At 44.7% G+C, this 70709-nt stretch overlaps 5 protein-coding genes and 3 long non-coding RNA genes across 11 annotated transcripts; 4 read left to right on the forward strand and 4 right to left on the reverse strand.

Annotated features, from left to right (window-relative positions):
• Positions 1-1819: 1819 nt before the first annotated feature.
• LOC120648642 (putative glycine-rich cell wall structural protein 1) lies at positions 1820-2636 on the reverse strand. Its single transcript, XM_039925361.1, has one exon. The coding sequence runs from the start codon at positions 2605-2607 to the stop codon at positions 1876-1878; it is 732 nt and encodes a 243-aa protein (XP_039781295.1). The 5' UTR covers positions 2608-2636; the 3' UTR covers positions 1820-1875.
• Positions 2637-22341: 19705 nt separating this feature from the next.
• On the reverse strand, positions 22342-24581 carry LOC120651031 (5-pentadecatrienyl resorcinol O-methyltransferase-like). The gene is made up of 2 exons (XM_039928362.1): positions 23731-24581; positions 22342-22875 (listed from the first exon to the last, which is right to left on the reverse strand). Exons 1-2 carry the CDS (start codon positions 24532-24534, stop codon positions 22579-22581), a joined length of 1101 nt encoding a protein of 366 aa, XP_039784296.1. The 5' UTR covers positions 24535-24581; the 3' UTR covers positions 22342-22578.
• A 1100-nt stretch (positions 24582-25681) lies between these two features.
• On the reverse strand, positions 25682-26720 carry LOC120651032. The gene is made up of 2 exons (XR_005665902.1): positions 26560-26720; positions 25682-26196 (listed from the first exon to the last, which is right to left on the reverse strand). It is a non-coding gene; the product is annotated as an uncharacterized LOC120651032 (long non-coding RNA).
• Positions 26721-44250: 17530 nt separating this feature from the next.
• On the forward strand, positions 44251-49229 carry LOC120651033 (BTB/POZ and MATH domain-containing protein 1-like). Its single transcript, XM_039928363.1, has 3 exons — positions 44251-44786; positions 47071-47400; positions 48979-49229. Exons 1-3 carry the CDS (start codon positions 44251-44253, stop codon positions 49187-49189), a joined length of 1077 nt encoding a protein of 358 aa, XP_039784297.1. The 3' UTR covers positions 49190-49229.
• On the reverse strand, positions 45309-46561 carry LOC120651035. The gene is made up of 3 exons (XR_005665903.1): positions 46457-46561; positions 46144-46287; positions 45309-46039 (listed from the first exon to the last, which is right to left on the reverse strand). It is a non-coding gene; the product is annotated as an uncharacterized LOC120651035 (long non-coding RNA).
• A 5100-nt stretch (positions 49230-54329) lies between the features above and the next one.
• Positions 54330-54689, forward strand: LOC120651036. The gene is made up of 2 exons (XR_005665904.1): positions 54330-54422; positions 54527-54689. It is a non-coding gene; the product is annotated as an uncharacterized LOC120651036 (long non-coding RNA).
• A 706-nt stretch (positions 54690-55395) lies between these two features.
• Positions 55396-56499, forward strand: LOC120651037. Of its 4 annotated transcripts, none has more exons than XM_039928367.1 (3): positions 55396-55759; positions 55849-55967; positions 56066-56499. In XM_039928367.1, exons 1-3 carry the CDS (start codon positions 55477-55479, stop codon positions 56111-56113), a joined length of 450 nt encoding a protein of 149 aa, XP_039784301.1. In that variant the 5' UTR covers positions 55396-55476; the 3' UTR covers positions 56114-56499. The 4 variants fall into 4 exon arrangements, with proteins under 4 accessions (XP_039784301.1, XP_039784299.1, XP_039784303.1 ...); XM_039928365.1 differs by having other exon boundaries at positions 56051-56498; XM_039928369.1 differs by having other exon boundaries at positions 55396-55753; positions 56066-56498.
• Positions 56500-58981: 2482 nt separating this feature from the next.
• On the forward strand, positions 58982-59965 carry LOC120647898 (BTB/POZ and MATH domain-containing protein 2-like). The gene is made up of 2 exons (XM_039924709.1): positions 58982-59266; positions 59387-59965. Exons 1-2 carry the CDS (start codon positions 58982-58984, stop codon positions 59963-59965), a joined length of 864 nt encoding a protein of 287 aa, XP_039780643.1.
• The last annotated feature ends 10744 nt before the right edge of the window (positions 59966-70709 follow it).

Raw genomic sequence — 70709 nt, forward strand, 5'->3', positions numbered from 1 at the left:
TGATTTATTTTACTGCCTCCTTTTTTCCTTCTCGTAAGGGACAATTTGATCTAGTGCAGTCTCCAGGAATATAATTTGACCGTTGTTTTCTCTTAAGGCATATTGCTCATGACCAAAAAATTGGCATTATAGCAAAAGTGCTGTCAAACATGAAGAGTATTTGCTTTGTTGGTTTGCCTAAATAGGCTTGTGTTAGCTACAAGATAATAATGTCCTCACTCCTACGTATATGTTCGTTCCCATGCTATCTAGGCTCTAGCCATTTGATTATAGATAATCTTAATGCCAAACCATGGTAAGTATGTCAGTAGTGATTTGTCTAAGAATGTTGCGGGGTTCCTTTTTTTAACAGTCAGTTTTCTTAGACTTACAAACTTGTTTGTTTTGGCTTGTGTGTCACTGCTATGGTTCTATTATGTACGAAAACTTGACTTCTTTCAATAATGGTGTCAAAGTAGGCTCTGCGACAGCAGCAGTCGGTGAACACTTGCTGTCAGCAAGCTTTGCCTCTATGCTAAGGATGATCAGCAATGACTTCATTATTAGGTAACTATATATGTTGATTGAATATTCTCTAATCATCTCTAGTTGCTGTCTTTTCTTTCATAGAATGCTTTTAATGGAGCTAATTATCACACTGCATCTTTATTATAATGATGATGATCATCATTCTAGTAATGGTTGTTGGCTTGCTGCTATTTTCTTATGTCGTCATATTGTTTTATCATTTGTTGTTGATCCCTCTTCGAGATTTGCGCTATCAAGAATGACTCCACAGTTAGCTATCTGGATCCCAGTGGATCATCTAATCTCCTCTGTATCTTGATGTACAATGCAATTGTTCTTAACTTGTCTCTTTATTCTATATTACTTTATGTTATTGGTATTCATATCTTCTTCTAAAGTTTTTGAGTCATGGCTAAAGTTTAGCCCACCCTATTAGCACTCCTGTTGAGATAGAATACTAGTTTTAAAGTTTAGCACTTTAGGATATTAAACATAAGACAATATTTAAAAGTCATGTGTAGAATGCATCACAGTTCACAAAGTCTTGAGAGATTATGTATAGCCATCTGAGCATATGTGTACAATATTTTTATTTTTTTCCTAAGCAAAGAAGTTACTGATAAATATAATTTTGGTAAAACAAAAAATTACCTTAGATGTACATGAAATGCAACAAAAAATGATTTATTCTCAATTAGATTAATTCTTGGGTATTTCTCGCTCCTTTGAAACAAAATTTTAGGCATTCTTGAGGCTACGTATTCTACAAGAAGTTACAAAGACCAGAACAAAGGCCCATGAACACTGGCTTCATAATAGGCTATCCTCTAGAGGCCTATTACACAGGGATTAGTTGCAGTGGCCTCTTCTTGATTGACACAAATGGTTAAGGATTTTTTTACCCAGGCACATGAGTGACAATCTAGTCTACGGATTGATAGTCACTAGCTCAGAGTGCCTGTTTCTTCTCTTGTTTGATAGGCTGTGTGCTTTTCTAGCAGAGGCTGAGAATTATTCAAGCATTGTTACACTACTTGATATAATAAAATTTCTCTTTTGGAAAAAAAAGGCCCATGAACACAATAAAAATAGACGATTGCGCTATTAATATCTAAGCAAATCAGATTTCATTACTTCTTGATCAAAGCAAAGTATTCATATCCATGGATTAAGGAATTACAACTAAAACATGCTTTGAGACATCAGTCACTTGCATGCATCATAGCCACATTTAATTAGTACAGCCTAGAAGTAAGTTGTAATAACTAACAGATGGCATGGTTTATTTGTAGAAAATATATAAGCTCAAACAAAACGGAACAACTACATGTCACCCAAGGCTACCATTGCTCCAAAACAAAATACATCTTAATAAGCCAGTGGTGGTTCGCTGGCACCACCATCAATGGCCTGTGGTGGTTCGCTGACGCTATCACCAATGGCCTGTGGTGGTTCGCTAGCCGCTTGTGGTGGTTCACTGACATTGCCATCATTGTAATATCCACCCCAAGTAGCTCCATTGCTGCTTCCTGACCCCTTGCCAAAACCACGGCCAAATCCACCATCATGACCACCACCCCTTCCACCTCCGCGTCCACCACTATCTGCGCTGCTTGAACCATATGGTCCATTGTTGTAGCCAGAGCCTTGCCCATTCCCTGACCCATCACCATACCCTTGGCCATTGCCGAAACTTCCTCCGGAGCCACCGCCGCCCCCACTTCCATTTGCATTTGAAGCCCCATTACTGTAAAAATCACCTGAGTCACCATGGCCTGAGCCAGATGCACCCCCTACTCCGTAACCCGAGGCGTATTGATCATAACCTTGCCAACCGCCACCACCAGAACCCTCACCAGCTCCACTAGCAGAGGAGAAGCTACTGCTAGGACCCTGAGAAGTACTATCATAGGAATTGCCATAGCCAGAGCCATACCCAGATCCAGAGCCTGAGCCATAGGCGTTTCCGGTTCCGCTACCGCCACCCCCACCTCTGCCTTGGCCATCAGCAGTGGCATGGTTTACCACCCTAATAGCATTGGTTAATCCAGTGCTTAACATGACAACAAGTGCAACAGCTAAGAGCTTACCAGTAGCCATGCCGAGAGCTAAGCTAGCTAGCAGGTGTATGGAGGGACGAGGGAAATATGAGATGAAATGCTAATGGGAGGTCTTGTTATTTGTAGTGCTGGATCGTAGGCCATGCATGGTTAAAATATCTTAAACCTTGATCTTTTGACCATGCATTAATTTGTGACGATGCTTGAAGATCCCTTCACGGGCTTCGTGGACTGATTTGTTTTTGATCCACGGGTTCAACTTGGAACGAGACTAGCTGCTTGCTTGGTCTTTAATCATACCTTCCTTTTCTACCTTTATGTGTTCTTTTACTTTGCGTATGGTTTGACCTCTTTTTCAAAGGAAGATTCGTGAACTTATCATACTTATTAAGGTGGAAAGATCATAACGTTTTGAATATTTGTAACTTTGTTATATGGCAGATGACTCAAACATGTATATTATTTGTCAAGTGAACCAACTTGCTAGTGAAGTCGGTCAATTGCTTAGGTTCACAGCGAACCCTAGTGTAATTGTGTAACAATAATGGGCACTCACACCTGGTAAACCGAGCGACGACTTGAGTTTCAAGGTGCATTCTCTATACAAAATACACCAATCCTGCAGTTGCAGCCAAGAGACTACACCAATTGCAACTATGAGAATAGAGCAAGTGCCACTGGAAGAAATTGATTGCAACTGAGCGCAACCTATTGCAACTCAGACCGACATGGTTGTAGCTGGATGCAAACCAGTGGCATCAAAAACCGACCAAGTTGCAAATGGACACAATCCAGGTGCACTTAGAACTACCACAATTGCAACTGAGGGGGTGGGTGCATTCTCGGTACAAAATGCACCCACGTTATAGTTGCAACACCGGTTGCAACCAGGGGAATAGACTAACTGCTACAGGATGGAACCTGTTGACGTAAAAATCAACACACTAAAGCCTGAGAGCACTGTACGCTAAGCTCATACTGTAATTCCTTCGAACCAAGCGTGCCAGTCAACTTGACCTGTAAATTGACAAGGAATCGGTAAACGTTAGATCTGAGAGTGTATCGGCTGAATTTCCAAATATCCCTCACACGGTGTATCGGCAAGCTTTGCCGATGCAGAAAACAAGAAAGAACGAGTGAAAAGATTGGTGTGAAGCATAAAGTATCGTAGAGGGATGTAAAGAAGTACCGGCAGATTTAATCAACACAAGAAATGACAAATCGGCCAGAGCAGTCGATTGCACACGTGTAACAATATAAAAGCTACTAATGTGTAACTTGAATAGAGCTACTCCAAAAAGACACTTGAAATAGATCTAATCTGCTTTTATATGGATTTTGATGATAAGATTTGATAGCTGATTGAACGTATTCCAAGATGAATAAATTTTGTTAAAAGCTAAAACTATAGAAAAACCTATAAATCTAGCAGATATCGGTAAATTATGAATAAATCTAGATGAAACAATAGCGATGCGCCAGAAGTCGAAACCTAGATAAAATTCGATAAGTCTTGAATAAATTCAAAAGAAGCAACAACGATGCGCCAGTAACTAAAGCTTAGATTTACTCGGTAAACGAAAACTTACCAATGAATTAAGTCGCACGAATGTGAAGTGTCCTTGATCAGCTCGAAAGAACTCGCAGAAAAGAAAATAGCGAAGTCGCAGACGAGAGAGTAAATTGAAAGGAAATTGTAGAGGGTTCATTTGATTTGATGTGTATCAACCTTTCCTCGGTCCCGTACAACTGCTAGTTATACCCCTAAACTAACGACTCCCGGCCGATCACGGCAGATACATAACTTGACGCAAAAGAAAAGGACTTTCTAAATAAAGACAAATTGAATTAAAGTAGGACTCCAATAGAATCTAAACAGATTCGAATATTTTGCCGGCTTTAGAGAATCTTCGTGGGCAGCAGCATCATCGGCCGATCTCCACATTATAGACGCTGGCACCTTTTAAATTGGTAGCTCTTTCCATTCCAACGTCTATCTTGACACGTGGCGAAAAACAGCGTCAATAGAATCCAATGCTCCAACCAGAATGGTGTCCGCAGAATTAATTGGAGTGCCACAAAGGACTTTTAGATGATGGTGACACTATATTAAATGTCACGAAGAAACCGTGTCTCATACAATACCCATTTTCTACGACAAAACCAATACATTACCATTTATCTCGTATGGGGTATAAAATTTTGACTGGATTATTATCCTTTCAATCACCCTCTGTGTCATGCTGTCCATCTCGAATTTCATACTACATGCCCAGTTGTTATGGTATCCGTTGTCGGCTTGTGTTGCTGTCGCACTTCCATTATTCATTTGGCCGCATGCGCACCCGGATCAGATTCATCACACACACATACGCGCATTGTCAAAAGTTGAGCGAAAACTTTGATCAAACCGATGGACAATGTGTGGCAGCGCAGAGATTGCATTGATGCCAGAAACGGCAGTCGGCATCTTCTCATGCCTTCTTCTACGCCGGAAAAAAAAATCCAGTCGACCTCGGGCGCACGGGCGCGTCCATGCGCCCCACGGCCCCAGCCGGATGCTCGCCACGTTTAAAGGAGCCATCGCCTGATCAACGCCTGAACGACGTCTGTCTGTCCGGGCAATCAGGGAAAAAAAATGAGTGAAAAAAAACATGGGTGCCGGTCTGCAGGAGCCATTGGATGCTTGGTATTTCACTACCGGAAATATGGCTTTTGCCATGTGCGCTACAGTTGCCGTGTGCAAGAGTTTACGAGCACACGGCGAACATGAATTTGGCAAAACTAAAACACACTGTTAGAAATCTAGGCAATTTCATATTTAAATTATTCCATAAATATGACGCAAGCAAGAAAAGCATGAACAAGATATCATGTATGTGCTTATGAAAGGAATTAATCATCAAAGTCATCATGAATATGAAACTAGTGCTGACCAGCAAGGCATGACATGTAGAAATTCTCAAATAAAGCATGTCGATCATACTGTTTACGCTAATCACAAAGATTGCAATTTTGAGAATAAGATTAGCATACCCAGCGGCAGAGCCGGAAGCACCCGAAAGTGATATGGTGCTTTGTTGTTGTAGTCGTCCCGCTCGATGCAGTGTAGAGATGTTGCAGTGACAATCACGCTCGTTCGCCTAGCGCCGGGAAGAAGTCGTGCCGCGCTGTCGCCCGGGCAGGAAGGAGTTGACGTCGCTGCCGGGAACAGGGAACAGAAGCGAGGAGTCGTGCCGCCGCCGACACTCCCCAAAAACGTGATTGCCATCCTCACCCGAGCAGGTGAACCCAGCGGACGGAGACATTCCGGAGGCCTACTCTTCCATCTCGTGTGTGCGCAGGAGATAGAACGGGAAGCTCAGAGTGCTATTGGATTTGTGGTCGCAAGAGAGAAACTGAAAGAGCCCCTTGTGGGTTATATCAGAGATGCGCGGCAGGAGACGGAAGGCCACGAGTCTCAGCGGTACAGGAAGAGACGGGATGACAAAAACTCCCGTAACTCCAACTCGAGTGGAGTGAACATGAAACTCCAGTAACTTCCAACTCAGAATAAATGAGTGACAAAAGTGGAGCCATGCCCGCCTGGCCGCTCACTCGCTCGCCGCCTGCCTCGCCATGCCCACGCCCACGGGCCCGGGCCGGGCGGCGCACGCGTGTGGCAGCCAGCTATTCTTTTCTCAACTTCTCAAATTAATCAATCCAAGATCAATCATTTAAGTTGAGTCAACCTTCAGTAAATATCCCATATGGTACTAAACCACTTATTGGACCATAGAGTTTTATTTGATTTATTAAATATTAATGGGCCAAGCCCATTATATCTAACAATCCCCACCAAACTCTAGGGTACAAAATAAGAAAGTTTTCAAAACCACAATCCTTTTATATACCAGTATTTCGATGGAGTTTGTTAAGTTGAACATCCAACTAGAATGATAGCTACACTTAGCCACAACTGATCAATGGACAAAGCCTTGAATTGACAGTTTTGTGTGAGATGAGTTTGGCTAGAATTCTTAACTGATACTAGGATGCAAAGAGCATTCTCTCTGTTTGAAGCTTATAAGTCATACTTCCTGGCCTTTTCATGAGTATCTAGAGATTACCCACATCTCATAGATTGTGACTAGCAATCGAATTCATATAGGTGTATTCCTTTTAGGATGTCCTATAGGACAATATCCCTGCTTTATCAAGCCACTCGGATCACATTAAGAACTTAATCAACCTCCCTTGCAGTATTGGAGAGACGGGGCATCTCAAATGAGCTAGACTTTATTCTAAGGAGTCTCTCCCTTAGACATCCACTAGCTTGTTTTGCCATCCTAATTCACGGAATCTCCGATCACAAAGGACAGGTTACCACTATGGAATGACTTCAAGTGAGTCTCAAGCCCAACTCCCTCGAAGCACCTTCTATCACATTGCGTGATAGACCCTTAGTAAACTGATCTGCCAGATTATTAGATGTATGGACATAGTCCAATGATATTACTCCGGAGTTTCTCAATTTCCTGACAGTCTTTAGACGTCTTTTCACATGCCTTGTAGATTTAATATTATCCTTAAAACTGTTCACCTTTGTTATCACAGTTTGGTTGTCACAGTTCATGGATATAGCTGGTATATGTTTCTCAATAATCGGCAAATCCATAAGGAGCTCACGCAGCCACTTGGCTTCAGCGCCAGCAGTATTGTTGACGCTTCTTAAAGCGCCAATTTACATACTGCAATCACATGGATCGTGTAGCTTTTCTCTTAGAGTATTCCCCCATGGTTTATCAATCCACGGAACAAGTGTATTACTATGCTTAACTAAGCACTAATGATGTTGGTAAAAGATCTATATTGAGTGTATGAGTGTGAAATAGATCTAATCTAACCAATCTAATCTAATCTAGACTATTGAGCAATGGTAGGTGTGTGCACAAGATATGAAGAGCATTTGTCCATAGGGTCTAGGATCACTAGAGATGTAATCGCCAAGCAACGAAGAACAGATCTAATCTACCAAAGGTGTGTTCCAAGATCAAAACTTTTCCCTCCCACATACTGTCACTACACGAGGATAATCGGTAACGAATCAACAAGAACATGATAGTTGATGTATTCTAAGTAAACCATGCAAGAGCAAAGAAAACCCAAAGCCAAGTCGCGAACTATTAGGCATCAAAACATCATCAACAAGAATCGTGATAGATCAATCTTATAAAGGATTCGGCAATTACAGCTCAAGATCTCCTTACAACCCCATGAACAAACGAGGACTTTACCCCATGAAGCTAAGCGATGCGTAGTCGATCATGGTGACGAAATCTCCGGCAAGGGATGGATCCCTTGCTGTCCTCCAACTTGCAGCAGCGCCGAGGGACGATGAGGCCTCCGGTGTCGCTTTTCTCTTGTGTCTAACTCGAATGGATCTCTGAAACTCATCTCTCTGCTGCGATTCTAGATGCTCCCCATTTGACGGCGGCTTCGGGGTATTTATAGGCGGATATGGACGGTGGATTTGGTAAAACATATATTAGGGTTGACGCATACTTCGTGCTGAAGAAAACTGAGACCGATTGGGCTCCGAAATGGGCTAGGCCGGCCGGCCCAAGGGCTCCAGGCCGGCCGGCCTGGGCCCTTTCTGGCCCCTTTCGGTCCCATCTTTCGCGTGTGGCCTCTTCTTCTTATTCCTCATCTTAGCCCAGTTGTAACCATGCGTCAAAACATCTCCGAAAATGTCCAATTTCCTATCAAAATGCAACATGCTCCAAAATCCAGGACAAAATCAAAAACGATCAAATTCGGGTGCCAAGTGGCGGGTTAGTACATGAATCATTCCAAAGAATTTACAAAAACAACTCCTAATCATATAGTAAAATGGGTACTTAAGGAGAGCCAACAAGTATCCAATGCTATTAGTTCTGCTTCCATTGTAGACTTCGTTAAGATAGTCTGCTTGCAAGACTTCCAGGAAACAGCGCCACCTCCAAGTAGGAACGCATATCCGCTTGTGGCATACAACTCATCAGCATCAGAAATCCAATTAGCATCACAATAACCTTCTAGTACCCTTGGATACCCGGTAAAGCGAATGCCATAACTCATTGTGCTTTTTAGATAGCATAGTACTCTCTCAAGAGCACCCCAGTGAATATCTCCCCGATTTGACACAAACTGGCTTAGCTTCATTCACCACAAAGCCGGCTGATGTTAAAGTTTTATCAAATTTCTCATGCCACTGCTTTGGTGCTTACTTTAGGCCGTACAAGGATTTCAGCAGCTTACACATCTTACCCTCTTGACCTTTTTCTATAAATCCATCAGGCTGATCCATATAGATCTCTTCCTCAAGCTCTCCATTCAAAAAAGTTGTCTTAACATCCATCTGATGAATGAGAAGACCGTGTGAGACAGCTAAGGATATTAGCACACGTATGGTCGTAAGTCGGGCAACTGGTGAATAAGTGTCAAAATAGTCCTCTCCTTCCTTTTGTGTATAGCCTTTAGCAATTAGCCTTGCTTTGTACTTCTCAACAGTACCATCAGGCCTCATTTTCCTTTTGAACACCCATTTACACCCTATAGGTTTACATCCATAAGGACGATCAATCACTTCTCAAGTCCCATTAGACATAATAGAATCCATCTCACTTTGCATTGTTTTCTTCCATAAGTCAGCATCAATGGATGAATATACCTCAGCAATGGTTGTGGGAGTGTCTTCCGCGAGGTATATAATAAAGTCCTCACCAAAGGATTTTGCAACCCCTTGTCTCTTGCTCTTTCGAGTGACTGTATTATTATCCTCATGAGTTTCCACATGAGTTTCAAAATCATCATTATTTATCGGTTCATGGTCATCCTAAAAAAAATAGAATCATGACTAGAAGTGCTAGGTGTATTTTTCATGAGAAATTCATCTTCAAAAAATGTTGCGTCTCTCGATTCCATGATAGTACCCTCAAACATATCCGGTACTTTGAAATTTATTATTAAAAATCTATAACCCACGCTGTGTATAGCATAACCAAGAAAGACACAGTCAACGGTTTTGGGTCCAAGTTTTCGCTTCTTGTTAATTGGCACATGCACCTTTGCCAAACAATCCCATGTTCGCAGATAGGAGAGATTTATTCTCTTTTTCACCCATTTCTCGAATGCTGTAATTTCTTTGTTCTTTGTGGGCACCCTATTCAGGACATGACACGCTGTCAAAATCGCCTCACCCCACCATTCCTTAGGTAGCCCCGCAGTTTCTAACATGGCGTTAACCAAATCAGTTAGAGTACGGTTCTTCCTCTCAGCAATCCCATTGGATTGTGGTGAGTATGGCGGTGTCCTCTCATAAATAATTTCATGCTCCGCGCAAAACTCAGAAAACTAATTTGAGAAATATTCTCCACCGCGATCAGAACGCACCCGTTTAATTTTCTTTTCAAGTTGGTTTTCTACCCCACCCTTATAGATTTTAAAATAATGCAACGCTTCATCCTTTGTTTTTAACAGATACACGTAGCAAAATCTAGTGCAATTATCTATAAGCATCATGAAATATTTCTTGCCACCTTTGGACAATATTTCATTCATCTCACAAATATCTGAATGAATTAATTCAAGCGGTGCCAACTCTCTCGCCGCAGCAGCCTTGTGAGGCTTGCGAGGTTGTTTTGCTTCCACACACACGTGGCACTTTGAATTTTTGACCACATCAAATTTAGGAATTAAATTCAAACTAGCTAAGTGGGACATGCAACCAACATTAACATGACATAATCTCGAATGCCAAATATTAGTCTCAACATTATTAACCATATTGTTCACAGATTTAAAGCAAGTGTCAACCAAAGACAAGAGGAACAAGCCTCCACTCTCATAGCTTTTTCTAACAAAAGTTCCATACTTAGAAACAACACATTTATTGGATTCAAATACTAGCTTATAACCATCACGACAGAGTAAGGAGCCACTAATCAAGTTCTTCTTTATTGAGGGGACATGACGCACGTTCTTGAGCTACACGGTCTTTCCATAAGTAAGTTTCAGATCGACCGTACCAACACCATGAACAGCTGCACGTGCTCCATTCCCCATCAGCAAGGAGGCAGCCCGCCCGGCCTGGAAGTTGGAGCTTCAGTCTCAACAGTGTTGACTGATTTCTGTGCAGGAGGCTTCTATTTAGCCTCAGGACACTCTCTTGCAAAGTGCTCAGTCTTGCCACAGATGAAACAGTTCATCTTTTCCTTGCTCATCTTTTTATCCTTCTTGAAAGAAGTGGAGGGCTTCTGCTTAAGCTCTTGCTGAAATTTCTTTTTATGTGGTTTGGGACGACTCTTTTGCACCACATGTGCGCTAGAACTCCCCTCAATGACTTTCTTGCCTTTAACATATTTTGCTCTAGACTTGTCTTCAATATCAAGAGTCCCAACAAGCTCAGCAGTGCTAAACTCTTGCCTCTTATGTTTGAGTGAAGTTGCAAAGTCAGTCCAAGATTGTGGCAGCTTTGCAATCATGCAACCCGCCACAAACTTATCAGGAAGCACACACCCAAAACAGCTCAAGTTCCTTCACCGGTGCCAGTATCTCATGAGCCTGTTCGACCGCCAGATGGTTCTCAATCATCTGATAGTCATGAAACTGCTCCATGACATACAGCTCAGAACCGGCATCAGAAACACCGTAATGGGGCTCAAGAGCATCCCAAATAGTCTTACCAGTCGGAAGCTGTATATATGCATCAATGAGAGAGTCTCCAATGACGCTCAGCAAGCCACCCCAACAACTGGTGTCATCATGATCGAACTGACGTTGCTCATCAACAGTTTGAACAGTAGTAGCCAACTCTGTCACCACATAAAAGCAATGCATAGAGGTCAACCACAGAATAGTTTTCTGGCGCCATCTCTTGTAGTGAGTGCCCTCAAACGGCGGTGGTTTCAACATACCCGCAAAGCCAAAAGATGAAAATTGTCTAATATCACATTTTTGGATTGTCAAAAATCTAGGCAATTTCATGTTTAAATTATTTCATAAATATGACGCAAGCAAGAAAAGCATGAACAAGATATCATGTATGTGCTTATGAAGGGAATTAATCATCAAAGTCATCATGAATATGAAACTAGTGCTCACCAGCAAGGCATGACATGTATAAATTCTCAAATAAAGCATGTCGATCATACTGTTTACGCTAATCACAAAGATTGCAACTTTGAGAATAAGATTAGCATACCCAGCGGCAGAGCCGATCACGCTCGTTCGCCTAGCGCCGGGAAGAAGTCGTGCCGCGCCGTCGCCCGAGCAAGAAGGAGTTGACGTCGCCGCCGGGAACAGGAAACAGAAGCGAGTAGTCGTGCCGCCGCCGACACTCCCCAAAAATGTGATTGCCGTCCTCACCCGAGCAGGTGAACACAGCGGACGGAGACGTTCCGAAGGCCTACTCTTCCATCTCGTGTGCGCATAGGAGACGGAAGGGCACGAGTCTTAACGGTACAGGAAGAGACGTGGAGACAGAAACTCGAGTGGAGGGAATATGAAACTTCAGTAACTTCCAACTCACATCCAAGGGCCGGGCCGGGCGGCGGTGGCGCGCGCGGGGCCGCCAGCTATTCTTTTCTCATCTTCTCAAATTAATCAATCTAAGACCAATCATTTAAGTTGAGTCAACCTTCAGTAAATATCTCATACGGTACTAAACCATTTATTGGACCATGGAGTTTTATTTGATTTATTAAATATTAATGGGCCTAGCCCATTATATCTAATACACACGGCAAAGTCATGCTTTACCGTGTGCGCCACAGTTTGCCGTGTGCAACAGCAAACATGAATTTGGAAAAACTAATTGTGTGTTTTTTTTGGCACAACAAAAAATCTAGTTGGCGAGTATCCAGGTGGTGGCGCACGGAGGCGCCCGTGCGCCCAAGGTCCATCGGATTTTTTTTCCTCAATGCCAGGAGAGAAGCCCCTTCGTCAGCTTATTCGCTTCAGTCAAAGACTACCCGCTGGGCGGCACAAGAGCGGCGTGTCGCTTTGGGTGATGGTTTACGTGTGGGTGCGCAACATTTTAGGCCGTAATTAGGCTCTTGATGAAAGAGTCTGTACGTTTCCGTAAATCTATATATGAAGAGATTCTTTGCATGCAAAAGAGGATATGGATGATGATGCATGCATGCATATTTGAAATTCAAAAAGTTATGAGTATTAAATCGATCATGTGCTTCAATAGCTGACTTATGATAAGATTTTCAAAACAAGACCACAATTTTCTATGTTTGCATGATATTTTGAAAAAAAAATATTTTTTTAGTTTTAGTAAATAATTTCGGCTCCAAGGAGCAAATATTTTAACAATATGAACAAATAATTATTTTGTATGAACAAAAAAATTAAATAACGTACAAATAGTAATGTACAATGAGCAAAACATTACACACTGCGAATATTTGATTGTGTAGGATAAATAATAAAAAATGAATGTCACAAGCAAATGAGTCAATATCACGGGACAATTTAATCTACAAAGCAAACAAATAATTAGACGTCGCGAACAAATTAATTATCGGCAGATAGATAATTTTACATGAAGAAAATGCATCTAAAAATATTTTTATAAGCATATATACACATGCCGAAGAAGTTAGCATATAGACAAAATAAATCATTTCTCACATTGAATCTATTGGTTAGAAAAAAAGATTTTATAGATCTATTGATGCTAAAAGTAATAAATACACAAATAAATGCAATCTCAAAATAAACCAAAAAATATAAAAGAAACAAAAAATAAAAACGAAAAAGTAGAATAAAAAGATTAGAAAATAAGTGAAAGGGAAATAGAAAATATATTATAAGAAGAAGATAAAAGTATGATACGAAAATTTGAAGAAACTCTTTACTTTTACTAAATCAAGCAATGATTTCTTAATCCGTCGATCAGAATTGAACCGGTAGTGACCTCACGCTTCAGTTCTAATCGGAGTCCTAATGGGAGTCTATCTTACAGCTGCATTTTGCCTAATCTAGTTCTACCTAGGAACGCGTCACTCACATACTAGGTCCATATAAACGGATACAACCACCAAAGGTTCTACCAGCCAAGCCTCGCGTACATACGTGAGACGGAAATGTGCTTCAATAGCTGACCTGTGAGCAGTAGATGGTCACACCTCGTGTACTTAGTGATGCCCTAGAACTCTGAGAAGGAGTACCTCATGCTTACGAGGGGATGGTCACACCCCGTCTCAGTGGCGGATCCAGGATAATTATTAGGAGGGGCTTTCTTCTATCTCTAGACAGCTTTAGCCTCTACTCACAGTATATTTATGTCTAAAAATTGTAGGAGGGGCTTAGGAGGGGCTCCATGAATCCAGCGGCGGTAGGAGGGGCTAGAGCCCCTCCAGACCCACCGCTGGATCCGCCCCTGCCCCGTCTGATGATGTGTACATTATTCTTTGGTCATAGCAACGCGTATGCATATTTGCTAGTCAATTGTGAAAATATAAACAAAAATAAAGTCGAGAAAATGTGTGGTTTCTACAAAACATGGAAGGAAAAAAAGAAGTTTAGTTTATTTGGAATAGAAAGTAATCTATGAATGAGTAAATATATATTGGAAAGGGGAACAACAAACAGAGCAAATAGAAAAGGAAAGAAAATAAACTAGAAAGGGAAAAGATCCCACATCGTGAAAAAAAACTAAAAATGAAAAAAAAACCATTAGAAAACGCTCACTCAAAAGAAGAAACAAAATCGTCAGGACCATTATTGAAGAAGAAGAATGATTTAATAGTGTGGCTACATAGGTTAACATTGTAGACAAAAGTAAGTGTAACCTGTGTTAGAAACATATATTCCCAGTGGACCAGCTATCTCCATTTGGGCCGCGATTAGAGTAGAACAACAGCCACCAATTCTATATATCTTCCGAAAAAAATTTTCTTCTACATCTTTCACTGTTTGAGATTTGTACAAATAATTATATCTGTTGGATTTGGCTCAAACCCAACACTACAAACTCATCCTCTTCACCTAGGCTCCACCACCCAACCTCACTTGCGCACCCCTCGGGCTGCCGACGCATTGTCCAGCGCTGCCCCCATCGGCCTCCCATCGTGTTGCGCCCCCGGCTGCACTACCCTGTGCACTGACCCGCCGCCGCGCCGTCCCGCATTGCGCACGCCAGCCACGCAGCCCCATGCCGCCGCCCACCGCGCCGGCCTGGGCAAGTGCAGCCACGCCTACCAGGTGCGCCGTGCCCCATGTTTTATTTTTCGTTTGTTATTACATGTGCAACTGCCATCCGCTCTCATTTTTGAGAAGCCAAGGAAAAAACAACACAAGGTCTTCTAAAAAACTCATTACAGCAAGACAAAAAATTGTCGTTATTATTATCTAAGGATGTGGTCAAAAGTGTGATGATGTGTAGCTAATCCCATCCCTTCAAGCAAAGCATCCACTCAGGCACTCAAGCACCTGGAAAGAAAAAGAGGTGCGGGAATAAGTCTCATCAAGCAAACTGCTTTAACAAGTTATTTAAACTACAAGTTTATTAGAGAACAATTTAAACATAGATATATGACATAAGAGATAAAATTGAAATATTTAAGAAGATCATCCTCATATTAAATAAATAAATAACAAAAAACACTTATGAACTTGACAAAAACCTCATATACACTTCCATTACACCAAACAATATTTATATAGATAAACCATAATGAATGCAATGCAATGCAATACATATGCCATGTCCACTGTCTCCATACCCAACAAGGTATGAAGCTGCATTGTACCCCTCCTCGGGCAATGTACGATGCCGTACCGGTACGGTAGCGGCCAGCAAGCGGCGACATAATCCACAAGAGCACTTCAGAATAGCCATATAACTTTCCCACCGACCTGGCTTAAGAGCACTCCGGAATAGTTATATGACTTTCTCACCAAAATACTCGTGATACAATGATATGATATATATCCACAATCATAAAACATAGAACTTACCTTCGGATCTTAGACAAATGAGATTCAACAACTATGATCATACATATATTCATTTAAAGATATAAGTGAATTCATAGTTAGTTATATCATGAATTAGGTATATCATTTTGGTTCAATTAATGCTGACAAAGTGTAGGTAGAATAAACAACAAGTCAAGCTGTAGCAACCACCGCAACGTTTACTTGCTTTCACCAAAGATTAGAAAAGTGAGCTAAGCACGATCCGAAGATGCACCACCTGTTCACAAGCATAGCTCAGCCCTAAAAAAATACACATCAAAATAAAAATATCGAGTAAAGCAATCCTACGCCCGAACCCAACATTCTCATCTCAACATATGCTAATCTAGTGAAAGCAGCAGCACTATTGCTTCTCTTTTTTGGAATTTTTAATTTGGATGGACAAAAACTAATATTTTTCCACAATAATGATAAATTCATAGCCTAAAACTTTATAATTATCAAAAAGTAAAGGAAAAATCATTAACATTGGGTAAATTCGAGGTGAAGCTTAATCTAACATTCTGATAGATTTTGCGGAACAGTTCTACTGAGGCAGTCATAACTGAAGCTTGAAAGTTCGGATGAACATGAACTTTAACAATCTGGAAAGATTATGAAATTCTCTACAACTCTTATAACTAGCAGAAAGTCGAAAAATGCCATTAAGATTTGCTAAACTTCAGGTTAATAGACACTGCCCATAATTACAAGACTGAAAAACAGTCAGATTCCAACCTTAGTTTCTCCCTCACCTTAAATCCGATTGAGGTATTCTCTACGGCTGTGGAAAGATCTCTAACTCTTCTCCAACTCATATAAAGGCTTGATATTTTTTGAGATTGTTAAGAGTATGAAAAACTGCCACAAACAGAAACTGCAAAAATTGATGGCATGCTGAGAAAAGCGACGAGGACAGAACCTCAATCCTAGTCCAAAAGGCGACTAATACCGCTACTCCCATGAGCTAAAAACTTCTCAAACTAGGGAAAAACAAGTTCTACAGTAGGGACATGTCTCACCTAGGGTTTCCCCTTGAAAAGAACAAAGGCGACGGCGATGACGACGACAACTACAGTGCGATTCCACTCCATTTCCCCTTCTTCCTTGCATCCAACCTCGCTGCATTACACCACACAAGGCGAGGACGGACGAAGACGTGCCCTAGTTTTCTTTCTCTTCTCTTCTCTTCTCTTCTCTTTCTCTCCCTCTCCCCTCTCTTTTCTCGATCTGGTCATGGCAAAGGGCGGTGGTATAGGGAGGGGCGACGGCTTCAGGGTTTGCAGGGGGAGGGGTTGGGTACTGTAGTGCGCTACTATAGTGCGGGCCCCTCGTCTAGCAACTTAAAAAAATCTATAACTTTTCTATTACAGCAAATCAGCACCAGCACCAGCTGTAACTAGCCGAACAAAGTGTAGTTACAGAGTTCTCAGACCCTAGACCTCAAATGAGGAATTTCACAAATACAAAAAAAAACTATAAAACAAATAAAACCTAGAAGATTAAGCTTCAAACTTCTTATTTGTTCATGCTTCAATCTCACAATGTATTAACGCGTACCAATCCATCACATCACTCGCCTGCTTAGAAGTTTGATGTTCGGATGGTCTGTTGCTTGCACTTTTCACATAAACCTCTATCTAGCGCAAGGGTAGGAGGATATGTTCACAACGCCTCCAGGGAGGGAATGGCACCAAACGATGTCATCAATACCTACGTTAGCGCTACGCCGGACAAGAATTTTCTCGAACAGTTTTCTGTATCACTCGAGAAAAGTCCTGCAACAAGCAGCACCATTGCAGGTCGGCATGACGCCGCTTGAGATTTCTCCTTGTGCACAACGAGCCAAGTCCGCACGCCAGCACAAGAAGATCGGCCACAGATGAAGTCGTTCACTGCTCACCACCGGCCAAACCCTCGAGCAGGCGCCCACCAGCTGCACCAAGCCGGTGGCCCGCTTGAGAGCCAAGCTGAGCAACCCACAAGCGAGCTCGTGCCGGCACGCCGTGGAGGTGAGGCACCAAGTGCTCGTACACGCAGTAGAGAGGCCCGACGCAGCCACGCACCTTGCACTCGCGCAGGCCCTCGGGCGTACCAGAGCGCAGACGCCACGATGGTGGGTGGGAGGGGGCCGTCGTGCTCAAGCACCACCCACAAAATTCGAGACCCCAAGCAGACCCGCAAGGGGCAGGCCCCAAACGGACCGGGAGTTGCAGGATCCGAAATTTTCAGGGGCGGATCTGGGCACCACTAGTGTAGGAACCGCAGCTGCTACCAGCTTCGTCCCCAACTACGGCAGTGGAAAAAGAAGGAAAAGGGCCGAGGAGTTTGTGGAAGAGGTAAGAAAACATGTATTATTACATAGAACATCTAGTAACAAGAATAGAAAATCGTAATCGCGGATACACCAATTTCATCCACATTAAAACATTTCTTATACTAACAAAACGTAATAAATTCCATAAAACACTATAAAACCTAATCAACTCCATAACCTAATCAATCCATAACCAAAAAGTAAACTAATCCTAACTAAAACCCTAAAATAATAAAACACTAAGTCTTAGAATCAAGTAGTAAACAAAAAATCCTAAATCTAATTCAAATTGAACTCATAATTCAAATATATAATCAAATTCCAAATATGAACTACTAAATTTTTGAGAATCTGTAAATAATCAAATTTGAACCAAAATTACAAAAATAATTAAACATAATCAATCCAATAAAACATTTTGTATACTAATAAAACCTAATAAGTTCAGAAAACATATGTTATTCTATGGAATATCATATACTAATTAATAAAACCAAAACTTCCACTCTAAAGTCAATCGACGACCTAAAATTAAACTGACCCTAACAAAGCCCTAACAAAAATAAACCCTAGCTACAGGGTATTAGGGGAGGGGACACCGGTGTCACACCCTGAAATTTTTGAATTTCAGGATGTGATTAAAATTAAAAATAACAATTTTCTCAAAATTTTAAAATTTTCTCAACATTTATTTTTCTTCACAGAGAATTTAGTGTAAAAGAAAATAAATATTGGTTGTTTTTCAAATTAAATGATGTTGTTCTTCTGGTGATGCATTCATGTCACATGCATAGTGTTGTTGAGTATGAAAACCTTTCAAAACGTGTTATATCATCAAAAGTTCTTCCCGGGAATTTTCTGGATTCTTTTCCCATTTTCCCTAGAGCAAACTCTAATTTTTAGAGTCTCTTCCAAATCTTCTCATGAGCTCCAAATATTTTATTTGAGTTCGTTAGGTCCCAATATATTTCTAGGATTTTTCCTAGAATTTTCGGGCCATTTGGAATATTTTTCGGACTTTAAATATGTATTATAGATTTTTCTAGAATTATTTCAATTTCGAAAATAATTAATTCCGAAATTTTAAATGGACTAAGTCTATCAAAAGTGTATAAATCCCTAATGGACCTCAAGGGCCCATTCATGTGTTCCCTAATGGGCTAAAGGCACGTAAAGCCCATTAGCATGGGAGGGAGGTTTAGTACCACATTGCTAGTTGATGTGGGATGGCGAGACTTTTCTCTTTATATATTAAATCAACCTCTCATGGCAACTCCACACAAAAATATAGACTACCCGTAGGGAGGCTCCTTGTTTGGGAATCCCTAAAATAATCTTTTCCCTAGAATCCCACCATCCTCCGCATCCGTGCATCTCCGGTGAAATCCGACGCCACCCCAGTGCTCAGCTCGTTGTCCTCTTCGTCGTGGTGTCTTCCTTCTCGTGAGTCATCGCCATTTCGCCGTCGACCCCATGCCTTCTTCCTCGACTCCGACGATTTCCTTCTTCTCCGGTGAGCAACTTCCTCCGTCTTTTCTTCCCTCTCTCTCGCTCTGCTCCGCTCGGTCTTGTTCGCCGTCGCCGCCATCCGCCATGCGCCGCCGCGAGCTCCGCTCCGCCCGCTCTAGCTCTGCGCCGCCGCCAGCCCACCCCAATCCACTCCCGCCGTCCGATTTAGATCCAGCGGCCCAGATCTAATATGACCCGAGTCAACTAAACCAAATACCGTTCAACCGTGGTCATTTTTGCAAATAAACCCCTCCGTTTTTCCAAAATCAACCCTCCGTCCATCGCAGTTCAAAACTATTTCTGTTTTAGTCCAAATCTTTACGGAAAACACCCTGAGCTTTTTCAAAATAGAACCCACCATCCTTAGTGCGTTGTTTTGCAAACTAGCCCCTGTATCTTAGGTTAAATCTCGTTTTAGTCCCTAGTTTCTTTAGAGCTAGCCCCTGAAAGTTTAAATCTATTGCAAACAAGTCCCTAGAATCTTGTTTTAGCCATATCTTTCACGTTTCAACTCCGTTTTCAGCGATTCTTGCGCTCACGTGATCCTTGTGACGTGTGCAATAGCTTTGTAACCTTTTTATCCTCTGTGAGCACACTTTGTTGTCTTACAAATCTTTTCTATTAGCTCTTAACTCTATAGTTAATCGCGACTAGATTCCTGAAGCATCGTTTATCCCATAGAATCGCCGTTTTAGTTCCGTTTTCCGCGTTTCTTGCGCTCCCATAACCATAGCAGTGAGCCCTATCCTTTAGTACATTCTTTTAAAGCCTTTCTTTGTTTTGGTGTATTGTTCTTAGAGGTATCTTGTTGTTTGCTTTGTATGTTTGCCCGATGATTGTTCCGAGTAGAAGGATCGTTGTTCGAAGATTGAAGATCAAGAATTACAAGTGAGCAAAAGCTGAAGAGCAGTAAGAGTAGCTTTTCGTTGGAGAAAGGCAAGTGACCCTAACCATCTTTCTATCTATGCTTATTTACAAGAGTATTATGATTTAATTGGAACATGGAGAACCACCCAAAAAAACAGTACAACCACAATACTAATGGGCTCTGGTCTTGGCTAAGTAATTAGATGAACTATATGTTGTGTTGGGGTTGTTCTGCTTGGTGGTTATGAGTTTGTGTTGTGGAGCGGGTGAAGGAAGCTGTGTCTTCTGAGGGACCGCACGGCAGGGACCAACACATACATATAGGGATTCTTTGTAAATGCCTCGTAGCGTCCCTATGCAATCACACCTCGGAAGTGTGGTATTGTGCCTAGCTAGCACATTGCGTGGTTGGGTTCAAAGTTCTTTGGAACTTTTACGCGAATTGTGGTGAAAGTGTACAACCTCTGCAGAGTTAAAACTAACCGGTTAGCCGTGCTCACGGTCAAGAGCGGCTTGGACCCTCACATGATTAATAAACTTAAAGATGGATTTAAATCACATTCTGGTTATTTCTTGTGGCCTTGCTGAGTACCAACCATAAGTGTACTCACCCTTGCTTACTGCTGCTCAGAAGGAGAAAGTTATGGTGGAGTCTATTGAAGTTGTTGCTGAGTTCTAGGCGTACGCAACCCCCAGTCGATTGCCTGTGAAGTTTGGAGTCTCCGTTTCCAGGATAAGCTGTAAACTCTGATAGTCTTTTAATTGTTTTAGTTTTTCTTTTTCGTGATACTGTACTGATTATTCACTTATGATGTATCTATATGTATGAAACTTGATCCTGGCATACATATAGCTATGCATTCGGTTTTGTCCTTAAAACCGGGTGTGACAACCGGTGATTGGTCCAGCCGGGACCTACGCCGCCGTGGCGAGTCTCGGACAGGCAGGCCAGAGGCACGCGACGAGGTAGAGCTGCGGCAGTCGTGCCACACAATGTGGGGCGCCAAGGAGGTGTGCGAAGGTTGGCTGGCCGGGCCGGGGAGGGAGCTGGGAGGTGTTGCACTGGGGGTGCTGGCGGCCTGTGGCGCGGAGAGAACGGTGTGGTGCCCGTGCGTGTGGAGCGGAAGGCGTCAAGGACAACGGCACGCGCGGCTCGAGTTTACGGCACGGAGGGTGACGAGATCGACAAGGACGCAGGGAGCTAGGAAGACGGCGTCGTGGAGGGGGAAATGAGACAAGTACTAGGACTAAAGGGGGCCTATTGAGCGGGCTACGAAATGTCCTCTTTAGTCCTGGGTCGCGTGGCCCAGGACTAAAGGGTGGTTGTGGTTTTGCTTCCTGCGCAACCTCAACCGCAACTAGAGATGTAAGTGGGTACTTATTGGTGTTTTTGGGTTTCTCATATTATTTCATTTTTTCTCCCAAATTAATTACGTAGCATGCCACTCTAGTTCATTTTATCAAGTTTTGGGTCGACCCAATGACCCAAAAAATATGGGACTTGCATCCCTAACCGCAACCCACTACGTACAGACTAAATGCAAGTCAGTCTGGAAAGCATATATGTAAGAGCTATATGTGTATGCAACTAACTGATGACCAGACATTACTAATTAAAGCTTGCGTATACATGTACTAGTCATGATTAGTAGTTCAGCATTTTGTGAACAAGAGAATTGCCTTAACTATTTTCTGATAATATATACCGTATTAAAGACTGTCATCATCAAGTATCTCAAACTCTACAGTAAACATTCTACAATAGAATATCTCCAACAATGAGATTCCGAAAGCTCATTTTGAGTCCTCATTGCAGTTGTCCTAACACCAGGTGAGTGCGCCATTAAGTAGCGAATGCCTTCCTTACGAATGAGGATGAATTGATAAAAGCTAGAGAGAGCAAGAAGTATATCTGAAAAAGTAAAACTGTATTGTAAAATATAAATTTGGAAAATTTGTGATCAACTACGTAGCATACATATATTGGAGACATTGTAATCAGATTGCATTAGACTATTGTCTACTTGTTTAATTAATGGACCACGCTACTATACTTTTTTCTGGTACCCATGATGTAAATGTAAGAGATACATTCCAAAATAAATTAAAATCTTTATTACTCAATATATAGTGACTCCAAAGATCTTTCATGCTCCTTAGCGGGAAATGATAGGCTTCACAATTTGTCTGAATAGATTATTCAGACCGACTGAATTTGAAATCTGAAACTAAATCTATAGTAGTCCAACAGCAGAAAGTAACTAGTACGCTCACATGACATATGCTTTTATTTATCTAGCAGATCACGTGTTCAGTGAGCAACATTCATGGATAGAGCTCAATAATCGACCGGAGACCAAGCGGCATAATATTGTAGTCCTTGAATCCAGCTGCAAGGATTATCTTCTTCCACTCCTGCTCGTCTCGTTCGACCCCACCAATTTTCATGATATCAAGATCACACAAGACTTGCGTCTCTAGAAGCTTAACATCTGACAGGCTAGATCCAACCACGATATCAATGATTATTACCTTTCCGCCTGCGTCTCTTGAAGGGATAGCTTGCTTGCAATTCTTCAATAACTTGATGCACTTGTCATCATCCCAGTCATGCAGGACGTACTGAAATAAATAAGCCTTAACCATTATAAGTTAGTCTAACAAAGGTTCTGAATATATAGCCCTGCCAGAAAGGGCAGACGCTACGGCATTTAGCCCGTTAAAGACGGCTATAGCCTGCTACACGTTGTAATGGCAGCCCTGCTGCTAAATGTCGTAGCCGGCTATTTAAAATCATGGTCTAACATTCATCCAATATAAATACTTGGGCATTATCTCTTACTCCACCTTCGCTGTCAACAGTCACTTTTATTCAAATATACTTGGGCAATATCTCTTGACAGCTGGCTATATCAACAAACTTTTGTTCTTCTGAAGTGTCGTTTTTGAGTGAATAGTATATATAGCAGACTTCTTTCCAAAAAAAAATCAACAATCCTGATCGACTTCCATTCTCATTGCAAGGTTTAATTCACATCATGTCGTCAGCCGCCCCTAAAAATGATCTCTTAGGGGCGGTTCATAGCATTACCCGCCCCTAAAAATAGGGCGGATGATGCCATGAACCACCCCTAAAAATGACACTCATTTTTAGGGGCGGGTGAGAGGGTGACGGGTGAAATTTTGTAGCAACGGGTGAAATTTTGGTCTTCTTTTGAAAAAAATCGGGGCGTTCCTACAAATCATTTTTGTAGTGGTGCCAGAAACTAATTAAGCGTGTATATTATGGTAGGTTCAGACAAAATTCAAAATTAAGTGAAAATAAAGTTAGACGATGATTTGATGTTTGAGCTCCCCTATGTCAGCACTCAGCAGAACATGCCAGCGCCTGCTACACTAATGTATCAAATGCAATAATAATTACCAATGATAATCCATAGAAAGTTCGTAACGAAGGGCCTAGTGCTATGATGATACCTTTAGGAAGATAGCATTAGCGGGTGGAATGCTCTCAAACATGTCGCCCGCGACAAACTGCACGTTGCTGACAGATGGAGCCTTGGCGACAACGTGAGGGAGATCCAGCACCGTGCACTTCAAAGATGGAAACGCGGCCGCGATGGTGGCGGTGGATCCGCCGACCCCGCCAGCGACGTCGACCAGCGAGTCGACCCCCCGGAAGATGGTCTCACCGTACTCCTCCAAGACGATCCGCATCAGGAAGCGGCTGTCCCCGGCCATGGCGTTGTTGATGGACGCGTTCACCGCGTCGCTGCTCCCACACATCTCCCACAGGGTCGCGCCGTGCATCAGGGTGTACTGGCACTTGCCGGGCTCATCGTGCCGGAACCATGCGGCGAGGCCCATGCTGAGCTCCGAGTCATGGAAAGGGTTGAGCACGTGGCTCAGCATAGGGGACAAGCAGCTCGCCGAGGTCTCGTCGCCGTCGTCGCTCGTCGTGAGGAGGCGGGAGACCGTCGTCAGCTTGTAGATAGGCTCGTCGTGCCCGCCTGACGAGGTTTCCGGTGGCTGGACGGTGAAGGTTCCCGCGACGGTGAGAACGCGCATGAGGCGACGGAGGCCAGCAAGCTTACATGGGCTGATGCCAATCCCAGCGAGTATCTGGGGGAGGGTGGCGGCGCCGCCGTGGTGGCGGATGGCGTCGGTGATTCGGAGGTCCAAGGCAACCGCAAGCGCCACCGACTTCATGAAGCTGAAGGTCTGGTTCCAGAGCTCGACCTGGGCTTGGAGCAAGGCCTTGCTCTCCTCGCTGATCGCCATTGTATTTTGTGCTGTGGGTGGATGACTAGCGGAGGGGAAAACCGTATGTATATACTAGCTAGGAATTTGTTTGTTGGCCCGTGGTGCATGCTAGTTTTTTAAAACAAACTGCAACATCATTATCGATTGATTCATTGTGTCGGCATGGTTAGTTACACGTTTTGCATCATCGCAATTGTTTTTAAGTTATGCACTCGTGTCTTCTGGAAAGCCTGCCTATTAGTCAGCACTCAACAACCAGTTGTCTCATCACTGGTGCATTATTTTTGCATTCTTTACAGATACGTGCACCACACGTTGTCAAAAGAAAAATGTTTTAGGCATTAGCTCTTATAATAATATATCATGATTACCACTATTATTATTATTATTATTATTATTATTATTATTATTATTATTATACAATGATTGAAAAAATATAGAAGCCATCCATCTGACAAAATTCTACGGTGGTGAAGGTAGGAAGTATCTAGAGTAAAGTATCTGGTACTTACAAAATGTGGAACCAAATACCAAACAGTGGAACCGAATACTAATTTAATTTAACTTTTTTTTCCATAGATCAACTATTAGAAAAAAAATTCAAAGTAAAAGTATCTGAAAGTACATTTGGTACTTTACTAATTGAAGTTGACTTAGTACCTTTGAAGATGTGCACAAGGAACCGTGTATGTAGTATTCAATAGGGAACAGATTATCATCTGGAGTGTGCTATTAAGTGACACAGGACAAAGCCACTAGTACCCTGATGATGCCATGTGCTTTTATTTCTGTGGCTAACTTGTTCACTGATGCGCATTCACGGATCACTGTTGGAGAATGGCTTATTAGTGTCGGTCACAGGACGTGTTAGTGCCGGTCGCTGTGACCGGCACTAAATGGCCAGCACTAACGTGACAACACGTTAGTGCCGGCTACTGTGACCGGCACCAACGTGCGCTGCCACGCCACGCCCCGCCCGCCCAGACATCCACTTTAGTGCCGGCTGATATTACTAGCTCGCACTAAATGTTTTTTTTGTTTTTATACAAATTGATGTGGGTATTTGTGTCGTATTAGGACCGTATTACAGACTAATGTTAGCCATATTAGTACCATATTGCACACTAATATTAGAACCGTATTAGTAACTTATTGCACACTAATATTAAGATGGCATCACACTAATATAATATTATATATATTAGTAACTTATTGCACCCTTACAAATCGATTTAAAAAATAAAAAAAACATGTCGACGGCGCCGGCACGCGGTGGTCGGCGCCCCTGGAGCTCTGGTCGACCCACAAGTCTTGCTCCGGCGTGTCCAGAAAGAGCTTCACGTCCGCCTCCTGCTCGAGCTGGCCTCGAGCCTCAGCCCACGACGCTGGCCTGGCCGTCTTCGCTCGCCAGGCCCCCGCAGCTCGTCCAGGCCGCCATCAGCGCTCGCCAGGCCGCCGCCAGGCTTGAGCCCCCATGGCCGTAGCGGCCTGCCTCGCGCTGCTTGCTCCACCTTCCTGGTTCGAGCTTGCTCCATCTCGGGACACTCCCTGGGCCTGCCTCGCGCTGCTTGCTCCACCTTCCTGGTTCGAGCTTCCTCCATCTCGGGACACTCCCTGGGCCTGCCTCACGCTGCTTGCTCCACCTTCCTGGTTCGAGCTTGCTCCATCTCGGGACACTCCCTGGAAGCACACGATTCAAATGTCAAGCAAACGTCAAACTTTCAAACAAAAAATACTCCCTGAATACTCCACTGATTCAAACAAGATTTGGACCATAGATGCACGGTCACAAGATCTAATAGATCCAGGAAAAAGATCATGAAACAATAAAAAAACCACTGTGAATCGAGTGAAATTCCGAACGTCTGTTCTAGGAACGCGATTTGGGGAAAACTCAAAATCCGAGTCGATTTGCAAGAGATTCGAGTGGAGATTAAATAAAAAATGCACACAAGAATCCTAGCAACAAAATCCCTCAAACAATTTTATGAATCCACACTGAAATCGCCAGCTTCAGCGAGCCCAGCGCCGCCACGCACTCACCAGTGATGGGCAGGGGGCTTCTCCACGGAGTTCAAGAGAGAGCTGAGAGAGAGAGGAGAGAGAGAGTTTAGGTGAGTGGGCCAGATATTTCGAGAGAGAGCTGTGAGAGGTGAGAAGAAAAAGGCCAGCTCTCACAAGGTGCGTGGGCTCGTTCCAAATTTTTAATGCGTGCCGACTGCATTTAAGTTTTGTAGGGGCAGGTAGGGGCGTTTAAGTGTTGACGTTTAGTGCCGGCTAGAAATACCAGCCGGCACTAATTTGCTCGTGCCAAGTTAGTGCCGGCTGGGCTTCCCAGCCGGCACTAACATGTCTTCTGACCGTTGTGGCTGCTGTGGGGATGGTACGTTAGTGCCGGTTGTGATGTCTAGCCGGCACTAACGTGCCTGCCGGGTTCTGTTTAGGCACGTTAGTGCCGGCTCCTTGTTGACCGGCACTAACGTGCTGGTACCAATGTGGCTTTCTCCAGTAGTGGATACAGCACAAAGCACAATGAACGACTGGATCGGAGGCCGAGAACCGCAATAGTGTATTCCTTGAATCCAGCTTCCAGGAATATCTTCTTCCACCTGTGGGTGGCCACATCACTAAGCTAGCAGAGACGATCGTGTGATGATCTGCTGCCATCAACAAGACATAAATAATTGAGCGTGTGATTCAGCATGGTTCATAAATTAAAGCTATGTAGATCTGGTTGCAGAAGTTGACCTGGCCTTGGAGCAACTCCTTACTGTTAGCCATAAGCTCGACATGGGCGTGCGTGTGTCGCCCAGTTCGGGCATGTGCAGCAGGTGAGCTGCGGCCATGCATGGCGGCCCGACGCGTCCTCTAGTGTTACAGGGGTTTGGGTCGAGCTCGTGCACGTAGGATCGCTGCGTTGGGCTCGGTCCGAGTTGGTTAGAGGGGGGGGGGGGGGGGGGGGCGTGCGTATCGCGGGTCAATGGTGTGTGGCCGTGTCGTCCGCACGTTCGTGGCGCTGGCGACGTCGTGCGGGGGCACCCAGATTGTGGCGAGGTAGCCGGGTGTGGAGAGCTCCGAGGGCGCCCTGGCCTATTTGTAGCCCCAAAACCATCCGTACCAGATGCTGCGTTTGTTTCAGTCACAATAGAAGCCAACATACAGGCTGTTCGTCGGCCGGGGCGTTCGTCGCCATCTTGAGTATCCACTCTTTGGTTTCTTCTTCGTGTCGTTGTCGTGAGTGTGAGGGATCCATGGGCCGTTCCAACACCTACATAATGTCCTCGCAACTATGAACTTAGTGATATATAATTTGAAACAGGGGGAGTAACATTGACGCAACCTTGCATCAATAGGACAGGCCTGTAAATCGATGGAATCAAATAAAGTCAATCACCCTGCCAGTCAATTAGGAAGTAGATTATATATATATATATATATATATATATATATATATATATCAGCTTATTATCTTAATATACGTATTAGAAACTATGTATTCAGTAACATAACTTCCCGCAGACACCGTCGGTGACAAGTACAAGTACTCGAAGATGTTACCGGAAACTTGAGTCCAATGACTCCTTTAGTAACGAAACTTGCCATAGATACTATCGGTGACAAGTACTCGGAGATGTTACCGGAAACGTGAGTCCAATGACTCATTTCGTAACAAAACTTACCGTAGATACTGTCGGTGACAAGCTAAGTACTCAGGAGATGTTACCAGAAACGTGAATCCAATGACTCCTATGGTAACAAAGCTTCTTGTAGATACTGTTAGTGACAAGTACTCGGAGATGTTACGGAAACCACTACTACAGATTTGGCCTTTTGTCCCGGTTCCAAACTGGCTTTTGTCCCGGTTTTGGAACCGGGACAAGGCTTCCGGGACAAAAGCCTCTCGAGGCTTTGTCCCGGGTGGAAGAACCGGGACAAAAGGTGTCTGACGTTAAAAAAATTTCGCTCACCCACGGGATTCGATCCCAGGACCTCTTGCCCAACGCATGGTTTCCTTGCCAATTCACCTAAGTAGTACACGTGACTCAGTATAGAATAACTTCTTTTTGAACTATCACGTGGAGAGGCCTTTTGTCCGGGTGGTAACACCAACCGGGATAAAAGGGGCCTTTTGTCCCGGGTGGTAACACCAACCGGGACAAAAGGGTCAACCCTTTTGTCCCGGTTGGTGTTACCACCCGGGATAAAAAGGGTTGGACCTTTTGTCCCGGGTGGAGCCACCAACCGGGACAAAAGGGGGGTCTTTTGTCCGGGTTGGTGGCTCCACCCGGGACAAAAAGCCCCTGTCCCCCACGTTGGTCCGGCTAGCCGTTGGACCCGGGACAAAGCCACCTTTTGTCCCGGGCCCAAAGGTAACCGGGACAAATGGCATGGAAGAAAGGCCTATTTTGTAGTAGTGAACGTGAGTCCAATGACTCTTTCGGTAACAAAACTTCCCTGTGACAAGTACTCGAAGGTGACAAGTACTCGAAGATGTTACGAGAAATGTGAGTCCAATGACTCCTTCAGTATCAAAACTTCCCTTAGATACTATCAATGAAAAGTACTCGGAGATGTTACCGAAAATATTAGTCCAATGACTCCTTCGGTAACAAAAACATCTTGTATATACTATCATTGAGAAGTACTCGTAGGTGTTACTAGAAACGGGTCGGGAGACGGTAGATTGTAGGTAGCTGTCACACCCGATTTCAAAAAGAAATCATATGTATCTCATATATGGGCCAGGATAAAATTTACACTCATATGATAGATATTATAAGTGAATATATAAAAAAACAGTGTCCCAGATGTAAGCAAGAGAGAGTAAATAACTTTATTACACTCCGATAAATAGAAGTATAGTACAAATGTCTTTAATTGTTTCACCGATATCCTAAATGAGTACTGCAGCAGCGGCTTCCTCCACCGGCGGCACTTGACTGATGAACGCACCCTAGAATTCCTTGAAGTCGCTGAAGTGATCCACTTCCACATTATCTTATAAACAGTGAATAGGCAAGGGTGAGTACTCTTATGGTTGGTACTCAGCAAGTGGGGGAAGAATGCAATGCTATCAAAAGAGGCTAAAGATTTATAGTGGTTAGCATTTTTAGTTGGTCATATTTTATTAGCAAGCACCTATTTACTAGGTATAAGTTTATACCAACCCACTTAAACATAAAGGATACAATATTATAACAAAACCAAGGTGCCACAGCAAGTTCGATTATCATTCGAGGGTCCAAACTGCTCTTAATGATAAGCATGATTGATATATCAGTTTTCACTTTGCAGAGGTTGTATACTTTACCCACAATTTGTGTCTCCTGATTTGCTCGACGTAGCTAGTCTCTTAAACACTTCCTTAGGTGAATGGTAATGGATTCACTATGAATCGTTTACAAAGACATACAGATAATTAATGGCTCTGTCAGTCAGTGAGAGTGAGAGTGAGAGTGGTATATATAATCAGATCTGTTATGAAATGTACGAATATGCTGTAGTTGTAACATCCCGTAATTTTTACGGAATGTTATATATTCTAAAAATATGAGTTTTCAAAAACTTTTTGTGTGGAAGTGATAATAGCTAGAATAATCTAAGAATGTCTTCTTTCCTATCTCAAAATTCCTAGAATTTAAAACCAACTAAATATAAGGTCACTGATGCTAGAGTGAAATATTTAGATTTTATTTGGAGTTTTCGAATCTACCTTGTTTATTTGTGTGACAATCTAGATTTTAGGGGTCAAAAATAAAATTTTTGTGTTGATTTAAAAAATTAAACCATGATTTCCAGAATAAGGGAATTTTTGTTATTTTGGAAAAATACAAAGTCCTTTTTACAAAATAGATTCGCAAAAGGCAAAATTTTAAAATTTATAAGGGGTTAAAATGCATATTTTGTTTTTACTTCTTACCCTCATAAAAAGATTTATTTATGCCTAAAGTTGCCCTTGCAATTTTAAAAACTAAGTTATGTTTTTTTGCAAATGAAAGTTTTGGCGGATTTTAAAATAATTTCAAACCCTTTGATCTGGTGAATTTTTGCACAACATCACTATTAAAGATTCGGCATTTTGTCCCGGTTCCAAACTGGCTTTTGTCCCGGGGGGCAGAACCGAGACAAAATGTCCGTGATGCTAAATTTTTTTTTGCACCCCGCGGGATTCGATCCCAAAACTTTTTGCCTAGCGTATGGTTTTCTTGCCAACTCACCTAAGTAGTACATGTGACTCAGTATAGAATAACTTCCTTTTGAACTATCACGTGGAGGGGCCTTTTGTCCGGGTTGGTAACACCAACCGGGACAAAAAGGGCCTTTTGTCCCGGGTGGAGCCACCAACCAGGACAAAAGGGTCACCCTTTAGTCCGGGTTAGTATTACCAATCGGGACAAAAGGGTTAGGCCACCTTTTGTCCCGGTTGGTGGCTCCACCCGGGACAAAAGGCCCCTATCCCCCCGCTAGCCCGGCTAGCCGTTGGACCCGGGACAAAAGCCACCTTCTGTCCCGGGCCCAAAGGCAGCCGGAACAAATGGCCTGGAACAAAGGCATGTTCTGTAGTAGTGCATAAAAGTTGTAGGTCTTGAAAAACTGAACAACTTTCATTTTGGGCACTTTTTCATTTGAGCCCTAGATCAACGGGAAATTTTATTTTTCAGTTTATCCCCTGGAATTTTGGAGAATTGCAAAACCACCCTTGCTACTCTTCTTCTTCCTCCCCTCTCTGGAAAACAGAGGCGCCGCCGCCGTTGGTCGCCGCCGCGGTTTTCCCGCCCCCAGGATGGCCGCACCGCCATGGAACGCCGCCTCGGCCGCTCCACGCGTCGCCCTAAAGCCTCCACCGCCACCCCAGCTACCCCTGCTGGCCCTTCGAGCACACGCCACGCCGCTGCGCTATGCCACCTTGTCGGAGCGCCCACTGAACGGCCTGCCCCGCCGCAGGAAGCTGCCCCCAGCCTCGACAAAGCTCATCTTTTTCCCCTCTCCCCTATCCCCTCCCTTTGCCAGCCTATAAATAGCCCTAACCGGCTTAAATCCCGGCATTCCCCACCACTGCCCCCTCCATTGCGCCACCGCTCGCCGGCCGCACGTGGATGCGCCCATCCTCCCTTCCTCTGCCCAAACCAAACAGCCCCCGACCTTGCCCTCACCCCAGTGGAGCTTCCCAACCCGGTCTCCCCTTCCAAGCCTCGCCAGAGCACCGCTGCTATGGTAGAGTCTCGCCGCCGGCCGCCTGTTCCCGCGGCGAGCCTGCTACAGGCCACCCCGAGCCCCACCAAACCCGTCTGCAGGTGCGGCTCGAGTCCCTGAGGCCCCCTAGCCCCTCCACTCTCGCCGCCGACCACCCTAGATGCCGGAATCCGGCCGGAGCAGAGCTCCCCAAGGTCAACCATGGCACATGGACCCAATTGTGAGGAATGAAATCTTCTTAAGGTCTTTTCTGCAAAAGTTTAAAACCTTTTCTTTATTTTATGTTGTTAAATTTGATAAATCCTAGAAAATTGTAGAAAAATAAAAAAAAATGCCAAATAAATTTTGTTGTGTTCCTCTTGACTAGTTCTACAACTTTGGCTACTAAAGTTTGTATGAAGCTTTATATTGTGTTCTCTACGTTAATTGTTAGAAATTGAGTAATTTATTTATAATTTTTTAACCATAGCTTTGTTATGCTTGATTTTTGGAACCTAGCCTTCTTTTGCCATGAGTAGTCTTGTATAAAATTGGTGGCTCAAATGCTTGACTTTTGCTCATTATTTCATGTGTTTTTTTATTTCTAGCATATACACCTGTTTTATTTAGTAAAGCATGTTTTTATTAATTTCTTAGGGTCATCTTTTCACCATGAACCCTATTGATCACAAGTAGGTTGTGATAATTTTTGGAAGAATTTGTGCACTGTTTAACTTGAGTTTTTTATTTATTCTTTAGTTTTAGAGTTAATTCATGTGTGCTAGTTCTGTCTTTGTTTTTGTTAGAATAAATTCCATGTTTAGGCTTGATTCATAGACTTAGTCGTTCCTTTTTAACTTCGAGTTGATGTTTGATGTTTGAACCCTAGTTGTTGAATTCTTTTGAATTCAAATTCTAAATTTGAATTCAACCCACCCATGTTCCTGAATAAAGTTACCCTTTCTTTCTTTTGACTTCAAACCATGCTACTTAGTGTAGCTAGTCTTGTTATTTTATAAAGTTCCTTGTGTTTACTTTTACTCTATAAACGATTGCCCAGTAAAGTAACACTTTTAAGCTTGGTCTTAAATGTTTACTTTATTGGTTTAGATCTTTTTAGTGAAGGAAAGCTATACTTAAGCACTTCACTAATTTCTTTCAAGTACTGCATTGCATATAGAAATAATATCGCTAGTCGACGGAATATACGAATTCATCCAAGAACCAGACGAGGATACTTCTGAAGTCCAAGTCAACATTACGAAAGATAACGAAGACCTGAACGTAAACCCGAAGTCCAAGAGTAAACTGCATGAAATTCAACCAACGTTGCAGAATTACCTGAAGTTCTGAAATCCAATTCGAAAGAGCCAGAGCCTTCTAACTTTATAGACTCTACTAAAGGCAAGCCCCGGTGCATAATCCCAGTATTTTAAATTATACAATTCATTTACTTGTGCATTTATGTTATTAGAGTTGAATGAAAACCTTAGATGCATAATTCTAGGTACCTATTGTTTGAACACTAGAAACAGAGTTCGATTAGATGCTATGCTAATAGGACCGGTAAAAGTCGAGTGATTGCCTGTCACTCGCGAGCTTTATAGGAGTAGATTGTTTACTTTCTACAATCACTATAAGGACCATGGATGGATTGGGATACAAGTTTCATGGTGGTAATCCGTCTATGTTGATAAAAATTGATAAGGCCGCAGTGTGTGGTAGTGTTGATTAAGCGTTTGAAAGTACTAGCCACGTGCCATAAATATGGTACGCGGCAAGCCTAGTAACTGATCGGCCCGGCAAATGGACATACACCCACACTCTCTTGTAGAGATAGGAAGTTATTTATGTTGAAAGTTATGATAGGTTGCACAATCGACTACGTGTGCAGAGAAGAGCGGTTCGCTGTACTCGGGGAGAGTGGCCATGATCCATGAACCGGAATGAGAAGCAAACGGTTGCTTCAGAGTGACTCAATAGTGCTCCAAGCGTGTGAGTTAGGTTTTACCTTGCAAGGATTGAAATTTCGGTTCGAACTGTTCCGCCTCTCACGGATATTGAGACTGCTTAATCTCTTTGCCACATAGAGTAAGAAGAGAAACAAAGATGATACTCAATCTTGTGGGATGCAATTAATTCTCTATATATTTGTATAGACAGATGCAAATCCAGAATAGTTAATCCAACTAGAATCTGAAAGCTAAAACTTGAAAATAAGGACCTACTCTTTGTTGCTTTTTAGCAAAAGAAAACCCAGAACCTCCACAAGCTTTGCATGTCTAGCTAAAGGGATATTATATACCCTTAGTCGGGTAAGACTTACTGAGTATTAGTATACTCAGTCTTGCTTTTAACTTTGTTTTCAGGTAATCTTTGGAATGTTTGGTGAGATTGACGTCATGTACGGGCATCATCATGATGTCATATATCGTCGCTAGATATCGTTTTCTTTTCTACTGTTTATAAACTCTGAAGAACTTATCTACTTTCAAACTTCTGAGGTACTCCGTCTGAATTCTCAAACTCAGTTAATAATAACATTTACGATTGAAGTTCATGTTATAAAATTTGTGTTTATTGTAATCTCTGGGCTCACCTTCGAGTGAGGTATGTTGTTTCGATCCGAAATACAGTGATTTTATCGGGATTTTACCCGACAGACTGTCAGATTTCTCCATTTGAAGTGCATATTAATTATTTTATAAATAATAGTTAGGTTTAGCGCACTTTAGCCGGATTAATTTTGGCAGTTCTGTCACATTTTGAAATTTTATTTGAATTTATTTCTCCTTGTTTGAACTTGTGTGGGAATTCATTTGAATTTGGCCATTCAAATGAAATCCAAAGGCTAACTCTAACTTGGGCCTAAACCCCTCTAACCCTCTAACCAATCTAACCCAACTCGCTTAGCTTCTCACACCAGCCCAAAAACCCACCTAGCCTGGCCTGCTTTTGTCCTACACGGCCCGCACGCCTACCCGGCCTGCCTAGCCCGGCCGCCCGCACTCACCCCACTCGGCCTGCTACCGCTCCCGGCCCGATCCGCTTCACCCGCCAGCCTGCGCGGCCCGATCTCCCGCGGCCCAACCAGCACTGCAGCCCAGCTCACTCACCCCTTTACCCAGAGGCACTGCCAGCTGGCCCCGCCTGCCAGTCTCCCTAGCGCCGCACCCTGTTCTTCTTTCCCAACCACTTCCGCACTCACCCGACGCCGTCACGGCCTCACCCACGCCGCGCCTCCGCTCCACACCAAAGGAAGCCTACGGCCTCGCCTGCCACACCTGCTGACACCCAAGATGCCTGCCACGAGGCGCGCTGCCTTGTCCCCCCTTTTTGCTTGCGCGCCAAGCCCCATCGCGGACCGCCTAGATGCGCTCCACGTCGCCCACACCGAGCCCGTCCCATCCGTGCCGCTCCTCGGCATCCGGGCCCGCCGTGAGCCCCCAACCCTAGCCACGCTCCTATAAAACCCATGGCCGCCGCTCTCCAAACCCTAGCCATATGGAATTTCTTTTCCCCTTCCGCCGCCGCCGATCGAGCCCAGAGCAGTGAGCAGAGAGGGCCAAGAAGGAGGATGTAACACCCGGTTTACAAAAGGGCATAAACCGAGCAGTCATATACGTGCCAAGATCAAGTCACACGTATATACAACAGAATGAACAGTATATCACAGCACATATCACGTAAAAAGATATAATAAAATGTGTACAAATGTTATTTATTACATTAATGACAAAATGTCTGATACAAATATACGGAAGTGTAGAACAAGTACGAAACTCTCTCTGAAGCTGGGCGCCACAGGGACGTCGACTGGCAGACGACCGCCTAGAAGTCCTCGTACTCCTGGAGGTTCTGATTGAACTCCTCCGCGTCGCCGGGAACTGAGCAGCAGCAGGGTGTCCCCAAAGAGAACAAGAGGAAAAGAGTAGAGTAGGCAAGAGTGAGTACACAACTTGTACTCAACAAGTATAACACAAACTATGAGGCTCTAAGGTTTGACTGACTCAACTGCATTAGCTTTTAATCTTGGCAAAATTTTATTAAAGCTAATTACTACAAGTGGATGAATTACCATAAACCCAGTTACATAGAAAATAATCAAAATTAATTATGAACTAATGAGAACCAAACCAAACCAAACCACCCGGGGAACCCCCCTAATCAAAGGAAGATAACCCCACTAATCAAAAGGAGGATCTAGGCCGCTCATAACTGTGAGCACGGCTAGTATACCAGTTTTACACTCTGCAGAGGTTGCACATCTTTACCGACAAGTCGTGAGCTACGCTAGTTGTTCATCACACTTCCGTAGGTGAGATGACTAGCAAACTCACTACGAGGTCGTTACAAAGAATCTTGTTGGTAAGGAGTAACCGCGAGGGTTGGATCGGCGACGATGGAGAGGTCTAGTGGGCGTCAAGTCACAAAGCATAGACGAAGCCACTCAGTACGAGGGCCATAGAAGCTTACCACCCTTGCCCCGCAGGTAAGTTACTCCAAACCAAAAAGACCTAATTAGTAAACCAAGACCGTCCCATTCCAGTCTTGTGGTAGCGCTGTTGTCCCAGGTTGTCGCTCTATGAACCGGTCCTTAGGGAGAGTGGCCAACCAAGCACTAAGCACCGTGCTGGCCCCTTAAACCATGTTTCTAGAAAAAACCAATTTTAACGAGACGTGAGCCACTCAAGCACAGAACACAAAGGACCACTCTCAGAATTAAGTTGCATATAACATTAATCAAATTAATTAAAAAGGACCAAGTGTGTTATAGCACGGCACCTAGCACAACTAACCAAAATGCAACCCAAGGGATATATATAAAGGATATAAAGTGGCTAGGAAAGTCCTTATATGCATACAATATTAAAATGCAGTATGAAAATAAATTTAAAAGGGATAGGCGGTTCATGTTATACTTACCTTCCTCAAACTGCTCCTGCTGCTCGAAGTGTCCCGCGGAAGGTGGCTCCTGTTACTCCTCCGACTACTCAACGTCTACTCACGATCGCAACGCCAAAACAAAGTCTAGCACATACACATACATGCACACAAGGAAAAAACTAAGAAATAGTACAACATTACATAAAAACAGCAAACAAAACAGAGCTAGAACTATTCTACGCGTTGCAATGATCGCGTGGACATAAAGAACGCCTAAAACGGAGCTAGAACGCGAAATCTAGGGCTAAAACAAGGTTTAAGGACTAAACTGCGAGAAAACTAAGGTTCCAGGGGCTTCTATGCAAAAACTAGGAACTAAAACATAATTACAGAGAGATCTGGGGGTCGGCGCGCAAAAACTCACGGCTGGACTGTGGGCACAAAAATGGGAAAGCTCAGGGGTCTAAACGTTAAAAACTGGGCGTAACTGGAATTACTTTTGAATTGTCTAGGACTACGGGTTGATTCTAGAAAAGCTCAGGGTCTCTTTAGCAAAACTGGCTGGGCAAAGCGGTATGGGTGAAACTCGGCCGTCGGATCCAGATCTAACGATCCGGACCCCATCTGACTCTAGATCTAATCCTGCGCGTTGGATTCAGATCTAACGGACCGGACCCGATCTGGTGCGGGGGTGGATTCTGGCTGTTGGATCACGATCGCGCAGTCCAAATCGAAGGGGTATGCGAGATCTAATCTTGCGCGCGCGGGAGGGTGGCGCTGGTTGCTGGAGCTGGAGTTTCCGCGGCGGCGCTCGACTCAGGCTCGCCGGAGCTCGCCTAACTGGCATTCCCGGGGTTGATTTGGCTGGGTCTTGGGTCAGGCGTCAACAGCGCGATATGGGTAACATACTGGGAGTGTCTGCGCGGGTCTGCGGCGGCTCTAGCAAGGTGCGCAATGGCAGGGCGGCTTTGGGCGGAGAGTCTCGCTGGCACACACGCATTCAGGCGTCGCAGGGGCCGATCCTGGACACTAACTGGGCGGGGGGCTTGCGGGGAACACTGGGAAACTATTGAGCTCTACACAGGGCTTCGGCGTAGGGAAAAGGTGGGGGCACACCACGGGGTGCCGACTCGTGCGGCGGCCCGGCGAGGCATCTCGCGCGGACAGCGGGCGCCGCGGCCTAACTTCGGCCTAGGGCTAAAACACGAGCGCGAGGAGGGCACGAGCAGGCTCACCAGAGGCTCGGAGTGGCACAAACGCGGCGCTGGGAGATCGGTGACGGGGTCCGGCAGCGTGGCGTCGATCAGCGTTCGTGGTCTGGGCGTTGCAGAGCTCTTCTAGGCTTCAGGGCTCCCCGGATCAACTCACGGCGATCCTGCGGAGGTGCCATGGGGGTCAGGGAGATCCGGTGCTCTACGACGGTGAGCAATTGCTCGGGAAACAACCTACCTGCAGTGGCGGATTCCGAGCAAAATCCGGCGCGGGCGAGGACCGAGAGCGGGGATAGCGGGCCCAGGGAGCTTCCCGGCGTCAAGGTGAAGCAGCTGCGGGGTCTGGCGGGGCTGTGGTGCAGCGGAGCAGCGTGGCCACGGCGGCGCAGGGGTGCTCTGCACGGCGGAGCAAGGCGGCGGGGTGGCCGGGGTGCGGTGGCGGCGATGGTGTGGAGAGGTGGGTGCGCAGGGGTCGCGGGGGTGTCAAATAAAGGAGGCAGCGGGGGTTTTTGGGCGTGCGTGCCACGAACAGAAGGCCGGCGAGGATTGCGGGCGTGACGAGCGCAACACGGAGGAAGCGGATCGTGGAACGGCTCGGCGTGATCCCGGGCTCTGGGCGAAGCTTCTAGAGGGCCGGGCGAGGCTGACCGGTGGGTCACGGGGGGTCGGGGAGGTCCACGGGACAGCGGGGGTCGAGCGAGGCGGAGTAGAGGCGCGGTCGGGGAACTCAGGTGGAGGAGGACGACGACGGGGATGACAGGTGGGGTCGGGGAGCAGTGAGACGGGGGCGAGCGCATGGCGAGCGGATGACTCGCGAGGCCCGCACGTCAGAGAGAAAGGGGGCGCGCGCACGCAGGATGAACGGGGCGCTGGCGAGCTGGGCCTCGGGCGGCTTGCTGGGCTGAGGAGGCAGGGTGAGCTGGGCTGGAGGGAAAGGAGCGCGGGCTGGGCCGACACTGGGGTTTGGGCCGGTTTGGGTTGGTTTGGGTTTTCTATTTCCTTTCCTTTCTTTTTTTTCAAACCAACTCAAACTAATTTGAACTCAAATGAAATTTGAATTCAAACCCTAAGCACTCAAACAAATAAAACTTATGCACCAGCATGTATGCACAAACATGTCGAACCTAGAAAAAATTAATTACTTATGAAAGAAAATTAATTTAAATTACTTATGAAAGAAAATTAATTTAAATGCAAGACTAAGCATATAAACCTTAGAAAATTAAATAAAGCCAATTAAATTTATTATTAAATACTGAAATTTAAATTAGGGTGTTACAGAGGAGGAGAAGAGGAGGAGCGCCGGAGGAGAGGAACGCCCGCCGCCGGAGCTTCACCAATCCGGCGACCCCGATTGTCTACACCAGCGAAGCAGCGCAGCACGGCACAGCCCCGAGCCTCCTCTGCCCCGAACCACGCCCTCGCTGCTGCCACGGACTGGTCCGCCACCACCGCGCGCGTGCGACCCAGGACCGAGCCGAGCCCCGCCTTGACCACACCCTGACCCAGCCAAAGGAGCAGGAGGCACGTGTCGCCGTTGTCGCCGCCGGGAAGCACTCGCCGCTCGAAGATCTCGTGGCCTAGCCTCGCCCTGAACTATCCAAGGAAGCCTGCCACCTTGCCTGGAGCTTCCGTGAGAAGGAAGAAGGATAAGAAACAAGAAAGAAAAGAGAAGAGGAAGAAGTGGGCCGTCGTCACCCGCCGGCCCAGATCGCCAGCGCCAAAGGAGCCCAAGTCACCAAGCCGAGTTCTTGGGCCAATGAGCCGGCCTTGTAGTTGACCCCGAGCCGAGCCAGTCTGCCGAGCTGACCTCCCGAGCCGGCCCGTCCACCTAAGCCCACAAAGCCCCTGACCGAGCCGCGCCGTTTTTGGGCCGCCGAGCCGGCCCGGGTTCCCTTCCAGCCCGTTAGCACCCTTTTCCCTTTTTCTTTTTCTTTTTCCTTTAACCGGACCTGACACGCGAGACCCACTGGTCAGTGACTCAGTGCCGCTGACATGTGGGCCCCACATGGACGTGGACCCAGTTTGACCATTGACTTTGTCAATGTTGACCAGGTCAACGCTGACGTCATCAAAGGACATGATGACGTCAGCATTTGATGCTGACGTCAGCAGGACACGTGGCACCCCCTGGTGCTGCCACGTGTCAGCCTGTGTGTTTTTCTTTTTCCAAAATTTTTTATTTAATTCCAGAAATTGTTTTAAGCTTCAGAAATTCATAATAAATCAACCGGAGCTCCGAAAATTATGAAACCAGTTTCATGATTCTTCTAAAATCATGATCTACATGTTAGAGTAGGTTTTGTTGAGAGTTGGATCTTATTTGGGTAGTTTTGTGCATTTTTACACTTTGGCCCCTATAGTAATCTGTAATTACGAATAGGTCCTGCTGCTGAAGAGAAGACCGACGACCAGGACTACCAGGAGGCCCAAGAGTTCTACGAGGAGCACTCAGGTTCACGCGCCATCTATGGCTGAATATCTCTTAGGCATTGCTTGCTAGAATTGCTACTGCATTACTTGTGTGTATGTGAGATAAGCCTGCATGGCCTACTTATACCGTATTCCTTGCATCCCCAGACCTTGGTTGATTCTTGGATGCTTTGGCTACTATGAGAGTGTTTGGGTATGGGATTTCATGATATGATAGTCTTGGCATGCTTACCCACTTTGTGAGGAGCCAGAGATAGGGCTTTTAGCGGGGGCAAGCTACTGGCCAGGAATGTGTATTGGGCACATTCTAGGGAGCACCTGTGGCGGGTGTGGAAAGAGATGGAGGGGCAATACCTGTTATGAGTGCCCAAGGAGAGGCAATACCTGTTATGGGTGCCTTTGGCGGACCACTGCGGAGGACTGCGTGAGGAGTGCTTGCCCCGGCTCTTATAGACATATGCGGTAACTATGATTTGTGGGACTTTGTGAGCGTGCACACCACTTATCCACTATGAGGCTGGACCCGGTCCAAGCTAGCTATGCACGTCACCAGACCTATTAGGGGTAGGGTTGTGCGGAGGAGGCCCGATGCGGGAGGACCATGGGCCTTACACAAACTCCGGAGGGCAAGGGGAGAGCCACACAACTCTAGGGCGACCTCTTGCGAGGGGATGCATCCCAATCTGGAGGGACAGGATGGTGCCGTAGCAGTTAGTCTCGCTCTTCAATGTGCTTCGGTAAGCCGATGCCTCGGAGATAGTCAGGTCGCTCCTGGCTGGATTCGTGGCGAGTGGGTACAGGTGTACAACCCCTGCAGGGTGAAAACTATACGTATAGCCGTGTACTCGGTCATGTACATTTCTACTCTTCTGTTACTTTATCTAGAGTAGTAAACCTAGCTTTCTACCTCCCTCTAGTACACTTCCCCCTGTGGAGTCAGCTAAGGTGCAGGGAGAGGGAGTTCCTGCACCGACTTGGGGTTTGTAGTTGACCGGTGCCGGTATGGCCCATGTCGGAGAGGGACAGATGACTATATATACATACTTGTGCTTGCATAGGAAACCTCAGCCTATTCTTGGCTACTTTTTATACCTTGCATCCACTTAAAGCTTGCATACGGATGGTGACGTGAACCTATCCCGTCCTTGGGGATAGTTTGGCAAGATGCAGGATCCGATCAGGAGTTTGACACCAACAACGACGGATGGTACGATTGAATCCTAGAAGCCCATGCTACGCTCAAGTGCTGCCTGTGGAGATGAAGTTCGAGATGAAGAAAGGCCTGAAGACTAGCTACCGCTGCCGTTTTCTGTTTATTCCAGTTTAGCCCAATGGGCTTGTAATAAATTCGTACTGCAAATCCTTTGGATTCTGTAATAATTAAATCCATGTTTGAACCTCTTTTAAGTGAGTATGAACTGATTTACTGTTTGAAATGAGTTCTGTATGTGATAGCTACTGATCCAGAGACTATCACGACGATACAGGGATTCGGGTTCTTCGTTCGAAAACCCGGGTCGCTTCAGTAGTACTAGTCAATCTGCCCATCATTAATTCAGTGGTTAGCAAATTATTCTCTTATCATTTGGCTCCATCTATTCAGTTTTTGTCCAGAGGATGTCATTTTGTTATCCTAAGGAGAATTATGCCAAAATAATAATGAATCAAATCACACTACAAAATTGATCTCAGAAACGGGTGGGGTTTGCCGTTTAGCAACCTGCCTCTGGTCGCCGCATGTAGAACTTACAAAAAAATAGTCATATGTGAAATTCAATTTCTATAGTCCATCGCTCAAGGCAGCTGCACAAGTACATAAGTCTAAGTCGTCATTTTGCTTAATTACATTTAAGAAAGAGAAGGTAAAAGAGATAGTGTGCGGTGTACTATTTCTTCAAGAGCTAGCTCATAGTGAAAAAGTGAGCAGCCCACTTTATTAATAAGAGAGAGAGAGAGATTGTGAGTGGCAGATTTAGCGATGGGGCGGACGGGGCTCAAGCCCTCCTACCGCCGTGGTTCCCACGTAGCCCCTCCTACCTATCACTCCTGTCTCCGCCACACTGGGATCCATGATGCTTTGGAGTTTGAACAATGTGCCATAAGATAATCAAATAGAGAGATAATCTTTCTACTATTTCTTGTATAGGGTGGGTAAGCTTAGAGCTAGTGTACTAGCTCAACTATAGGAGGCGGTCTTACGACAACCACTTATGTTTAGACACGTGATTTTGTTTAGCATCGCCTTTGGTATAATTTTCCAGCAAATGAGCCGTCTGTATTTCCAGTTTTCGCGAACGAGCCTGCCGGCCGACCGGCTAGAAGCGCTCAAGTAGAGCCCCTCCCGGCCGGGGTTTGATCTCCTATGGGAACGGATTTTCCGGCAGGCTGTGCAGGGGTAAAAAAAATTTCACTTTTATGTGCTCGCTGAAGGCATGACTTTTGTTGGCATAAGCCAGGGTTCAGAGGATTTTTCTGCGGTCGGAGAAGCCGTGGTCACTTCCTCTTAATGAAATACGGTGGGAATACGGTGGGGCCCCCACATTTTTTTTGTATTTCCAGTTTTCAATAATGGCCCTACAAATTTCAACAATCATCACGTGGATGTGAAGTATTAGTATCCTCTAGCAAATTTGGCATGGACTAACTAAGATTAAATATGTACTAATTGCTGAACTAATTGCATATGGCTAATTTATTGTCAGAATCCATTAGCCTTGATTAATCTAAAATTTGTCGATATTTAGGTCTCGGTTGGCATAGTTTCATGAGCAATCCAGTTTTCAATAATGGCCCTACAAATTTCAACAATCATCACGTGGATGTGAAGTATTAGTTCCTACTTGCATCCTCTAGCAAATTTGGCATGGACTAACTAAGATTAAATATGTACTAATTGCTGAACTAATTGCATATGGCTAATCTATTGTCAGAATCCATTAGCCTTGATTAATCTAAAATTTGTCGATATTTAGGTCCCGGTTGGCATAGTTTCATGAGCAACTTCATGGGGCAACTTAGCTTCATATGAAGCTATGCCAAACAGCTTTTTAGACTAGCTTTAATATTGAAGTTGTCGATATACTTCCACTAGCAGATGAAGCTACAAAAACGTTCATCCTGCTTCACTAGGAAGAAGTTTTTTTCTAAATATTTTTCAAAACAGCTTCAGCTTCACCAGCTATTTCAAGAGAAGCTGAAGCTACGCCGAACAGGACCTTAGTTTAGTATCGCAGATCATTCTAATTCTTAATCCTCCTATTTTAGTCCATCCCAACACGACCGTTCATCAAATTCTTTTCAAGGTAAACGTCATAAAAACAAAACGTACATTGGGTTCATTCCTGGTTCATCATCGGTGATTAGTGGAGCCGACCACCACTACACCATGGAGTAGCAGAGGAACTCGCCGAGCTTAAATTCAGCTCGATGATAGAAAAGCTTTTTACATATCGTTCCAAATTATTAACCATTTTGGAACGGAAGGAATAATTTCTAAATAGCACAACAGGTATAATACAATAAACAGATCTTGTTTAGTTCTTTTGGTGTAAAGTTTTGAAGCATATGAACACATATTTGAAGTATTAAACGTAGACTAATAACAAAACAAATTATAGATTCCGCCTGTAAATTGCGAGACGAATTTATTAAGCCTAATTAATCCATCATTAACAAATGTTTACTTAGCACCATATTGTCAAATCATGGCGCAATTAGGCTCAAAAGATTCGTTTCGCAATTTACACATGAACTGTGCAATTGGTTTTTTCTTTTGTTCACGTTTAATACTCATGCATGTGTCAAAATATTCGATTTGATATTTTTTATCAAAAAATTTGAGAACTAAACAAACATTTAAAAACCCAATAGTTATGAAGACCCATAAGAAGCAACTCCTTCCAAAGAAGGGTAAGGCAGCAACTCCTCCTTCCCTAGTCATCTTCTTCCCCTCTCCAAAATTCCGCGGCGGCGGTTTGTGCCGGCAAAACCCTACAGCGCCGGTTAGAAAGAAGGGGATGCAGGTTCTCCCATGTCGCCCACCACCGGCGAGCCGTTGCGTTCCGGCTCCTCCATTGTCGCCAACACCACGGCGGGATACCACATTCTCAAGATCGACAGCTACTCGTTCACCAAGGGGACCCCTACCGGCCACTACCTCGAGTCCCACCCTTTCACCCTGGGCGGCCACCGCTGGCTTATCCGCTACTACCCCAACGGAAACACCTCCGAGTTCAAAGATTACATCTCGATTTACCTTCGCCTCGAAGCAATTGTCAACAAGGAGGTGAAGGCAAAGTACCAGTTGCGCCTTGGGGACAAGCTGGGGCAGCAGGCCTTGAGGCTGGAAGAAGTGACCACCTTCGCAAGCACCAAAGGTTTGGGATTGCCCAAGTTCGTCAAAAGAGAAGAGCTGGAGAAATCCACAGATCTCAAGGGCGATTCCTTCACGGTTCGGTGTGACATCGTCGTCGTCAACGAGTTCCGCACCGAGGAAGAGAAGGCCGTGGACGCGGCTCCAAGGTTCGTCTCCGTGCCCCCATCCAGCCTGCACCAGCATCTTGGCGACCTCCTCCTGACCAGGGGCGGGCCCAGGATTTGGGACCTTGGTATTTAAAATTGTAAGTAGTGGAAAAAAAAATTTAACAGCCCAACATACATATTAGTAGCACATGATTTAGTACTAACAACATAAATTGTTCATAATCTGAATTCTGAAATTGTTCAACATATAGAAAATAGAGGTACTAAAACAATAAATGGCATTGATAAGGATGCTTACAAATTACAAGTTAACTTTTCGGTCCTTCATAGCTTGAAAATAACTGATGATGTCCTCATCCTTCGCTTGCAAGAAAAATTCTCTTTCAATGAATGTGGTCAAACAATTATTCAAAAAATCATGTCCCATCTTGCTTCTTAACTTGTTTTTGATAGTGTTCATTGCAGAAAAAATCCTCTCAACACCAGCAGTTGCAACAGGAAGAACTAGAACCAATTTGAAAAGCTAACCCTTGACGCAAAAGATACCTTATGCACTTTAGTGACCATGTCAAACGAGCTAGATACTGAGCCTTGAAATCTGCACTGTTTGAGCCTATAGACTCACGAATTGAAGTCCTAGGTTTCATGAACAAATTATATTTCTCCTCAGCTTCATTGTGAGCACTATTGATAGCACCAACATGCCTACGAATTCTGCATTTCATATTCCAATTTCGAAAACCTTCATTAACAAAAGCATCTCCACCAGGATATTTGCTACTATCCATGAACAAGTAGCAAACAAAGCAATATGCAGCACCTGTATGCATACTATACTCTAGCCACTTGAATTCATCAAACCATTTAGGTTGGAATCGGCGCATACCTCCACATTCATGTTGGGGAAATAATTCTCTCTTCATTCTTGGTTGACATGGTCCCAATGCAATGTATGACCTTCTAACCGAATCTTTGTCATTTACAGGATAGCTTGAGATAGGAGGCCTCAATCCCGGATCATGCTCTATATTATAATTACTATCATCTTCATCGCCGGAGTCAGATTCATCTATAGGCATGGATTCATCATCTTCAATTATTGAGGGATTAGCTGGTGGCTGCTGCTGCTCATCCCTCTCTGCTTCAAGAGGTATGGTGTTTCTCCCACTCCCACTGGTACTCTGTCCTTGAAATACTACTATCTGCATTTGATTTTCATTAGTAGGTGGACTAACAACCTCTGCCTCAGGAGGTTTCTTCTTTGCAGCAGCTCTTTGCAAGAACGATCTCAAATCAGTAGCGGCACTGCCACCCCTCTTCCTTTTCATAGTTCAAACCTATAAATTACAAGTATTCAATATTCAGAAAAATTCTGACTTCATGTCTATAAGTATAGATTGCTGCTAATTTTTTCACAAATCCACAACTATAACTAATTCACCTTAGTTCACTGGATCTAGCTCTGGCTGTCTTCTTCTCCTTGCGCCCGGCCGCCCGTCCCTGCCTGCCAGCCTGCGGCCTGCCCCCAGCGCCCTGGGAACCTGGGCGCCGAGCTGCGCCCCCTGGTTATGTGCGTAAGTTTTATCTGCCACACCAAACTCAATGTCGCATCAACAATTCCCAATTGGAGCACCAAATCTTTAATCATTTCAGCATGAGAAATAATGTGCTCTACACAAGTGCTAAGCTTTACTGGTCCCAAGGCACAAATCGTTGGGAACGGAGTGCGCGCGATATACAGAACATGTACGCACCTGTACGGAGTATTTGAGAGCGACGCCGGCCCTGAGCCCCTGTCGGCCTGTCCGGCTGTCCCCTGGCCGCCCGGCGTCCTGGCCGCTGGGAACCTGGGCGCCGACCGCGCCTGGCGTCCACGCTGACGCTGCTGGCCTGCTGCTGCGAGCCTGCGACCTGCGGTGCTGCCGCCTGCCCGCCTAGGCCGCGGTCGCCGCCCCGCCCTGCAGCTTGCGAGCATGGGCCCGAGCCTCTGGGGCAATGAGCCCGGGCAGCCGGACGGCAGCGGCCGGCGTGTGGCGGGCTGGCGCCTGGCGGGCGGCGGCGGTCTAGGGCTAGGGCGGCGCCGGGTGGGGAATCGCGGGAGGGGGCGTCGGGACAGGATAGGAGAGGGATTGGGCTGGGGTAATGAGAAATTTTGGGCCATGGGGTGTATCTGGGCCGGCGGGGGTGGAGGGAATTGGGCTGTTGAGGTTGCTTTGGGTTAAAAGAGGAATTTGGGACTCTAGTAGTCAGATTTATTGTGTTATTTTCGTTTTTTTTATCATATACCTAACATACACTATATATACAAATTTTTTTTCAAAAATAATTGGTATTCAACTGAATACCATTGAATTCAATGGGGCCCGCCCCTGCTCCTGACCAAGAAGGGAGCCGACGTGGTTTTCGATGTCGGCGGTCAGACGTTCGCAGCACACCGGTGCGTGCTCGCGGCCCGGTCACCAGCCTTCAGTGCAGAGCTCTTTGGAGCAATGAAGGAGAGCAACACCGCAGGTGTTATCCATGTAGACGACATGGAGGCTCAGGTCTTCAAGGCTTTGCTCTACTTTGTGTACACGGACTCATTGCCCAGGACAAAGAATACGGAGGAAGAGGATGAGGAGGAAGATGTCATGTCTCAGCACCTGCTTATTGCAGCTGACAGATACAACTTGGATAGGCTCGAGCTGTTATGCGAAGAGAAGTTGTAAGGAACGTGACCCCAATTAGATCATTGTTTGTGATTTTGGTGATTGAGTGATAACATAATTAATAGGACTAATGAGTTTGTGAGATCACACTTGTCGGAGTTTTTAGGTTCTATGAATATAATTCAACACGTCTAATTCATCGTTGAGACGCCATGTCCAATCCACCATCAAGATGTCAAGTCCAATCCGCCGCAAAGGTGCCAAAGTATAGTAAAAATCCAGATATAGAAGATATTTGAAATATCCAATTGATCGCCGCGACGAATTGGATAAGAAGACGCAGAGTCAGATGCACCGATTAATCCGATGACTCTACCATCGGTGCATCCGATGGTTGCCGGATGCACCGACGCCCTATGCATCGATGCAATTGAACGTGCACACTGAGCCAAGTGAGGAAAACTCAGTAGCACTGGTTTAACCGACGGGTCACTTAGAGGCATCGGTGCATTCAACATACTATTATCCAGAGATGATGTCAAGTGCGCAGCAGCCAAGTCTTCAGCACCGGAAGAACCAATGCCCTATCGGAGCAAGCGTCGGTGCAATAACGTCAGCAAGGAATTATCAAGTGCAACGGCTACGAGAAGATCCTGTACCACCAGAAGAACCGACGCCCAAGCATCGGTTTAACCGATGGTCCCAAAAAGTTGCTGCAGCCGTGTCAGAGAAGCCAACGGCTACATCAGAGCACAGTGTGACCAGAAGAACCGATGCCCTAGCACCGGAAGTTCCGATGCCTATGCAGAAAGGTGCCCAACGGCTCTAAACGACTAGTTCAAGTTTGAGGCCTATATATATGTGTTCCCCTGGCCATTTGAAGCTTGCTGGAGTTCCTAAAAGCCTTATACACATTCAAGAACACCTCTAAGCCATTCAAGTGGAAATAGATCAAATCCTTAAGTTTAGCACAAGCTTTGTGAGTGTTAGTGCTAGGTTAGCTCCTAAGTGAGTAAGAGAGTAAGGTGTTGTGCCTTGTGGCTGGTTCTAGAGTGAACCACACTTGTATTTCGGTGCGCCGGCCTCCTTGGAGCATTTGGTGGCTCGCCGGCACGTCATCGACCCTCCGGCTTGGTGTGGAGCGGCGGCGACAACCTTGTACGGGGAACGTGGAGACCCCTTCTCCTTTGTGGGCAAGCTCCTTAGTAGAAAGCGGGATCAAGGTGACCGTGATTGTGTTCATGGAAGAGACTTGATTGTCGGGAAGTGATACTCTTCGTGAGTGCTTCAACAACGTGGATGTAGGGGCGCCTTTGTGGCAATCCGAACCACGGGATAAATCTTTGTGTTGAGATTTTGTTTCCTCTCATCCTCCTCTTTAAGCTTCCATATTTTATATTGCAACTTATGTGCCTTTACTTTCCTAGAGTAGTATCTTGATAGAATTGGTTATAGATTGCAAAACTCGTTTTGGAATGAGGGTTTCACGCTAGAAGAACCATAGTTGCACATCTAGATAGATTATTTTAGTTTAAGTTCTTGTGTAAACTAGTTGGAGCCATAGGTTAAGTTTTTAGAGTGCCTAATTCACCCCCTCCCCTTCTTAGCCTAGAGCACCCGATCACTTTCAAGTTGTGCAAGTACATTGATGTGGACACAGTAGCTACCATACTGACGCTAGCTGAGCAACACCACTGCGAGGGGCTGAAGAAGGCATGCTTCTATTTTCTCAACACTCCTGCAAATCTGAGGATAGCCATGGCCACTGATGGCTTCAAGCATCTAAGCAGAAGCTGCCCGACCATCATGGAGGAGCTCATTACTAAGCTTATCACCTGAAAAAAGTGATGTTCATTGTTTCAGCATTGTTAATTCCTGGTTTCTGAGCTTCTTAGTAGCCTGGCCATCACTCTTACAAACACTATGGGTATAGGAGATCCAAAATTACCTTGTTCAGTGCTGTGCCTGTTTTGTCAGTTGATTGCATATCCCTGTAGTCTATAGTCTGGACTCTGGAGTATCTTTGTTATCATCAACCCTCGTCCATTAGGTCTCCAAAAGATCTCTGCTTCGTTAGGAAATTCCTAAATACTGAAATTATTTCCTCTGCTTTACTATTATCATGTTAGTACATTGCCTCTCAACCTACCCAATCCAAGAAATACTTTGATGCATGTTTGTTTGATGTTTCGTTTACTATTGCATGTTAGCTCTCTGCTGTTGCTTAACCCCTCTGGCCAACTGTTATAACTCAGCATTTGTGCGAACTGCAAGGACTCTATTTATATAATAGGCAGCCAGTTAAAGACTGTCATCAAGTATTTCACATACTGCAGTACGCATTACACATTAGATTATCTTCCAAAATGAGAGTACGGATGCTTATCTGTTGGGTTTCTGTAGAAGAGAAGACATAAATCAGGTGTAATGAGCAATAGATGCAGGCTGTTTCGGGCAAGCTGATCTGTTTTCTTAATCCTGTTTGTATAATGCTTTTTGCAGGTGCCTTCAGTTTCAGTAGTCCTGCTTATTGCTTCCTCCCCATCTTCTGTCCTATTGGAACAGAAAACCCTGCTAAATTTTCTACTCCCTCAAACTTTTAGAATTGGCACAGTTCCTATCAGAAAAGTTGATCTGTATTCAACCCCTATGGTGTGTACATTATGATTTATTTTATATTTCCTTCGTCGGTCATGAAGAAATTAATAGGCTTGTTTTAACTGCATCGACGTGCAGAAACATGTTTTCCATGTTCTAGGTTCTAGCTGCCGCTTGTTTTCCATGTTCTAGCTCTCTGCTGTTGCTTAACCCCTCTGAACTACTGATATAAATCAGCATTTGTGCGAACTGAAGAACTGCATGCACTATATTTACATAATAGCAAGTTACAGAATGTCATCAAGTATTTCGCATACTGCAGTATGCATTCTACACATTAGATTATCTTCCAAAATGAGAGTACGGATGCTTATCTGTTGGGTTTCTTTAGAAGAGAAGACATAAATCAGGTGTAATGAGCAATAGATGCAGGCTGTTTCGGGCAAGCTGATCTGTTTTCTTAATCCTGTTTGTAGAATGCCTTTTGTAGTTGTATTCAGTAGTCCTGCTTAATGCTTCCTCCCCCCCCCCCCCCCCTCCCCTGTCCAATTGGAACAAAAAAACCTGCTAAATTTCCTGGCTCCCTCAAACTTTTAGAATTGGCACATTTCCTATCAGAAAAGGTGATCTGTATTCAACCCCTATGATGTGCACATTATGATTTATTTTATATTTCCTTCATCAGTCATGAAGAAATGGGCTTGTTTTAACTGCATCGAAAATGACGTGCAGAAACATGTTTCCCATGTTCTAGGTTCTAGCTGCCGCTTGTTTACATATGCGCTTAGCGCCCAATCTGATGTTAGAAGGTAAAAATTAAGTCTGTTGTTGACAGACACTGATATTGCCTAAGCAATGTAAGCATATTCTTTGATGATTGCAACTGCTCTGGTTTTTCCTGCCAAAGAATCATGTGGCTTTTGCAAGTTGGACGAAGCGAGAAACACCAGATGCCCATATATGTTCAGAAACACTCAGCCCTTGAACATTTTTGTATGTGCGTGATTTATAATTATTGTATATGTGAACTATACTCGGATAGATTCTGCAGTTCAGCACTTGTATGACTAGCTATTGACGGGGAATGACACTGTTACACTTATCAGGTCATCTCTGGTTGTTTCCTTTTCATTGCAACTTGCATTGCATAGAATGCTGTGGATGGATGAACATGATGGTTGTCCCCTAGCAGTTTTAGCCTCACTGTCTTGGATGGTTCTTCCCTGAATCTGCATGAATTGCCGCTACTGGATTCTCAGTTCAGTTTCTCAATTTCTGTATTTGGTTGCAGACAGCCTGGAGTACCTGAAACTAGCTAGAGAAAGCATGCTACACAAGCTAATGCAATGCACTAAAAGAAACATATCCTTTCAATGATCTAGAAAAGATAAATAAATTAAAAAACGAAAATGTTTTAATTTAGCTGGACGCCCTGCATTTTGGATTTTCTGGTTCCCAATTCCCGGCGCAAACTGGGAGCGTGGGTCCAAATTTTGACGTACATCCTCATCAACTGAGAAAAAAAACTAACACTACGAGACTCAAGGTGCAGTCACGCAGACAACCAATCGGCTTCTTCTACAATGACTCGTTGCCAAAGACAAAGAAAAGAAAGACGAGGATTTCAATGTCCCAGCACCAGCTCATCGCAGCCGACAGGTACAATTTAGAGAGGCTAAAATTGATATGCAAAGAGATACATTGATGTTGGAACAATTTCTCGATTATCAGTGTTTCATGAGCTTCACAAGAATTCGATGCTGCTTTTTTTTTTGAACAAAAAGCCAGGAGCTCTGCCGCTCAATTAAGACGAAAGAAATTATGTATAAGAAAGGTTAATCCAATAAAATGTCCAAAGGAGACGTCTGAGGGGCTAACTAACCCACGCAACGCGGTTGAGTACAAACATAACACACCGCCATGAGTCATCATTGCCGAGCATAGAGCAAGCTACGCAGCTCCAACTTCCCATGGAAAGCCACCCACGAGCCACCCCCTGACAGGCCCGAAGCAAGCGGCCGCAACCGCTCATCGTTGCCAAGCTCAACTACCGAAGAGCAGCTCCGACTTCTGATCACGAACCGCATCACCCCCAGCGGAAGCAGGCCCCAGCAGAGACCCGGCTTTCGGAGGAGGGGGGCTCATAGCGTGTCATCGTTGCCAAGCCACGTTCCGAACGCGGCAGCTCTGACTTCACAATGCAAGCCCCGCCTCCACGCTTCAACCAGTTGCCAAGGAGCAAAGACCAAACCGCCGAAGGAGACATCGAAGCCACGACGAAAATCCAAATGCTATGCCTTCACGAAGGGAGTGACGCCAATGGCGCTTCCATCGAACGTCCGGAGAGGACCGGGCATTCACCCATGGATGATAGTGCTAGAGGGGATAATGACGCCCCCAACAGGAAAAACGGCGCCCAACCGGCGTCGCCGTCGCCATAGCTTTCGCCTAAGGAACCCTCTAGCACGGACGTCGGGCCTAGAAGGCAGGCCCCAAGCCAACAACACCGCCATCGCTGTTGTCCCGCCACCCTCACAGAGGCCACTTCAGAGGAGCAACGATGCGCCGGCTGCACATGGCAACCGCATAGCTGCGTCAGCCGCCACCCCCTCCAACTGGGAACGTGTGGAGCCGGACCAGACTCCGCCGCGCGCGTAACACCGCCGCACGTCGAGGCCGACACCAACCGTCGTCGCCGGCCCTGGCACCCGCCGCCGTCGCTGTCGACCAACCACCACTAGCCACGAGGCACGTGCCCCACCAATGTGGGCGCCGCCTCCTGCCCTGGGGCAGCCGGATCCAGACAAGGCTCAGAACCGGCGCCCCCTGTCGACGCCACCGCCACCGAAGACCCCAGCCGCAAGCCGCCGCAGTGACGTTAAAGCGCATCGGGTCCACTGCAGCAACCATGACGCCCATTGCCATGCGCCGTGTTCGGCTAGGCGCCGACTAGGCGGCGGCTAGGCGTGCCTAATCGCTAGTCGACGGGGTGCCGCATAGCCTAAGGGGTTAGGCGCGGTCTAGGCGGCCGCGGCGCCTAGGCGTCGACCAGCAGCGCCTCGGCGGCAATTCGGCGGCGAGCAGGCGCTCAAGGTGGCACTTAGTCGGGCGGGCTGCTGCGCGCGCAATTTTTTTTCGGCCGCGCGCTATAGAGGCGGCCGCGCGGGAAGATTACCTCGCTCCCGGTCGATTCCCGCTCGCAGACCCTGCTCCCGCTCGCAGACGCGCGCCGAAGGGGGGCTTCACCCGCCGGCGTTGCTCCTCCCCGCCGGCGCTGCTCCTCCAAGCCGGCGCTGCTCCTCCCCCGCCGGCGCTGGTCGTCCTCGCGCGGCCTCGCTCCTCCAAGCCGGCGCTGCTCCTCCCCCGCCTGGATCTCCTCCCCGCCGGTGCTGCTCGCCTGCAGTCCTCCAAGGTGAGTTCCCTCCCCTGCACTGCTCGTTCCCCTCCCCTGCGATTTTCCCTGCTCCTTCCCCTCCCCTCCCCTGCTCGTTCCCCGCCCTTGCTTCTCTTCTCTGAATGGGCGCGCACAGGGGCTCCTCCCCGATGGCGCACGAGGGGGACCTGCTCTTGGGTGCCCTCCCCTGCTCTCCCCTCCCTGCTCTCCCTCTGCTCATCTTGTTAACTGATTTGTGCTCATCTTGTTAACTGATTAAACTCTAGCATCAAATGAACCTTCTCAATTTGTGGAGCATTACAAACTTCAATTTGCTAACTGATTTGTGCTCATCTTGTTAACTGATTAAATTTCTATATATATGCTAGACTCAATTTTCCGTATCTTGTTAACTGATTAAACTGAGTATTCTCAATTTGCTTACTGTCATCTTGTCTTAATTTAAGTTACTGAATGCCTGATTTAGCTTGGCTTCCTGTCATATTGTCATACACATGCCTGATTTTGCTTGAATGAATATTGCTTGAATGTAAAGGATGTCATCAGAAACTGCAGCTGCACCTTCTGAAACTGAAGCAGCCAGAGCGAATCTCCTAAAAAGAAATTCAGATGATGTTGGATGGGAATATGGTGTTCTTGTTGATGCTAACAACAAAGACAATGTGAAGTGTAAGTTCTGTGACAAGGAGATGAGGGGAGAGCTTTATAGGTTGAAGGAGCATCTTGCCCATATTGGAAAGAATGTGAAGAAATGCACGTCTACAACACCGCAGGCTCTAGAGGCTAAAGAGAAGTGCAAGAAAGCAATAGAGGCTGCAAAAAGGAAGAGGGAGGAGAAGACTGTTCGTGAGCTAGAACTTAGAGAGGAAGTGAATGTATCTAGGGTTGGAGAGGAGTCATAAGAAGTCACTTGTGTTGGAAGCTCACAGCCTCACAAATTAGGGCCAATTGACCAATGGACACGTGCTATTGATCCTACCAAGACTGATTCTTTCAAACAACAGCAGCTGAACAAGGAACTGTGGAAAGAAAGAGAGCATGAGGTGCACAAGTTTATTGCAAGATGGGTCTATAATCATGGTAAATTGCTAGTATACTATGCTGTTTTCATATTTTAAAATTCATTATTTGCTGTTATTCATGAACTGAACACTAATTAGACTTCATTTTTTAATCATTGGCAGCAATATCTTTCAATGCATGTGACAATGATGAGTTCAAGCAAATGTGTGAAGCAATTGGACAATTTGGACCAGGACTTACACCTCCAACTCAAGATGCTTTTCGAGGTAGTTTGCTGGAAGAAGAATATGCAAGAACCAAGAGTTTGCTGCAGGAACGTGAAGCCGAGAAGATGAAAAATGGGTGCTCTATTATGACCGATGCTTGGTCAGATAGGAAGAGGAGAAGCATAATGAATATATGCACTAATTGTGCTGATGGAACCTCCTTCATCAGCTCAAAAGAGATGTTAGATGTGTCACACACAAGTGAAGTCATTTTTGAATTAGTGGACAAAGCAATTGAAGACATTGGTGAAGAAAATATGGTGCAAGTAGTCACTGACAATGCCTCTAACAACATGGGAGCAAAGAAGCTATTGCTTGTGAAGAGACCACAAATATTTTGGACCTCTTGTGCAGCTCACACAATCAACTTGATGCTGCAAGGAATTGGCAATTTGCCTCGGTTCAAGAAAGTGATTGACCAAGCAAAGTCATTTACCATATTTGTGTATGGCCACACAAGAACATTGGAGTGTTTGAGATACTTCACAGAGGGGAAAGAGCTAGTGAGGCCAGGAGTGACTAGGTTTGCTTCATACTTTCTCACTTTGAACAGTATGCAAGAGAAGAAGGACCAGTTAAGGAAGATGGTGGTTCATAGTAGGTGGGACTCATTAAAGGATGTGAAATCAAAGAAAGGAAAAGAGGCCACAGCTACTATATTGAGTCCAGCCTTTTGGAAGGATGTGAAGCTAATGTTGACTGTTTTTGAGCCATTGGTCAAAGTCCTCCGTTTGGTTGATGGGGATGTGAATCCATTCATGGGTTTCCTTTATGGAGAGCTACTAAAGGCAAAGAGAGAGGTCAAAGAGGCCTTTGGCAATGTTGAGTCTCGATTCAAAGATGTTATGGCTGTTATTGAGAAGAAGATGAATGGAAGACTTGATTCTCCATTGCATTTGACAGCTTTTTTGCTGAATCCACACTATAGCTATGCTAACCCATCAATCTTTGATGAGCCCAAAATGAATGAAGCCTTCATATCTTGTGTTGAGCAATTTTATTATCATGATGAGGAGAAACAAGAACAGGCTGCCAACTTTGAATTGAAAAAATTTCAGAATAGAGAAGGACCATTTAGCAAGAAACTTGCAAGAACTTTTCAAAACTATGATTACAATCCAGGTAGAGGTACTTGTTATTACATGGTTGTTTGCTGTTTTCTAACATGGCTGTTTGCTGTTTTTTAAACTAATAGAGGTGTTTCTAATTTATTTCAGCATCATGGTGGCGGTTATATGGAACTGAAACACCAGCTTTACAGAAGATGGCTACAAGGATATTATCTTTGACATCAAGCTCTTCTGGTTGTGAAAGAAATTGGAGTGGGTTTGAAGGGGTTAGTACCTATCTATTATGAACATTTCAGCAGCATTATGATTAAATTTCAGAACTGAAAATGCTCTTGTTTTTAATTTATAGATACACACTAAGAAGAGAAATAGGCTGACTACAACCCGCCTCAACAAGTTGGTCTATATTTAGTTCAACAACAGGCTGATGAATAAGAGAGAAAAGATTAAGTCAAAGAAAATCACTGATGTTCTCTTGTCTAGTGATACAACTGAAGCTCAAGGTTTTCTCCAAGAGGGTGGAGATGATTGTGCATTAGTTGACTTTAGAGATGGGGAGGAAGATGAGATGGAAGGCACAAGGATACCTTGGTCTGTCATTGGAGAGGCAGTGGGAGCAGATGAACAGCTTGAGCTGCGTAGAAGTGCAAGAGTGAGGGAGCTCTATGCAGAAGAAGAATTTGAGTCTGAAGAAGAAGAGTATGAAGATGAAGATCTGTGCTACAGTGAAGATGAAATATGATTTGGACCATCTCCATCTAGTAGTGAAGCCTTTTGTGATGCCCTAGTCTTATGAACTGCAGCTGTGTCACTTTGTGTCAGTGTGTCTTCTTTTGTGATTTGTGAGACCTGAACTAAGAACTATGTGCTTGTGCTGTCCTTTTATTTATAAATTGTGTTGTGCACTTGTATTATTGTCCTATCCACTTGTATTGTAATTACCAGCTACTGATATGGTGTGCTCAACTGCTCATGGATGGGAGGCAGCTGAAATCATCCAGATAAGTCACAATTTAGTGTTTTTTATTTTTTTGATGAACATCTAGCTGTCTATTGACTAATTTACTAACTACTAGCTGTCAAAATGTGTTGCAGGAGCTAGGAACATGCAAGAGTAAGGCAGCTAGGAATCAGATATGTCTACTGCCCCTCTTTTTATACTTACTGTGACTCATATATAGTAGTTATATACATATATAGTTATATACATAATATATATAATTTATGGCTATATTGCCAAAACGCCTAGAAAAACGCCTAGCGCCGCCTAGGGCCGAGTACTCCCGACTAGGCGCTAGGCAGTGGGTCAGCGCCTAGATTCCGCCTAGCGCCTAGCTGAACTTTGGCCATGCGCCCGCCGTGGGGGTAGCCGCCGCCGGGGGAGGGAGGGGGTCGTATCCGGTCCCCAGGATGCCGAATCTGCCGCACCGGGCCGCCGCCCCTGCCGCCCCATGCCCGGCACTGCCACGAGCCAGCCATGGGGCGGGGAGGGAGCCGCCGCCGCTTCGCGTAGATCAGCCTCCGAGGGTGCTGGATCCGGTCCCCAGGACGCCGGATCCGCAGCCCCAGGCCGCCACTGCCGCCAGTGCGCCCGGCACCCGACGCTACTTGTCGTGCGCAGCCGTGCCTGCTCGCTACACAGGAGAGGCCCCGCCGCCGCCTTCCTCGCTGGTGCACGGGCTTCTGGCGCCCTGCTCCGGCGGCGACGAGGTGGAGGGGGGAGGTCGGGATGGGGGGTGCGCAGTGGTGGGGGTGGGTGCTGCCCGAGTCGCCTCCGAGGGAGACGTCGTGGGGGTGTAGGGGTGAGAATAGCTGCGCCTTTTCCTCGTCTAAACACATGCTGCTTTTGTTGATGCAGAATTTTTGTGTTGTGCTATACCAACATGAAGTTATCCAAATGAAACGCTCTTCTATAAAAGCATGTTGATTTGAGGAGACCATTTGATCTGGACGACCAGCCAATCTGTTGGCCATTAGCTTAGTAACAAGCTTTGCAAATGAATGAACTAGGCTTATTGGCCTAAAATCTTTCACACAAGCAGCATCCTCTTTTCTTGGCAGAAGTGTGATGTATGCAGAATTTAACAAGTGCAAATTGCCAAACTTTCTGCTCCACAGCCGACATGGCAGCCATAGTGTCCACCTTGACTATCTGCCAGCACACTTATAAAACTTCCCTGTAAAACCATCAGGTCCGGGAGCTTTAAGAAGGGATAGAGTTGATAGTTTTCCAAACTTCTTCTTTAGTGAATGGTACATCAAGCTCTTTCATGTTTAGCTTTGGTGTTGCCAATTCATCCAGGTTAACAGTGAGCTAGCTCCCGGTCCTGACTAACTCCCAATAGCTTACTGTAAAAATCAAATATGTTTCTCTCCTTTTGCTCATGATCAATGATCACCACTCCCTCCTCGGTTGTGAGCTCGCTAATGAAGTTCTCCCTTTTTCTATGCCTAGCATGTTGACACGATGCTTATCAGTGTTTCATGCTCGGAGCAATAGCTATGGAGTGGCGCCTCCTTCTTTAGCATTTGTATACTTTCTTCTCCATGTCTTAGAGTTTGTTCTTTATGTATATTTTCTATTCCATAAGCCACATGATTTTTTTCATGTGTATATTTTTACTAATATATAATTTTTTGTTCCAACTAAACAATTATTTTGTTTTAGTTGAAGCTGCAACATCTCTATAAACAATTTTCTCTTTAGCGCGCGGGAACAATCTGTCATAAAATGTGAATATTTTCTCTCGATGTGGAACATTTGTTATCTGAATCATTAAGAAGATATCACGCTTATAAAAAAGTTCTAATAAAAATGACATCCAAACACAACCAAGTGTAGTCTTATTTTAAAGAAAAATCTAAGTATCGAATTTGCCTTTGTCTTTAAATTATTTTGCACGGGTTAGAGAAACTTGATTGTGGAATCACTTCACAACTCATTGCATTAAGTCCTTTACATTATTGAATTCATTCATATAAAGCAAAAGGAATTAACAAGAAAAAACGAGTTAATATCCGAATGTAGAGAAAATGGAAAGTGAAAAAAAAGGAAAAAGAAAAGAACACACTCCAGTGTCCAGTCCATGAGTATCTGACTGATCGTCCCCTCCCTGAACCCACCCCTTCACTTTCCCCACCCCTGGCTCCCAAAATCCCCAATTCCCCACTCTCCACTCGCTTCGCTAAACCCTAGCCTCGTGCACGACCGGCATCGGCGAAGCAGGGGGATCGAGGCTGATCTTGAGCTATGGGGGCTAAGGGAGAGAGAAGGCTCGCCATGTCGTCCGCCTCCGGCCACCGCAATCCGTCGCGGTCCGTATCCTCCTCCACCGTCATCGCCGACAATGCAGCCGGGTACCACGACCTCAAGATCGACGGCTACCTCACCATCAAGGGCTTCCCTACCGGAGTTCCCATCAAGTCCAGCCCTTTCACCGTCGGCGGCCACCGCTGGCGGATTTGCTTCTTCCCCAACGGCGACCGCGCCATTACCGTGGGTCCCTTCTCCTTGTCGCCAGAGGCTTCACCCTTCCTCTTCCTCGACGAGGTTGTGGCCAGGCCGGTGATGGCGCAGTTCGGGTTCGCTTTTCATGGGGGAGGAGCGGATCTCCTTATTCCGAAACCGGAAGAGAACAGAGAAGAAGCTGAGGTCGTTACTGGAGGTGCTACATAGCTTTGGTAGCGGTGGTGGTTTTCCGTGCCCCCGTCCGACCTGCATCGGCACCTGGCTGACCTCCTCCAGAGCGAGAAGGGCGCCGATGTGGTGTTCCAGGTCGGGCGGGAGACGTTCCCGGCGCACCGGTGCATGCTGGCGGCTCGGTCGCCGGTCTTCAGTGCCGAGTTCTTCGGCGCCATGAAGGAGAGCCGCACCGCTGCAGAGGTGGTACAGGTAAACGACATGGAGGCGCCCGTGTTCAAGGCATTGCTCTGCTTCTTGTACACCGACTCATTGCCTGAGATGAGGAAGGAAGATGAAGATGTCATGGGCCAGCACCTACTTGTCGCCGCGGATAGGTATGATATGGAGAGGCTCAAGTTGATGTGTGAGGGTAAGCTGTGCGAGTACATTGATGTGGGCACGGCCGCAACCATCCTGACACTGGCTGAGCAGCACTGCTGCCATGGGCTGAAGAAGGCATGCTTTCATTTTCTTAGTGATCCAGAAAAGCTGAGGGCAGTCATGACTAGTGATGGTTTCAAGCATCTAAGCAGAAGCTGCCCGTCCATCAAGAACGATCTGATGACTATGCTCGCGCCTTAGTTGAGTGATGTTTGGATTTTTAGCATTAGCATGCTGTAAGTGGCAGTTCATGGTTGGTTATCAGATAGAGATGGAGATGCGCTAGAAGTGGCCACATCTTGCCAGTGTTATCTTAAGTTAATCACATGGGTATGGCCTTATGTTTTGTAAGTTAGCCGAGCTTCTATGACTCTAGCAATGGATCAGTTCTACAACTGTACTGATTGATCAGTAGGAATAATGTTATTATGAGGTAGCTATCCTGATTGAATATTCACTACTCATCTCCAATTTTCTTTTCTGGCCTGGACTATTACATGCTGCTGCTAGTAGGCATCTGTACCATTTGTTTGGTGTTTTATCAGTGGCAGTTCAGGGTTTGTGGTGTCGTAATTATCATTTTTTAGCAATGGTGGCTGAGGTAAGGTTTCTAGCTAGGATAAGGCAGTTCTCTACCCAGGTGCATGACTCCATCCATGATGAGCAGATGGTCAATTAGTCTCAGCTTGCCTCATGTAATGTAGCATTTTTACTCTGTTTTGTTAGTAGCCATAGTTTTTTTAAAATAAAATTAGTAGCCATAGTACCCATGGAACTAAACAGAGCTTACTGCTGGTTGTATTCTTCATGTTAGGGCTAGTAATGATTCAGTAGCAGGGCATAAACTGAACTTCAGCCGATGAAATGAACCTGGCTTTAACTGTTTCAAAAATATTTATGCTAAAATTCTTATACTCCTTTTATTAAAGGTACAAACTTAAATGATTGGACCACATCATTCTGACTTGCAGATGCTGCATATCTGATTATTGTAGCAAAATATCATCACACATCTGTAGATACTAGTTTCTAAATGTGATCAGTATTCAAAATCCATTCTCTTTTAATTTCAAACAAACCTGCATTTTATAGAGAATCCTAATTATTGTGACCCCTTTGAACAAACTTGTTTGATATGGTGGACACTTTTAGGTTAAACTCAAATTTAGAAAAGATATACTGAACTTGAGTGGTAAGATGCATAGAAAATGCTTCTGTCTTTTTAATTTTTCTTTGAGTGATCAGAATATTACTCCATGGTCTACTATATGCATAAGTTGGCCTTTTATCTGTTTTACTAGTTTAAGGTGTGTACTTCAATGATGTGGTCAAGGATTTGTGCACAATCAAATGACATATTCTGTTTAGTTTTTTTGACTCAGCAATTATTACTTGTGTGCTGTTTCTGGATTCACAACATGGAAAAGAATAGAACTACCATTTCGGTTTGCTTAAAACCATACATACTACTAGATTCAAACTCCTTTGACAGACACTGATGTTACTTTGGTTTTTCTAATATAGGACTACTTTACGGAGAACCAAGCACTGAGGATAGAAGGGAAAGAAGGGGCAAACAGATATAGGACTTTGTTGCTAGAGAAAAAATTTAGAAGTATTTGTATTATGAGAACATATCAGGTGCAAATCAACATCTTCGTGCAAACCGTGCAAACTTCAATCTGGGCCACCGGATCAACATCCAAGAGGCACAAGGGGATTGGGTAATTTTATACTTAACCACCCGTCCTAATCACACGTTTGTAAATCTCTCCTCCCGCTCCCCCTGCGCACCCCTTGTATATATATTTGGACATACTCTTCGTTTGGTGAGATACATCCTACGTCACGAGATATACATGTGAGAGTAGCTACAAGCGAGTGTAGAAATAATTTTATCTACACGTGTATAGCTACATCACGAGATATACATGTGAGAGTAGCTACCATCAGTATATCACCGTGCGTATGTCTACATACTCTCATTTATCACTTTAAGTATGTTCACGTACTAATTCTAAAATATTTCAAAGGGATATATATGAAAATTTTCAAAATCATATCTACTATTTAAATATATTATAATTATACTTTAGTAATAGTATATAAAAATATGTATGTCCATATATTTATATATGGTCACATACTTTACATATATACCATCATAGGTGGTATAGTATGATCACATACTCCTCATATATGCTCTTTGTTGGGTTAGATACGTCCTATATCATGAGATACGTATATATGGTAGTAGCTACAAGCGAGTGTAGGAAAAAAAATTGCTACATGTGTGCGTGCTAAAAATGTATAATTTAAAATAGAGGGAGTATTTGTCGATCACACATTGCCTCCAATTTCCACTTATGTTCGCGCGCGTCTACTGAATCTCGACCCCTAGATCCAAGAAGCTAACTGATCGAGCTGAACAATCTTCAATTCCACGCATGTTTGTCTACCAGCCGGTCAACCGTGTGTGTAGTTGAATACTGTATCTACCAGCTTGCCCGAAATGACCTTGGCAACTTGGCTAGCTAGATGAGATATGCCAGGCCCGGGATCGATCAGTAGGCGCCCGCGCGTCAGCGGTTTCTAGCTTGACTCCTGGAAATTGCGCAAGCTAAGCATGTCAAGTTCAACTTGGAATTGTATACTGCATTTCCTGAAGAAGGAGAAAACGAGATCCTCTCGACCTCTCTCGGCAGCCAAAATAGAATATGGCCAAAACGTACGGATAGTGGCAGATAACGTACTCCAACAACAGGGGCAGCCCATGCACGCGCTAGCTTTTGAACGTCATGATCATCTTCTTCACGGCTGCTGCTTGCCGCGTAACGAAGCAGATGCGTGCACTTTCGATCTTCCTTCCTTGAATAGGCTATTTCAGTACGCACTTAATAATTTAGCTGTGTGATTATCCAATGTGCCGTTATACAATTTGGGTAAAGTTCAGAGCAAACTAGAACTGCATGTGCCGGTCCCCTATATCTATAGATGAAAGTGTGTGTAGTTTTAGATAGCAATACAGATCTCAAAGGCAGTAGCTATACTACTCGTACTAGTTTGGCCAGTATTTTGCTTTAATTTTAACTGACCAACAAACACGTTGACCACAAATTGATAGTTTAAGATTTAAATTACTTTTCAGGACAGACGACAACCTATCTGTCCATGTGATTTGGTCATTATAATATATATGTACGTCTTACTGCTTGCAATTTTTTTTTATCCCCAAGACTGCAACGTCGTAAAAAGATGACCCACGCCAGTCAAATGGATCTGATGAGTGTGCTTGCAGTATATTTTGGATATCTCCCTTCAATTGTATGCAAAACCGTGCGTTTAATTATTGGTAATGATTTTATTAAGGCCGGCCGTACGTTTGCTCTACTGCAGGGCAGTCTAAATTGGCACTCCAACTTACGGACAGTGACACGTGCAAACAATTTTGAAATTTTAAAAAATTGTAGTTCATAAACTATACATCAAATTCAAATTCCGATTGCACAACTATATCTCTTTCGATGAGACCTTCAAAACAAGACCCCACTTGAATATGTTTCGACAATATTTTCAAAGACACATAAATTGCTTTATGTACAATAAAAAAATGCCAAAATAAATTAGTTAAAATGATAAACCAATTTGCTAAAGTTGTCTAGTATTGATCCATGCAATCAATATTCACCTACCTAACAAAGTTGTTTATCCTTATCCACTAATAACACCAAACAATCTATCTTTACAACATTATAACACCAATACCCACTTAATTGAACTCAAGCATGCGAAGCAATATTATGTAAATCCATAAGCAATTTTCGCAAACATCATAAGAAAATTAGAATACATGAAAAAGTATTTTCTCTAAAAAAATATATCATTTAAATATAGTGGTGTGAGATCTTATTTTAAAGCTTTTATTAAAACAAATACAACTGTGCAATCAGATTTTGATTTTGATGCTCGATTTTGAAACTATGATATTTTTATCTTCGAAATTATATGCATGCATGTACTTTTTCCTTCTCTCATTGTCTCTCACATGCATGCGTATACCCATTGTCGGGACGGCCGCACAGCTAGTCTACTTTACGGCCGGCCGTAAATTAGCTGTGTCCTTAATTATTAGCTTGGTTTTGCATTGGAGAGGAATTGATGATGAGGATTAGAGCAACTCTAGTAGGACTGCTAAATTTGGGTGTGCAAATGCCCATTTAAAAGTCCACTTCTAAATTTTACTCATTCAAATATGGGCTTGCACTTCAGCAGGTTGAGTAAACTGGGCTTCCATTTTTCCAACTGACAACTGGGCCCGACTTGTCATTAGGGGGTGGGGGAAGAAATTTGGAAGGCCCACAGTTGGCAGCACAAATAGAGGGCTACCAAATTTGTGGGGTGGGGGAGAAATTTGGAAGGCCTACCAAAATGGCAGCACATTTGCTCCCTCTGTTGGAGATTGATTTTTTATATCCACCGACTAAATTTTTATATGACATCCTATTTGCTTTTCCTGAGGCGATGATAGATTAATAACTAATAAACGCTCGTGCAGGCGCACACACACAATGGCATGTGGCGACGACCAGTACGTACGTAGTAGCGTCGTTCATGGAGTATATTATTCTTGTGGCGCGCGGTCGATCGAAATCTACCTTGGCGCGCGTACGTAGTAATTAACGTGTCGACGAACGTAACAGTGTCTTTTCAACCAACAAAGGCAGATGCATATTGGCCAGCTTTATTAGAAACTTTATTCGAAAGCGCAACAAGCAACATGACGACAGTGTCTTCATACGGAAGCGCGTACATATATAGACATAGGAATACTGCATCTATATATCACTCCTAAATTTGGCTGTGTATCCCAGCGTGGCGTTATGCGGTAATGCTCGCAAACTAGAATTTGTACTAGTCCATCTAATTAAAAAATAAGTGTCAATATCGTAGGTTGTTATTATACACGGCTTCGTAGACCCTTTACTCGACACTTTGATCACCGGTTGATCTATATCTATACCTATACATATATTTCTAAATGCTCGTAAAGTTTCCACTTAAATTTTTATTTGGCCCGTCTTGTGTCATTAACAAGTGGGTCTTCCCGTATGTAAGTTGGACCATCTCTCTATTCACGACTTGATCACATAGATCTGTACAAATTAACACACGGACAACTATACGTATTCGATACTTATACCAACTCTTCTCGTTGCAATTATATGTTCAATAATTATAACAATTTAGGTCTGTTGAATAATTAGGCAATTGTCTGATTAAATTCCAAAATAAATAAATCATGAACATTACTAGAACTAGCATGAACAACCCTATCATACTAGTAGCAAGAGGTAGTAGAAACATGATTAAAAAACAGATCAAACAATAGTATACGTACTGAGTCTTAGCCTTAGGGAAGACGAATGGTGTTGACGGGACGACAACGGTCGTACGAATGGGGTGCAGCAGATGATGTCGTAGGCGATGATACGCCGCAGCACTAGACTTGGACGGAAGACGAGCCGTGGCGAAGATCGTTGAGCAGTCGCGATGGACGCTTCCCAAAAATCTTATTCTCCCTCTCCCAGTGCAGGATCCCAAAGGCGAAGATTTCGGAGACTTGCTCTCCCGTCCGCCGGTGCACGCCGGCGCTCGTGATGCAGAAGACTACGGTGGTGGCGCAGTAGTGAGAGGTGGCAAAACCCCAACTCGGATTAGATTGATTTTGGTGGCGGCTTTGTATATATAGGAGAGCCCACGACCTTGCATCGTGATCGGATCCGTAATTAGACTAGAAAACCGACTGGACCTTTCATATCTCGTGAACCAAAAAATAAAAACAACAAAAGGAAGGCGCACCCCTGCAAGGCGAGGAGCTGGATTTCGGCAGACCATTCATGCGGCCATCGTGCGCCCGAGCCCGGCGAGGCGAGCGGGCGCGTGTGTGGAGTTTCCTTTCTCTCACACATACATAGCTTGGAGAGGCAAGGATGGCCTCACTATTTAAGTTAGCTATGCTCAACTTCCACAAGCAAGGTGGGACTAAAAATTTGCACCACTCCTACACTTCCTCATGCTCATATGGGCCTTTGAGATTTATTTGGAATTTACTGAAATGTTCATTGGGCCAAGCCCAAATTCCCAAATTCTAACAAGGTCAATGGACTAAATCTTAAATCTAAAATTTATTCCATTAGATGATGCAATCAAGTGGACTAAAAATAAATGAAAGTTTACTTTCACCCCGTGGCAGATCCAGGATTGACACTACTACAAAAATGGTTTGTAGTAACACCCTAAATTTTTTTAGGGGCAGACCAAAATGTCACCCGTTCTTACAAATGAGGTGCGGTTACTGTAGCTATAGAGCTGTCCCTAAAAATCCATTTGTTGGGGCGGTTCACCCCCTTAGCCATCCCTACAAATGAGTGTAATTTTCAGGGGTGGGTGAGGTGGTGAGCCGCCCCTACAAATGTAATTTCAGGGGCGGTTCATCCCCCCACCCGCCTCGAAAAATGACGCCCATTTTTCAGGGCGGATGAGGGGGTGTGAACCGCCCCTGCAAAGTTCAATTGTAGGAGCAGTTCCCCCTCTTTTCCACCCGCCCCTAAAAATATCTATAAAAATCTAGGTACATTCTTCCTCCTCCCGACCCCCCCCCCCCCCTCTATTGTTTGGTCAGGAGAGGAGCTTCCCCAAGATCCGAAAAAATAAGAAAAAAAGGAAGAGGTTTTCAACTTGATTTCCTTTAAGCTGGGAGCTTGACGCTAATTTTTTATTATTTTTAAACTCTTTTGTTAGACTTAAAGCTCAAATGGAGCTTTCTTTGCCTCTAACTAGCTTTAAATCTCCATGGTGTGGATTAGCCATTTGAGACACCATTTGCCAAAAACTTTTAGATCATCCCCTACAATGTGTATGGGTAAAAGAAGGGTGAAGAGGGTCCCACAACATGGTAAAAGACTGTATCCATCAACCCCCTACCCATTCATCTTCCCACCCTGTCGGCCTCTCCAGACTCCAGCTCTCCACGCACAGCCGCCGCTTCAACCCCCAGCAAAAGGACGACCTACTCTGCATTTCCCCTCCAGCAAACTGCAAGCAGATCGAGGTTCTCTCTGATGGATTCAAGGCCCTGATCGCCGGATCGACCTCCTCTCCAACCAAATCGAGCGTTAAGCTCCCAATTGGAGCATCATCCGCATTCGCCCCCATATTTCTTCTTGCTTTCTCCTCTTTAGGTGTCACCTTCGACTAGTAAGAGAGCCGCGGACTGCGTCCAATAGTCCGAGAGGCTTGAGGCGTGCGGGGAATGCTGCCGCCTTTTGGCCCTCGCGGCCTCGCCTGTCGCCTCCTCGAGCGCGGCCGGCGGCCGGTCGCGTTGGAGGCCACGCGGGGCCTGACCAGCAGGCGCGACACTACGGGCTGGCAAGAGAGTCGTGGATTGCGTCCGATGATCTGAGAAGCCCGAGGCGCGCGCGGGACATGCTGCCTCCTTTGGCCCTCGCCTGCCCCTCCAGTGCGCCGTGGCGGCTTGGCGGGAGGGCGCCTCCTCCAGCGCGCCGTGGTGGCCCCGGTGGGAGGGGCAATCTTGAAGCTGCATGACGCATTGAGGGATGGCCCGTTCTCTTGCCTTTTCGCCATAGATGCTAGATCCGACGACCGAGAGAATTTTAGATGACAAGACTCAATGACAGCGCCGGGAATAACCCAGCTTTTGATTGTTTAGATTCTACACCAAACGGTCGTAAACTGTACTGCACGTATATACCTCGTCCCACAAAAAAATACACTGCATAAAGATAGCACATAGCATGCGGGCTAGTAAACTGATGCTTACAAGAGCCTCAATAACATCTCAGATTTTATGTTCGACTTCCTATGAGAGTGAATTTTTTAATATTTAATGACATTGTGTTTTCAGTGGTAGGCAAAGTTCTCGTCGACAGTCAGGTGTCCATGGTGACTTCGTCAATTTTGAAAATTTGTTGTCTCGGTCTTCAAAATGCTCATAAGATAGAATTTTGCGTACCTGTGTTCTCAGGAGTGGGTGCGCGTACATTGTGAGCATTTGAGTTGTACAATACAATTCGAAAAAAATAGCAGATGGCGTAGCACACAACACTCATCCACTCATAATTTACGTACGTTTCTCTTATTAGTAGTAGTTTGAATGGCAGTTGCTTGGAAATGCAATGCAGTCTTGTCAGGGTTGTCTCAAATTAAAATGCTTGACATAAAGAGGGTGGGATGTCGGAACGAGCGGAAGATTCGAGCAGCAAGTCCATGGTTGAACAAAGTGTTTGACTGAAGATTGATCACAAGGTATACATACTACTCCCTCCTTTTCAAAATGTAGATCGTTTTGACTTTTCTAAATTCATAATGTTTGTTATACATCTAGATATATCATATGTCTTAGATACATAGTAAAATATATGAATCTAGAAAAGTCAAAATGATCTATATTTTGGAACAGAGGGAGTAGCATGTAGTTTAATTTCTTCCCTACTGAATTTTAATTAAGCAGCACGTCACATGCCCCCACGTCATCCAGTGATGAGCTGATGATGATGATGCATGGGCACGTCAGGGGATGCGTGAGCACGACCTGAGTCGCCACCTACAGGTCAACGATCCTGTTATTTCTCCGAATTTCTGAATTTAAGCGCACAACACACTTTTTTTTTAAGCGCACAGCACACTGCTAGAAAACTTAGCATTTGTACAGGATGAGAACAACGGTTAGTACCGATTTTGCGCCTAGTACTGTCTAGTCGGTACTAAATACGCCTACATTTAGTATAGGTTAGGTTGATCGGTAGGGCGTCAGGTGGTGTACTAAATTCTTCTTTATATTTTTTTTGTTTGCTTATGTTATTTTTTATTTTTATTTTTAGTTAATTCGTAGTCATTTGCGCATTCATATTCGTATCTACTATTCGTGTTTGTATCTAGCAAAACAAAGACTATATATATTATATATATACGCTCGAAATATTATATAATTACTTCAATATATAATAATGCACTTGGGATCAAATATTATAAGTAGCCATGAACATAAGTTGTTTTCTGACAATTACTTTAAATATTACTAGTCTTCATCGTCGTCCCTGTGTAATAATGTACTGCTTATTAATATGGTTTCATCAAGCTCCGCTTCTCCATCAAGTTATCTGACTTGTACCACCAAATTAGCTTTTATTTTCGGGACGTCACTTTACAACATTATGTACTCCCTCCTCAGAACCAAACCAGATATATAGCAATTACCACTGTTTTTCTTCTGATACCATGCTATTGTTTCATTCTAAATTTGTTAGAAACGGTACAAATTATTAATTATATGCCATGTCCTATATATATGATTTCTTTTCCATCAACAAAATTCTTTCAAGAAAAGTTAAGCATCGCTTTCGTTCATACAAATTATATAAATAAATATATATTGAGAGAGAGAGAGATGGAAACTGAGAAAAACATTTGACTCGAAGTTTCGCGCGCATGTCTCAATGAAGATATTATTCAACACGTGTTTGATTACATGCATATAAGTTCTTCGTGTTCCTACTCCATTCTATTCTCTGTCGGGTTTTGAAGATATTGACCAGTGCCAGCATCTATAGCAGAGGCGGAGCTAGCAAAAAATTCTAGGCGCGGCAGGCCGGCAAGGGGCCGCCGGCGGGGCGCGGCAGGCCGGCAAGGGGCCGCCGGCGGGGCGCGGCAGGCGGGCGCGGCAGGTGAGTTCCCGGCGGCTAGCTGGGGCATATGCCCCACCCTGGCCCCATATGCCCCACCCTGCGTGACGGGTGGCTCCGCCACTGATCTATAGCTGCCAATGAGATGTGGGCTAGGGATCATCCATGAAGGTCGACTTTTTGAGGTTGTCAGTTGTGCTTCCTATAAAGCAGTTTGGATCGCATGAAGCGAATGAAAGCGACACATCCCGAAATCCTTTGGACTTCTATCACTTGTGCGTTTGTTTCTTCGAGTCACGAAAGACAACGTACCAAACGCTCGACACCAACAGTCAAATTATTCTTTTTGCGGTACTAGCAGCTGGGATTCTGGTTCTGGGCAACCAGCGTGGTAAGCTCCATGCAACTTTGGCACAACTTCCGCCAAATATATTAAAGGTAGGCGGATATGTATGTGGAGTGGCAAACGCACATGCGTGATCAATGCGCTTCAGAGATAGTTCAGGGGGCGTCTATTCCTCCCCGCGTGCACTTGGAATCTACCCAATTGTAGCAGTGAGTGCCTCCGCCGTCACCCTCCACCGCCGCCGACACTAAGCAAGCTCGCCGCGCCGCGCCGCCCGTACACCGCCGCTGCCTTCTCCTCACCCTCGCCGTCAGCCACTGGCCACCGAATGTCTGGCCAGTCGTGGCTGGTGGCGCGCTGCCTTGCCCTCCGCCGGCCAACCCACCACCACCCGGCCGCCGCCAGCCGCTTCAACCGTCTACCACCTCTCCCCGGCCACCCCCTCCAAATAGGTTAGGGCCTATTTGAATGGATAGGGTTATAAAAATTTGGATATATAGTAGGTAAAGATTTTAAGACTCAAGATTATGGTTACATAAATGGCTGAATTTTTTTACTGCAGATATATTGTATGGTGGTTTAAGGGTTCGTTTTGTCTATTATTATCTCATTTAGTTAAGATACATATTGGTCTGAACTTAGAAAATACTCGTAATAAAAATTCAATGCTACGGATGAAAACTATATAAGCATCAGATATGTGTAGTTGTTCGTTCGTTAATTTGTGGGGGTCTACGTGACCGTGTCGTGGAAAGAAGGCTGGTTGGACTCGCATACGGGGATGTACCAAGGTCTGTATGTCGATGATAGAAGTTGGATCAACATAAAAATTAGAAAAAAAAATCCATTTTTGACCATCTAACTATCACCCAAGTTCGATATTGGCCATCAAACTTCA

This window comes from Panicum virgatum, chromosome 9K (genome assembly GCF_016808335.1).
Source record: "Panicum virgatum strain AP13 chromosome 9K, P.virgatum_v5, whole genome shotgun sequence".
Classification (NCBI taxonomy): domain Eukaryota; kingdom Viridiplantae; phylum Streptophyta; class Magnoliopsida; order Poales; family Poaceae; genus Panicum; species Panicum virgatum.

Excerpts from the sequence above, each read along its gene's own strand:
- LOC120648642 (XM_039925361.1), bottom strand. The coding sequence starts at position 2,607 with ATGGCTACTGGTAAGCTCTTAGCTGTTGCACTTGTTGTCATGTTAAGC.
- LOC120651031 (XM_039928362.1), bottom strand. The coding sequence starts at position 24,534 with ATGGCGATCAGCGAGGAGAGCAAGGCCTTGCTCCAAGCCCAGGTCGAG. Across the intron at positions 22,876-23,730 it reads CTAATGCTATCTTCCTAAAG|TACGTCCTGCATGACTGGGA; the intron begins GTATCATCATAG and ends TATTTATTTCAG.
- LOC120651033 (XM_039928363.1), top strand. The coding sequence starts at position 44,251 with ATGTCGCCCACCACCGGCGAGCCGTTGCGTTCCGGCTCCTCCATTGTC. Across the intron at positions 44,787-47,070 it reads CTGCACCAGCATCTTGGCGA|CCTGCTCCTGACCAAGAAGG; the intron begins CCTCCTCCTGAC and ends ATGGGGCCCGCC. Across the intron at positions 47,401-48,978 it reads CTCGAGCTGTTATGCGAAGA|CAAGTTGTGCAAGTACATTG; the intron begins GAAGTTGTAAGG and ends CCCGATCACTTT.
- LOC120651037 (XM_039928365.1), top strand. The coding sequence starts at position 55,477 with ATGGCTGTTATTGAGAAGAAGATGAATGGAAGACTTGATTCTCCATTG. Across the intron at positions 55,760-55,848 it reads TGATTACAATCCAGGTAGAG|CATCATGGTGGCGGTTATAT; the intron begins GTACTTGTTATT and ends AATTTATTTCAG. Across the intron at positions 55,968-56,050 it reads ATTGGAGTGGGTTTGAAGGG|ATACACACTAAGAAGAGAAA; the intron begins GTTAGTACCTAT and ends TTTAATTTATAG.
- LOC120647898 (XM_039924709.1), top strand. The coding sequence starts at position 58,982 with ATGTCGTCCGCCTCCGGCCACCGCAATCCGTCGCGGTCCGTATCCTCC. Across the intron at positions 59,267-59,386 it reads ACGAGGTTGTGGCCAGGCCG|CGGTGGTGGTTTTCCGTGCC; the intron begins GTGATGGCGCAG and ends TAGCTTTGGTAG.